At 36.3% G+C, this 72,089-nt stretch overlaps 1 long non-coding RNA gene and 1 other non-coding gene across 3 annotated transcripts; one reads left to right on the forward strand and one right to left on the reverse strand.

The window, feature by feature from the left end:
- Positions 1–5,221: 5,221 nt before the first annotated feature.
- Positions 5,222–43,858, reverse strand: LOC134476530 (uncharacterized). 2 transcript variants are annotated; one of them, XR_010048266.1, is made up of 5 exons: positions 43,606–43,858; positions 42,025–42,172; positions 34,882–34,937; positions 12,198–12,263; positions 5,222–11,429 (listed from the first exon to the last, which is right to left on the reverse strand). It is a non-coding gene; the product is annotated as an uncharacterized LOC134476530 (long non-coding RNA). The 2 variants fall into 2 exon arrangements; XR_010048265.1 differs by lacking the exons at positions 5,222–11,429; positions 12,198–12,263 and having other exon boundaries at positions 34,256–34,937.
- Trnaa-ugc (transfer RNA alanine (anticodon UGC)) lies at positions 43,281–43,352 on the forward strand. The gene has a single exon. It is a non-coding gene; the product is annotated as a tRNA-Ala (tRNA).
- Positions 43,859–72,089: the final 28,231 nt, after the last annotated feature.

Below are 72,089 nucleotides of genomic sequence, written 5' to 3' on the forward strand. Positions count from 1 at the left end.
TAATATCAGGAAAATATGATATATTTCCAGTGAAGAAAGAAAGGATCAAACACCTAGGATTTGAAATTTTTATGTATGATACGATCTGAACTAATTTAAAATGTGTTGCTAACTTAAAAGGTGTTAGTTCTACACCTAGGGATTATAACGATTAATTCTTCTTTATAGGTGTACACATACACATCTATAATTTTATTTTATAACTTGAAGAAAAACTCAGTTTTAATGAGGTATGCAAAAGTGAAATATCTGTATGAAATTCTAATGATGTCTTAAAAGGTGTAATGGACATCAGTCTTTCATCAGTGTCTAATTGCAGAGGAAAAGACTGATTAATTTCATTGATCTTTAGCTAAGTCAGAAAGTTTTAAGATAATTTAAGGCTTTTTAGGAGGCCTAAAATTAGGTTACACAGAAATGTACAATTCTCGAATATGGTTTCTGACTATGCATGATAAAAATTTTCATTTAAACACTTCCTAACTGATTTCTCTAACCATCTTTTTCAGAGGTGCTCATACTTTTGCAGAAGAAACATTGCAGTTATTGTTGATAGGGGAATAAACAAACCTAAGAACTTTCTCTGGAAGTTGCTTATACTTATGTAATTTTTAAGCCTCTGGCTTAGAATATTTACATGAGAATTGTTGTGTTCATTTAGTAGGTATTAGGTCTTCTTATTTTGGGGGGGGATTTAAATAATTTATATCAAAACACTATTCCTATCCTTGTTTTATTTTATTTTATTTTTTTGGTACTGGGAATCAAACTTACAACCTGGCGCTTGCTAGGCAGGTGCTATGCCACTGAGCTAAATCCCCAGCCCCAGAATTTCTATCTTGTTGGATTTCTTCATACATGTTTTCAAGATCTTCTTTTATATATCAGTAATATGTTTCACAGAACTCAAATATTATGCATAGTCCGTGCTTTCTGGGTACTGCACAATCAACAGTAGACATTGGATACTGCACGGTATACTAACAGCTTCAGTGTCTCAAGAACCGCTGCAGTATCTATAACCCATCAGGGAAATGGTCCTAACTAGTACAGTGTTCATGTTATTTGTGGTGATGTATGAGCACTCTCTTGCCTCATGACTTAGCAAGGCATAAACTGGTAGCATCCCTTTCTGTGGACAATGTATTGCATGCTGGCTGGCTCTACCCCTATTAATATAGCAGGGAGCCTCAAAATGAGAGTGATTGAGTTTTAAAGTTGGGATTCTTTACAGTAAACTTCATGGAGTTATATGTATAGGTTTTAAGATATCTATTACAGAGTTTCTGTATGTTTTGCATGCTTATACAAGTATGAAAATGTGTGCACATGTGTCTAATATTTAATTTTTGGATTTGTTCCAGTTAGATGAGGCTGTTCGTTAATATGGCCTTCTGCTAAAGGATACTTTATTAAATATAAATACCCATGGTAACATCCATTTTCATAAGAGTAATATATTGATGCTATTTAAAATTTTAAAATGGTTTTGAAAGTAGTAAGATATATTTATAATGTAATATTCAGCATTTTTACTATAGTGAAACTGATCTCACATGGAGGAGCACACACACATATGTAAATACACAAACATATCTACGTGAGGTTGTTATGCATCATTTTTCCTTTCAGAAAACCAAAAGGAGAAAGTATCTTCTCAATTGCTTATAGCTGGAATAGAAATATAATAAATAATAGCAGATCACTCTGGCCTATTCCAAGGCTGAGAAGGAAGGGATACTCTAACACTGATTCTTCTTTTGCAGGAAAACTTGTAATTTGACAAAATTTGGTTTCAAAGTCCTGCTGATTGATGTTATCTTTGTATTTAACTGACTGTGTTTTTGAAGTGGGAAGTTCCAATTAAATTTTCAATTAAAATTTCCCTAAACACAAAATCTAGGCTTCTTTTGATGATTTAGAATTTAGGTCACAGTTACTTCTGACATGTCTTCGAGAATAAAATTATTTTCACCGAGTACTTTCTGCTTCTCTTTTCATTCTCATATAATATTTAATTCTTACACTAACCCTGCAAGTTAGATGACATTAGCTCCCTTTGACCACTGAGGCTTTAAAGTGTCTGCTAATTTGTTTGAAGTCTCTTTATAAGGAAGAAAACATATAGAGTTGAATTCATCATCTGAGCTCAAAAGTATAAGGCCAGAAGTTTAATAACAAAGAACCAAAGAGGAATCAATCATCTCTCCAGAAAACCAGCTTACCTTTATGGGGCAGTACCTCTGACATCCTAAATTAAAGACCTTCCAGAAAAAAATCAAAATTAGCTTACAGAAAGTCTTTGGAGATGGGAGAAATACTGAATGGCAAGTGTTGAACAGTCTTGGAGTGATTACTTTTGAAACAATGCATGTAACCAATGCCATAAAGTCATTGTAGAAAAGTCTGTTGGTCAGAATGTGGGTTATTTGGACCTTTGAAAGTCAATAAGCTTTGCAGAGAATTAATCTCCAAATAACCGTGCATCAAATGTCAGTATTCAAAGAATCATCTAGGTAGATAAAAATGAAAAGTACATTCCTGTGCTTTATCCTGGGCACTGAGATCCAATACTTGAAGCTGAGGACTTACCAAGAAATAAGAAGCAAAAGATTCTGGGTATCACACATTACAAAACTCTGTTGTCCAAGGTGGCTACAGATGACACGGATTCCATGTTAAATTGCTATGGTTCATTAAGGTGCTGCTGCTTACAGCTTCGTACATTCAAATCATATGATTCAAACCACACATAAAGAACAGAGAATCACAAATAGAAACTCTCTGCAAACTGTAGTTTTATGTGAAAGATAAAGTAAACCTCACATCTATGAGACACATTGAGCACGGTTACACTCCAAAATCCAAGAACTAGTTTTAACTTCTATTTTTTTTCTCTTGTCAACTTTCCATGATTTTATGCTCTTCAAGTGGAAGGTTGAAGTTTTTTTTTTTTTTTTTTTGGCTTGTCCATTTATTCTCTAGCCAATAGTAAGTGAGAAATTTGTAACAGAGTAATAATGAAATGTATCTTTTTTAAATCTATGCATGCCATGCTCCTTCTCTCAGATTTAGTTTTTTTTTTTTTTTTTTTGTTTTTATAGGCACTGCTACATAAAGTAGTAGTTTAAGCATAAACTCCTCCACTCACAAGTCAGGCACCGAAATAATGATAAATCATGCATAGATGGCGGTTGGAGCCCCAACACTTCCGCATCCCTTGGAGAAAAGACTGTCTACAAACAGGAGAAGATGACTTTGACTATATTCTCTGACAACTTTTCTCTGAGCTGAAACAGGACAATTTACTGCTTACATGCAAAACATGTCAGGAAGGAAACAGAACAGTAGCACAATATTCAAGAGAGAAGGACGGCAATTTATTTGTTGAAGAACAGGAAGAGGTATGAGCTACCAGCATACAGTCAGCAATGGTTTGAAATTCAAAGGATGGCTGGATCTTGGTTTAGAATCAGTTTTTTAGGGAAACACAATAGAACTACTCCCCGGCACTTGGCAATATTAGTCTCACCCTCGACCAGCTTTAAAAATGATAAATGTTTGGCCCTGAAATAGCATCTTTCATGTTTAATTTATTTTCCTTAGCTTGAACAAAACCTCCCTATTTATTTTCTGTGGCCCTAGGGGTTAATAATTCATTTTCTTCAGCCACAAGGAGGTCGTCTTCATTTATTTGGTACAGATCAAGGAGAAACTTTGTAGATGCAGATCAAATGGTGCCACTGACCACATAAACTGGGGAGCAGCACAAGCACAAAAATTTATTCTTAAGTTTTATTACGCATTTTTGAATAATTGATAGCACGTATTAGGTTAATTGTGATGCAGACAGCTGCAGTTATGGATTCTGGCTATAATGTACTGCATTGCAGTTGTTTTGAAGTTTCCATGGTAGTATGCTAGCACCAAGTTCTTTGAAAGTATATTGTGCCCAACTCTCCTCCTCGACATTCAGTGATACTATGCTGGTAGCTTAAATTGGGCAGCATGTGAAAATTTACACCATAGAAATTGGCAAATACCGAAATCAAGTCTTTTTTGCTTTGTTTAGAGAACTGATTGTCTGACATGTACTAGTACACAGTACTCTTCACATACACAATTTGTGTGCTTCTAATGTCATTTAGCACCTCTACTTATTCTATTTCTATATGCAATAGAATTTAAAGGCATAAGTGTCTTCACAGTAATCTTATTTAATCAATTACCTAGTATTGATCTGGGAACTGGTAACTCAGCCATAAAGTTCCTAGACTTTACTCCTCCCTCAAGCCTGTAACTGGTTGATTTTAAATTTGTTTTTAATTGTAGAGACTTAAGCAACTTCTGGGTATAAAATTAGATTTCAGGCTGTGGACGTAGCTCAGTGATAAAGTACTTGCCTGGCATATGCAAGTTCCTTGGTTCAATACCCAGTATGGTTGAAAACATTCTCTGTCTCTGTCTCTGTCTCTCTTTTTCTCTCTTTCTCTGGAACAAATGTCTTCAAACATCCGTTCAATACAGAATCCACTAGTACAGTCTTTCTTTCCTTCTGTTCTCATACCTTCTTTCCATTCTGGTTATCAATTCTACTTCCATAGAAACCCCAAGCAAGAAATAAGGTCTTTAGGGGATGCCAACAGTACTGTTGTTTATGACTAAATTTGAATAAATTAACATTTAATTTTTAGGGAACAAAACCCCAAAACCTCCAAGCAATAATATTCACTTTGAAGTCATATATGAAAAAAATTTAAATCTCATTTCTAATTGTTGTAGTCAGAGGACAGGAACCGGGTTTGAGAAATGACTTATAACCACTTACAGAGAGAAAGCTGAATGAATGGAAATACTGACCCTAGCAGTTCAGTGTCATCCCCACCAAAATACGCTGGATATGAGACACTTCTACTAAATGGTACATACTGTGCTAGGAAACAGAAACAACAGTTTGGAATGTTTATCTACCTTTTCTAAATGAGTGGGGATAGCATTTAATTCTTGATGAATAATAGCAAAGACAGGAGCAAAAGAGAAAAATGTGAAAATTGTCTCCTTAACATAGTGTTAACATTGGAAGTCTGGGTGTTGATGTAAAAAGTGTTTTATCTAATGCTGGAAATCATTGAGTGAATAATTGTGTTAATGGTTGACCAGTGAGAAAGGAAACAAAAATGTTTTGGTAATACACATAAAAATCTTAAACATTTTTCCTATGGCTTTTATTCTATGTGAGAAGTCAAGTAATTTTGTATACATGAAGATTTAGACTTAGAACTATTGATCAGACCAGCTTAAAACATCAAAGTTTGTAATAATGTAGATAGCCCCCCAAATTAGATAACCCTTAAAAAAAAGATAAAGCTATTCATTGGTGTTATGCTGCTTACTAGCTTTTCAAACATGAACAACTTAAATCCCTCTGATTCTCTCTCCTTTGTAGAGTGAATAAATCCTAGTTAATATTTACATAGTGCTGCTTGTGTGCGAGCACTGTTGCATTTTTTATGTATTAACTCATCTCTTTAAAAAGAAAGGTTACGAATGGAGAATGTAATATGTGAAGCTCCTAGAGTCTGAATGACTTGCTTAACATAATGCAGCCAGGAAGCAGCATAGCTGGGCTACCTTCCCAGACCATCCAACTCTACTTCCTCTATGCGCCACATCACTTTCCATTTTGACCACCCAGGACGGAAAGGAGGAAGTAAGATATGTATTCAGAGTGTCAAAATTTGGTGAATGCTCAAAAACACTTTTTCCTTAGAAAGTAAAGTCACTGTGAACTAGCTAAATCTTGATCAGGCCTAAAGAGAGATCAGAGGCAGCCCAATTGCAAAGAGGGCTTGAGTACATTGGAAAGCCTCTGTAGGAACTGTAGCACTCAGATGCATAAATACCTCCTGCACAGCACTGCTAGACTGATTTGGTGTTGTCTTACAGGTCTCATGTGGTAGAACTTTTGAAGAATAGAAGCCAGGAACAGAAATCATTGACACGCGGGAAGAAGAAAACAATAGTAAGGAAAATGACAATCTCTTGTAAACTGCTGTGGAGCTAAGGCAGAAAGGATTATACCTGGCGAAACTGCAAACAGCCTTTGACTGTCTTCTATGAAAAGTTAAATAGTAGGCAGAGAGGCTAACAGAAGATTTCCTGTCACTGGATAGGGGTTTCGGGATGCTGCTGGTTCATTCAAAGCAATACAAACAATTCCAGAGCAGAAATCCAATATATTAGACATTGACTACTCAGCACCTTAGCACCACCACACTTTGGTATATGTTGATACACAGTAAGTGCTGTAAATGGAAAAGGAGAAAGAAAATGGCCAATACAATTATGCTGCCTAATCATTCTTAACTGGGACTTTATTAATATATAAGCTTTGAGGTCTTGCAATTAATACTTGATTGACACTATATTTATAGTGTAAACTTCTTGTATTTATTAGAATGTCTTCAAGTCATCCACATATTACGTTGCTTGGATCCTGGGTGAATTTTACTCCCCTTGATTTTTGTTTGAGTTGAAAGTGTTTTGATGTGGATCACGCAAAGGCATTTCATACATACATACAGGTTTTCCTGTGGGGATTATTAGCTCTAGCAAAATGTATGCACACATTTCAGAGCTTCAGATATCAGTGTATTTTTCTCTACTTCAAAGTATATGTTTTATCAGTAATACTAATCTATTTCCACCGAAAGTCTAGCCTTATTAATGCCAAAATGTACACATTTATATATACCTGTTAAACTTGTATGCATTTTTCTTTTGCTATTATTTTTAATTGAATTACATCATGAATACCTACTTGTAGTTAAAGAAATCAAACAACATGAAAGTTTTCCAGGTTTTATACTGCCAGTTACGTACTCCAACGTAAGCCCTGACTCTCACTGTCAAATTCGCTGGGCCAGTCAATTTATAGTCATACTTTGTCATTTGCACTTAAAATATTTTCTTTCTAATATATTTGCTATTAAAAATAATATGTGCAATTATAAAGCAGTACAAGATGGTTTGCAATTAAAAGTAAACAATGGCTCGCAATTATAACATGCCTGCCTTTATCTTCAGTCTCCTGAAATTCCATCACAATGACAGGTTGGAGAAAGCTTTGCACAAACCCAAAAAACAAGACAGGAAACAACAGCGGTGCATTCTGGAAGTTGGAAGTTAGATGAACACGTGGTGGCGAAATGAACCAAATGAAGAACAACTGAACTCTGTGGGAGAGCTTTCAGTATCTCACCAGCAAGCTAATTTATATTTCAAAACCTCACATTTTTGCTTGGCGATGCACTAAGGACACACTGAGAAACAGCACTGGTCTCTCTTCCCATTGCTGTCATGTCTAAGTCAGAGTCTTCTAAAGGGTTCACACAGCTATGGAAGAGCTTTGTCAGAGGGATGAACTTGAAAAAGTGGTGAGAACTTGAAGAGCCATTCTGGGCAACGCACACATATAAACACTGCTTTGTGATGAGAGATCTGAATACTAAGCACTCCAGGGGCATTCAGCTTGTCACTTTGTCACTTTGGAGGAAGTGGATGCGGTCATGAGCACACACCACATGAGGTGAATGCAAGAGGCATGGCACCAAAGAGAAACATCTCAAAAGAAAATTCTCGAAGATTGTGTACCCATTTAAGTATGAAATAGATCTTTGTGGATATCACTGAAGAAAACACAGAAGACCACCATCTGTGAGATTATTTAGTACAGGATGAGAAAATTAAAATCAAGATTGACCTAGCAGAAAGAAGAAAGGATTCTTTTTGTGACCTTAGATGACAACGACTCCACTGATAAGATTGTCATTCAGAAATACTACAGTATGGATGGTCACCATCATGAAGTGGGAAAAGCCCTAAGAAAACACAAGATGCCTAGTGCTTCTCTATAGCCAAGGAGAGCAAAATGGTTCTGGAAACTTTAATAGTGGTAATGGAAGTGGTTTTGGTGGCAATGACAATTTTGGTCATAGCAGAATCTACAGTGGTCATCGTTGTTTTAATGGCAGTCATGGTGGTGCTAGACATGGTAGCAGTGGAGATGGCTACAATGGATTGGAAATGATGTAAGCAATTTTGTTGGTGGTAGAAGCAACAAGGATTTTGGCAGTTCCAATCATCAGTATTCAAATTCTAGACCCAGAAGGGAGGAAACTTTGAAGACAGAAGCCCTGGTTCCTATGGTTGTTGTTGCTAAGGCAGTTCCAGGAGCATCAGTAGTTAAGACAGGAGAAGAAGGTTTTAATTCTTGCCAAGAAACAAAGCTTAATAGGAGAGTAGAGCCAGAGAAGTAGCAGAGGAAGATACAGGCTGTAGCTGATTCATGAACTCAGGCAAGCACTTTGGTGACAGGTCCTCATGGTTACAATGAAGACATGTTTAGACAATATTTACATGTGTGGTCAGGAAAGTCCTATGTTTGTGACTGATTTTATGATAGGTTTAGTTTTCCTCCTGTGGAAACTTTGAAAAAATTTTTCTTTCTTTTTCTTTTTCTTTTTGTACTCATGCTATTGTTTGTTAAATGTGTAGTCTGGTCATGAGGCTGAAGAAATATGTCTTTTAAAATAAAATAGACAATAAAACAATGAAAACCAAAATAACAAAGAAATCTTCACAACAGAAATCAAAACTATTGAGCACCTCCAAAAATGGTGGTAAAGATGAGTTTACCAGCATTTTACATGAAACACTCTTGAAATAGTTAATGGCCAGATTCCCTCATTATTTTGTTAGCAGAAAATTGAGGACTTAATCTCTGGAAAGTATCAGAGAATCTCTTCATAACGGGAATCTGAGTACAACCAAGGACAAGAATAATGTACTAAATATAGTGCAGGGGATCCTCAGAACAATATCAACCAAAATTACTTCTGCAGGAAGGGAACTGATCTTCCCTAAGGATTTCCAAGCAGAGAAAAGCATTTAAAGATCACTCTCCAGGGAAACTTTCAGGCAGAAATTCCTAGTCTTACTCAGGGAACTTCCAAAGATCTTTGTATTGTCAGATCATTCAGTGTGATCAGGCAGCCAAAGATCATATCGTGTGATACCTTATGAGAGTCCTTAATGTAAAAAAGCAGCCAGTACATTTAGAGACATCAACGGTCACATAAGACATAAGACATAAATATTTGATTTTGAAAAACCAGCAACAACCTCAAAAAGATAAAATATTTACTTCCATGGTGCAAAAATTCATTCATGCTGAAAATCAGAGAACCTGAAAGAGTCTATGTAAATATAAAATATGCTACCAGCAGTGAATGGTCAACGGAAATCTTACAAAATAAAGTTAAGAAAATCTCCCAGAAAATTAGATTTTAAAAATAGACAAATAGCATACAAAAGGAAGTAGGAAGCAAAAAATCAACCTGAATGAACCTGTATCCATATAATGTAACTTCAAAGAGAGACAACAGGAAAAACTGCATCAAATGAATGGCAAAAAATAATTAAAATTATATTTTAATCTGAAGAATATAATTCTTCTGATTAAAAAGTGTTTTGTATGACCAAAATATAAAGAAAATTCTCTCTACAGTATAGAATCTCGAATTTTCAAAAAATTTATGACAAAAACAAAAAGGGAGCTTCCATAGATAAAAAAAAAAAACCAGTAAAAAATCAAGAAGTTAAAAACAGAAATCAGAAATGAATTTAAATTCTCAATAGAAGTCTTCAATATTTTGTTGATAGATTAGTTCTAATGTGAAAATCAGGTTAAAAAATAACCAATGAAAATATGAGATAAAATTTCTGCTTCCACCTGTGGAAGAGTGGTTTGTATTAGCCGAATATTTCTGCTGGGAAACAGAAGAAGAATTGGGTAACGAACTTTTTAAAACTCTGTATGAAGGCATTGGAAAGCTACCGGTTGGGGCCTGAAGGAACAAGTTTTAGAGGAAAGGGAGGTTCAGAGGACTGCCAAATATTTGACTCTGTTTTATCCTTTTTATGCTTTAAAATTCTAAAGCAGTTCCCTGAGAAAATATAAGGGGAATGCCACAAGGAAGAGAAGATGCTGAGAAGCAATCATATGAAGCTAGAAAGACAACAGATTTGAATTCCATCATGGAGTGAGAGTGAACTTGTGAAGTTTTCCCTTTACATACCTAAAAGGCCACTGCTTAGAAGTGAAAGTAAATAAGAAATAGACCAGATAGCATAATAAATAAAACTTGAATCTGAATCAGTTCAACATTGCTATGTTAACTCATTAAGATGATCAGTTCCTCTCCTAATTGTTTGCCATTAATTAAATACTTTCTGGAGGGAAGTGGTATCATTCAGAAATTCTAAGAGTCCCTTTTTAATTTTTCATGCAGATGCTGTGTTCTATAACAAAAATGGTAGGCATATAAAATATGAGAAATGGCTGAAAAATGCAGAGACAAAGAAGTTCAGAAAATAGTAAGCAATCCACAGAAAATTCACATATTGGTATCATACAGAGATTTCAATAACTCTGATTAATATGGGTAAGAAACTAAAGAGAAATTTTTAATTTCAGTAGAGAGCTTAAAACTATAGTAATAAAATATGAGTTCTGGAAATGGCATATAAATACAATTATATATACAAGGCAGATTAAACAACAGAATAGACATTTTTAAAGAAAGAATTAATTTCTACGTGGGTATAAAAGACAGTAGGTAGATTGATGCAAGGAAAAAGTAAAAGATGTGTAAAAGTAAAAAAATGTGGCAAAATTGTAAACGTTATGTAGAATATGGTAAAAGGAACTCAGATACCTAAATCCAAATCTAGGCAAAGAAAGGAAAAAAGAACGAGGCAGATTGTTATTCTATAGTTACTCAAGAGATAATGATTTAGTGCTTCCCCAAATAGATAGGAAAAATTTATTCCATATGCACAGGGCTTTGTTAACTCTAAGGATATTAATATGAAGAAAATAGAATACAAGTATGTTTTAGAAAACTTCAGGAAATCAGGACAGAGAACCTTTTAACATTAGCTGGAAAGGACAATAAAACATGAAAATTCAGTCAAGAAATGCACAGAATTTAAGAGAAATGTGACCCATCCTTGGATCTTGATGAAGGATATCCTGAGGTTATTACTGAAAGGACATTCAGTGTACGAGTTGTGTCTTTGATCTAGAAATTAACACGCCCAGATTAGGAGAAAATTCTCAGGTAGCTGTCTTCTTTTTTTTTTTTTTTTTGTCTTGCTTCTTAAGAGAACAAAAGATGCTACAGTAAGGCAGGGCTTTCTCACTTCCCTTGGGAAATAGCATGCACCTTGAAAGGCAGAGGGCAAATAAATGGTGGTAGGTATCCATTCAAGACGTAAAGGGAGGAACAGCTAACACAGGAAACCTTTGCAATGCAGGCTGTTTCAATACGCAGAGATTTTAGCAAAAGCTGATTGATCCAGGGCCCCTAGAAATTAAATAGATAGGGTTAGTGAAGTGCTGTTTGACAGATTAAATAAAATGATTTTGGCTTGAGTAAGCAGAAACCTGGCTTGAGCCAGCCCAGACTGAATTAATGGCTTTTTATTCACTTTGATCATCTTTTTCTCAAGCAAAGTAATCTCGTTGGCAAATGAGGGGCTCTGTGTCAGTGACCTGAGTAGTCCTTATCATATTCTCAAGAATAGGGTAGGTGGCTCAAACACTTATTTTTCACAGTTCTGGAAGCTAGAAGTGTAAAGTTAGGATACCAGTGTGGTTAAGTTCTTGGTGATAGTTCTCTAGCTTGTTGGGTTCTCATGTGGGCTTTTTGGTGAGAAAGATTTAATTGCTTTTCTTATAAATTCATCAACGTTGCAATGGATGCTTTGTTCTCATGAGTTAGTTAACCTGCCCCAAATCGTATCTTCTAATATACACTACTCCTTGGAAGTTAGAATTTCAACACAGGAATTTGTTTGGTGGAGGGAACAACCATGTTATACTGTAATGTTACTGTATACTGTAATGTTACATCAAAGCCTTGTCCAGAGAGGAGACCTAGGGACACCAAACAGCTTTGTCACCTAAAATGGCCATAGTGTAATGGGTCTTACTTAACCCACTGAATCATAAAACTATTTTCAGCTGCATTCCATTCTCAAATTAAAATGGGATCTGAGGCTGAACAGATTTAAGCAAAGATGCTAAGAAACAAACAAACAAAAACAAATAGGCATAAAGGAATATATTCTACCTGTCCCTCCATATCGTCCCTTCTTTATTACAGACTTTGATTCTCTGCAGTTATCTGGATTTCTGCCTGTAAGAAATCAGAGAAGAATGAGAAGAGAGGCAACTCATTCCTCTGGCCCCCTCCCTGCTTGCTGTTGCCAGGCAATGGTTCCTCTTTCTCTGGAAGTCACGGAATCTCTCCCACAGCTATGAAGGGAGTGGTTCTATCCTGTTTCCATATTCCCTTCCCTTTGGCCTCTCAGAGTGGGACAGTGAAGGTTCTTGCCATTTCCAACAACATGATGCTTCCCCATCCCTAGAAATTCCTCACAACTCTCCTCATACCCTGGAAAACAGTCTCTTTATTAAAATTTCTTCAATTACCTCATTTGGCAGTGCCATCTGCTTCTTGTCAAGACCTTGTCTAATATAATTTCTAATTTAAAATGCAAACCTTATCATAGTATTTAATTATCATATATATGAGTCTCTTTCTGGACTCCATTCTCTTCATTGACATGCTTAGATGTTTTTGCACCAGTAACACATTGTTTTAGCTGATGGCCTGGTTTATATCTGATACAGCAGCAGTTCTTAAACTCTTTATCCTCCGTACTCCTTTGTCCTCTTAAAAATAATTGAGTCCAGTGAATTTTTGTTTACAGAATTTTCTTATGAAAGATTGTTTACAGAATTTTTACAGAATTTTTGTTTACAGAATTTTCTTATAAAAGATTGAGGTCATAGCTCAGTGGTAGAACATTTTACTGGCATTTATAAGGCCCTGAGATCACACCCCAGCATCTCCCAACACACTCATACACCAAGAATTTCTAGTAATGAATTAAACTAGAGACATGTAAGAATAACTGGCCTTCAGACAGTAGTGATAATAAATGCATTATAATTTAATTCATTTTACGAGAAATAGGTAATAATTTTCAAAAATCCTATATCATTATTTAAAACTTTTAAATATTTGCCTAGCAGAAAAATTTGCATTACTTCATCTGAATTTATACTGACTTACTAAATATGTTGTTTTGATTGAGTTAAACAAGAAAATTTCACCTTATAGAGATATGATGTTGGGAAAGTTGGAAATAATTGAGAAGTTTTTTCTAATGATTATGGCTATTATTTAATTCTATGCCCAACTTTGATTATTGGTGGAAGCCGAAGACATATCAAAATACATACAAATTATGTTGAGCCATAACATACATGGTCTGGACTCCAGCAGGCAATACAGTCCTTCTTCCAAGCATAAACCTTCCGAGTCTGGTCATTACCAGAGGAATTTCTATCAGTCTCCTAGTCTTTTGAGCTCTGACCAGAATCTTCCTTCTAAACAGCCAAAGGTGTTTTAGCCCCGCTCTTTCAGGAAACTTCTCCAAAAAACATTTCCCACAAGCCATTTCAAGGGTTCTTGAACCACACTGGTAATGTATAGTCCCAGCAATGACCCTACTTCTCTGGTACCGATTTCTGTCCTACTTACTTTTCTCTCATTGCTGAGACAAAATACCTGACACCCAAAAAAGGAAAGGTTTATTCAGCTCACAGTTTGTGGAAGTTTCAGTCCATAATCAGCTGTCTTCAAGGCAGGGTGACTTGGCACCAGGGCAACTTTTCAAGATGGCAGAAGACAGAAAAGCAACAAGAGCAATAACGGGGGAGGGGAATAAACCTCTTTTTCTCCCTTATATTATATATAAGTAGGCTACCCACACTAGGGCACTTACACCATCTCCATGGTCCCCTCTTGCACAGGATGAGGATGTTTACAAAGTGAGAACCCTGGACCCCTGCTGAGTCATTAGGTTAAACTTCTAAACTCCTCAAACTGACACAATGTATCAACCATTCAAATTTGTTACACAAGATATTAAATATACATGGATTTAAATATCAACACTTAATGAAATTAAGAACATATACTCTTTTCCCAAGTAACTTCTTCAGTAAAACTGCTTCCCCAAGAATGTGCAGCAGCAAAGAATATAACCAGCACATTTTCTCTCCTTTTCTTATTTGATTCATGTGAGGTTTCCAGCAGCTTACCTACTGCTGCTTCTGCACCAACACAATAAATAGCAACACAACCAACATGGCAAGTATCATTATGAAAACAGTTTTGAAGGGCCAGGGGTTTAGCTCAGTGACACAAGTGCCAGGTTGGCAAGTGCATTCCTTAAATGAGACATTTAAAGGAAAGACTCTGAAATCCTCCTATAAGATCCAAAAATTGGAAATGTTCTATGTGCTATTTCAATTCATCTTTTCGTGTCAAGTGGGTCATGATCATAACAGTAACAGTGATGCAAAAAGAGAAAATGTAGATCTTTAAGGGCCGACATGAAAGTCTGTTCACAGGAAATTGTGCTCCGTGGAGGAGGAGGTCAAGAGACATGGCCTTGCTATTGTAATAACAGAGTCTAGGTTGACTCAGCATACATTCTGCAGGCTTTTAAATTTTCTTTTTCTATTCTTTAATATCTTAAAGGCAAAGTACACACCTAAATAATTATGTCCAGTAGGTGTTCTCTGAATTTTCATTCCATCAGGAACCAGTCTCATATTTTAGTCCTATAAACCCTACCATTTTGTTGTTTAAAAAAATGAAGATGAGCTCTCAGGAAGGATAAACATCATTTAAAGTCTCAGTAGCAGTTACGGAAGAATGTTGGAGGTTGTTTGAATCAATTCTCTCAGTTTAAGAGAAAAAAAAAAAAAAAAACCAAGAGAACAGGAACCTTTCTCCAAGAGGTGAGTGATAATACCATTATCACCTGCTTTCGGAGCTAATGATCATGATCACTATACATCCATTGTTTCCCTTAATTTAAACAATAACCCTTACATTCAGGTAAATGAATTGTCCTTTACAGAGGTGAAGCCTAAGGCCCAAAAAGGTGAAACAATTTGCCCATGTGTCACATCTAGTAAGAAAGAGTCAGGGTCAGACATTCTAACCCACCTCAGTCTCGGAGCAGATACGCTGAGTAACTGCAGGAGAAGGTCATACAATGAGTGGAGTGAGTGTTTTTAAGGTTATCTCTTAGTTGCTGAGAAATGTAGAGGTTTACAGTGTCAGCTAGCGAGGTGATAATTGGATTTTTAGCTTGACTCCAAATGACTTGGAGAATGTGATTTATTTTTCAGTACCTATGGGAATTTAAAAATTCAACGTTGAGCAGCAGCCCTGCACATTTCCCTGACAGAGCATAAACTGCTCAGGTTGGGGTTGGGAAAGATTGTTGCCAACATCCCTCATTCTAACAGGGGATATTGTAGGTGATGTGTGTGCCCAGTTCCATTAGACAGTACCATGACTCTATAATTTGGAGGTGCATCTTCTCACCTTAATACCAGCTTTCTCATCTATAAATTGGTGATAATACGCATCACTTAGCAATTAGCAGGATTATTGTATGATTTAGAAAAATAACAATGTATATAAAAACGACTTTTCAAAGGTGCTAGTTGTTCAAATATCACTGGCTAAGTCTCCAGATGTTCTCTAAGCAGGTGTGACTGGTAAAGCCATCTACTAGAAGGGGCTTTAGTAGGTGCTAATGTGTAATACTGTTCACCTCTTATTGTGCATAAGTATCCTTGGGGATCTTGTTAAAATACAAATTTTTCCCAATTCAGTAAGTCTAGTATGGGAGTTGAAAGTTCCTATCCTCAGAAAACTCTGAAGGAATACTGATCCCTGGGTCCAGGAATGATCACACTTTGAGTTAGCAAGGGTCTGGATTACAAAGAAATTTCAATGTGAATGCAATTTGTGTGGCTTCGAAATTTTGGTTGGAGAACCAGTTAGTTGTTCTTAAATGAAATTCTAGAAATATTGAGAGAAACTGAAACTGAACTTATTCTTAAAGAGGCCCATTTTATTTAACTCTCCCATTTTTGTTGGAAGCCTCCCCCTTCCAGACACACACACACACACAGATAAATGGATTCTCAAGAGGCCAGTATTTTCTTTTTGGTCACATCTTCTGGCCCTGGGACATTGTTACACTGGGGAAGGCTGTCTCTGTCAACAGAGAGTCCTTCACACACTAAATTTGGTCTCTTATGCTGCCTCCCATATTTCTCAATGGTATGGAGAAGTTAGAAGACAGGGTGATCAATGCCTTATTCAGGAGAGCTCTATCTTCAGACAGAAACAGCAAGCACAGACTTCGCAGAGCATCACCAACCCTCAGGCGCAGCACTCCTTGCAGTGAATTTGCATTCTAGTTCAGGATGATTAACTCCAGCAATGTAAGAGAGAGTTCTTTCAAATGAAGCTATCAGTCTGTATCAGTTTATCCTTAATACATTTCCAACATATTCTTATAACATAGAAGTGAAAACAATAGTATGAAAAATACCTAAAATTATACACAATCTCCTGTGCCTAACACTGTGTTTCTGCTGCCAGTCTTTCCAGGGTATTCATTCCTCTTTATTGAGTATGGGATCTGTCCTAGGTACCTGGGACTTGACCTTGAAAAAGGTGAACAAGTTACCTATGCATAATTTACATTTTAGTGGGGGAAAATAGAAATATACGTGAATATTAAAAAAGACTAAAATATCAAAGTGTTATGTGGAGTGCAGAAAATGTGAAGAGTAATATTGCAAAGGGTGACTGGGTGGTTATCCAAGGTTGGGTGGTGAAAAAAGTCCTCCCTGAGGAACACTTTAACCTAATGTTTGGGTTGTAGTTCAAACATGAAGATCTGACAAAATAGGCAATCCAAATGGAAGGAACAGGGCTGTCCAAGGACTTGAAGAGAAGTGAGTATGGTGTGTTTAAAATAGGAAGAGGAAGACTGGAAAGCTGGAATATCATAGACTGCAGAAATTGGGAAGGAAAAGGTCAATGAACTGGGAAGGGACTTGGTTATCATTTTACATAAAGCTGGAAGTCAATGGATGGCTTTTACTAGGGAGTTACATAATTTGATTTAACATAGAAAAAATTACTCAGCTTGCTTTCTCAGCTCATTTTAATATTAAAACAAATTAAGAATCTCTTATCTAAAATACTTGAGGCCAGAAGTCCTTTGGATTTTGTCAGATTCCAGAATATTCACAACAACATAATGTGATATTTTTGGAATGAGCCCTAAATTTAAATACATAATTCATGTATGTGTTAATATACCTTATACACATAGACTGAAGCTTTTATACATTATTTTAGTGCATCTGCATTTTGATAGCTTCGTATCACAGAGGTCAGCTTTAGACTTTCCCCCAATTATTGTGTTATGTTACTACTCAAACAAGTTCAGATTTGCAGATTATGGATGTTCGTACTGTAATTGGAAGCCATGGACAAGTCTAGGCAAGCTACCAACAATGGAAGCTATAGAAAAGTCTAAGCAAGAGATGACAGTGGTTTGCATAAAAGTAAACAGAGTTGAAAAATATTTATAGTAGAGTTTGGAAGAACTATTTATGGGATGGATGTTAGGCATTCCTGGTGCTTGGTCCATAGACCAATTGGGATAGGTTAGTGAGATGGGTTGCTGAGAGGCCTAGGAAAATATCTGGAGATGGCAATATGAGATATAGAATTTATTACTGTTAACAGGATGAACCAAAAAGAATAAAGTAGATTGGACTTACCGACAGCAAGTAGTGAACTCACTCACAAGGTATGGTAGTGGTGAGCCAGACAGGAGACTGTCAGTGGATTTTGTAGTCATGAGTTACACAGAAACTGTCAAAAAATACAGTGTCCATTGACAGCTGACTGGACTACAGTCAGCTCCTGAAAACTTTGTCCTACACATGGTTATTGAAGAGAGAAGTATTTCACAGGTTAAATTACATGGCAGTCACATCATTAGCCTGTTGGATTTTGGTTTGGTCATTTGGTTTGCTTTGTTTTGGTTTTCATTGTAAGACCAGCATTCCAAGGCAGAGCTGATCTGGTGTATGCATGGGAAGACAGTTTATTTTGACAGATAATCCAAGTTTGCCCAATTCCTGGGGCTCTCCTATTGTCCCTCAGATATGGCACTGAAAGTAACAAATGAATGGTGATTCGTTTATGGGGAGATAAAATACTGGGTGGCAGAAGACCCAGATAAGAAAATCAAACATTTGGTGTTAAGCTTGTAGTATCTACCAGACTTGTCTACTGGTACTTCTAGAAAAAGGTCATGTCTGTGTCTCAGAATGATTAGCATCAATATGGTATTTAAAATCTGTGACTGGGCACAGATATCCCTGAGAGAATATGTTGACAGAGCCCTACAACCAAGTCCTGGACACAGTAAATTTTGAATACCAAAATATGAAAGAGGAGCCAACAAAGAATTTGTTAAGACCATCTAAAAAACAGAACCACCAGGATAAGAAAGAAGGGAGAGAAGGGAAGACACAAAGAGCCTATTTTTTTAACAAATTGACTGCGTGATTGTGGAGTCTGGTGAATCCAAATACTGCAGGAAAGACCAGAAGACTGGAGAATCAGGAAAGAATTCATGTTAAATTTGCAGCCCAATGTAAAGGAAGTCTGCTGACAAAATTCTTTATTCCTCAGAGAAGTCAGTTCTGTGTGCTAAACATTGGTTGGATGAAGATTACTCACATGATGGAAGGTGATTTGCTTTCCTCAGAAACCTATCAATTTAAATGTTGATCACAGCTAAATAATGCTTTCACAGCAACAGTGAGACTTGTTTGAGCAAAAAAAAAATATAAGAATACAAAGGCCTAGCCAACCTGACTCATGAAATTAACAAACTCAGAGGGTTACTAGTAAAGCCTAAGGAAGAAGGCATTTGCAGGAGAGAGTACCCAAGTGTATTGATGATTGCTAAGAATTTAAGTAGGATAAGGGAATTTGCCTGTTGGCTTTAATGTTCAGGGTTATTATCATCTTTAACAAAAATAATATCTGAGCGGTAGGATCTCAATTTGTGTTTGTTGAGAAGAAATCACATTATAGATTTTTTAAAAAGCAGTTTTGGAGAAATAGTGCAATCTAAAGTCACTTCTGAACATATCCCATTTTGTTTTTTCCTATTTCCAGGGCATTTTTTACAAAAGCTGAAGCCCTGGAGATTGCTTAGATAAACTCCAAATCTCTTTTCTGGATGGCAGAACAAGTAAAAATAAGCCACTGTAGTCCACTTATTTTTAAATTTCATCATCCAATGTATATTTTACCTGCAAACTGACATCATTTTTATAATGAATTAAACTTTAAGCAAAACAGTGAAATACATTTTGCTATATTAATCAAGTGGAACATTGTACAACTTTATGCTGGAGATAAAATAGCAGAGTCAATGAATAAAACTTAGATACCTTTGAAATCAAATCACAGTCTTCTCACAAAACCCAAACAAAAACTCTAATTTCACCTGTATGTATTACCGTCTAGATTTTGTATACATTTATGTATTAGAAAGAAAGTAATTGTCTAAGACCAAGACAATTGAATTTTGTTTTGGGAGCAGACAGTAACTTTTTATAGGACTATAATAAAAAAGTTTGCATTCAGACTTGCAAATATTACAAATTCTCCCTGGGATTCTGTTTTCTTACATGTCAAATGATGAGCTAGATTGACTAGATCCAACTATCCCTGCCATTATGACAGTTTCTACTTAAGCACATCTAGATAACTTAGAACTTAAAAAAGAGAAACTCAGCTATATTATTGTATAGGGTCAAACTTTGTTTATTGTTTGGGTATTGTAATGAAACCATTCAAGAATGAGTGATAGTTTGTCACCAGAAATATTAAGTATTAGAACGCAGGATAGTAAGAAAACAAATCATGAATTCCTAGAGAATGAAGTTGAATTTAATTTCTTCAATGTGATTGGGCATAAAAATCAATTTGTGTGAAATGGAGAATTCAAGTTACATCTTTAAAGATTCTGTGCAAATCTGTTTTAATTCCTGTTAGAATATTTTTTAGAAACTTACATTTAAAACATATTCCATGTTCCAGTTGGCTCTAATGCTAATGCACCTGCGGATAGCATTTAAGAAAGAATGAATGAAAAAATTTTTTAGAAGTTAAAAATACTCACATGTCTGTGATGGACTGAAAATAACGGATAACATTAATATTTGCTCGTTTGAGTAAATTGAAATGCTGACCAGTTATTTTCTTTTAATCTTAATCTGAGTAGGCAAAAATACTTTGGTTACCTAAGAAATGAATAGCGTTTGTTTGAGTGGGTTAACATTGCTACATCAAATGACCTGAGTCATGGTAATCAAGCAAGGTAAAGGATACAAAGTGCTTCACTTCTAAGTGCAAGAATAGTATGAGCAAGAATTGCCCTGTGACTTTGGAGATTTTCTTATGGTAAAAGTCAAAGTATGATTCATTTCATTGCCTTAAGTGGGATTCTGATCTAGCTTTTGTCACAAAATATTCTAATTGGAGCAAGTCATTTACCATCCCTAAGTTTTGTTTATTTATTGGCTTATTGTGATGTTCAGAATGACTTACAAATTTTATTTCTGTTTGAAAGTTATTTTGCATTGCTAACATGGAGATATTAATTAATGAAACTCCAATAAGTTCCAGAGTAAGACACAACTGTTTCTTTTGAAAGAGTAGCCAAGGTCTTGGTCTTAACAACAGGTCATACATGTTTACGTTTTTAAAAATTTCAAAGTATGTCACATATATGAAAATATACACAAAACGTTACCGTGTGTAATCTCAGACCTCTGTGAACCCAGGACACAAAACTCTCTATTCTCACAGAGGTAAGTATTGCCCAGATATGGTTACGGTCACTTCCTTGTTTCTCATCATAGCTTTTGACACCTGCATTTTCATACTTACACAATATTGTTTATTTTGGTGTCAAACTGTGCAAGCAGAATAATGTGTTACTCTCCTTCTTTTTGCACTTTCAATCAATTTTGTTCTGACTCTCATTTTTCCTGATAGGTGAGCTGCCTTCATGCAATGTCTTTGCTATATAATATACCATGATTTATGAACAGAAAGTTATTTATCTCCTCCACTGTTGGTGGACATCTTGAACAGTAATACTGTATTATTTTACATGTCGCTCATGCAAGAGTCTTATTAAAATGACTGCTTAAAGAGAAAAGAAATGCATAGTAACAAGGTATAAACATCTTCAAGGTTATTAGACAATTTCAGAGTGCAACCATTTATAAACCTCTGTGGATTATCATCTTGTTAATAGGTAGCTTTGACACATGTTTTCCACCTTATTACCAAAGTAGTGAGTTTATATGTGATTTATTTGGTAATCATGTACTTGATTATTAATGTAAACAATCTTTATTTTATATACTGTAGGTTTTTTAGATTTGTGAATTTCCCTGTCCTAGTTGATAGTGGATTGTTTATCATTTCTAAAATATTGCTTTAGCATTAGTTCTCCATGTAAACTAGATATTTATCAAATTGCTTGTCTTCTCTTTATGGAGTCTTAACTAAATAGTACTTAACTAAGGAATTCAAATTTATCATCTCTCCTTTTATGAGTACTGCTTTTCCTGTTTAATCAATATATCTTTTCCCACCCCAAAGTCATGAAAATATTTCCCAACTCCATAATGTTTTCTTTTTAATTTAGTAATTAATGCGTACCTATGAAGCACAAGTTCAGTTTCATTTCACATTTTTACATCAAACTGAAATCATAAAATACACAAGCATTACTTGTATAATTCAATGCATCTTTTGAGAGATGTTACATCCTTATGTAACCAGCACACCAAACAAGATGTTATAACCTTACAACCTTTTTATTACTTAGAATTTTTTTTCCAGTGTTTCTTTTCTTTTCCCAGGTGTAGTTAGCTCATAAAAAGTGTATATATTTAGAGTATACATGATGAACTTTGGATGTGTCTTCTTTGTGAAATGGTTAATACAGTTAAACTAATAAAGCTTTCTACTCTAGACATTCCCATTCCCACAGGCTTTATTTACTCCACAGACTATTTTTGTTTACCGTTTCCTTAGTCCTTGATTTCTTCCTGTAGATAAGAGTTTCCATGTGATGTGATTTCTTCTTAGCTTAATCACTTTCTATTAGTATTTCTTATATCACAATTCAGCAGCAGCAAATTTTCACAACTTTATTTTTCCTTAAATTGTCTATGTTTTACCCTCATTTTGAAGGACATTTTTATTGGACATAAAATTCTGAGTTGTCAATTGTTTTCATTTATAATGCTACTGACGATGTTGAATTTTAACTAGAAGTGAGCTCCTGGAAAACAGCAACTAAGGAAACTGCTTCCCCTCTAGCCTTGTAAAAACCCACCATCCCCCAGTAGGATCGAGGTAAGACTGCTGAATGCCTTCTCTCCATTTTTGCCTATGACAAGAGGACCAGACCCTCCACCATGTTGTTTTCTGCATTCAAATCTAGCAACTGTGGACTGAAACTACGAGTGAAAATAAATCTCTCCTTCAAATTGTGGGCATCAGAATGCCCCAAAGCCTGGAAAGCTACTAAGACAGCCACGTTGTCCGCTAACTCTTTGCTTCCTGCTCTACAACCATATCAGCAAATAGCTCTAGTAGAAAAGCTGTGTGAGCTCTTTTCCTTGCAGAATCCTATTCCCTCCCATCCTGGTAACTTTAGTAACTCTCCAGTGTATTATACAGGTGTTCTCATTTTACCTGTATATCTCTACTCAGTCTTAATTGAAGCATTGTTTTATCTCAGGATATTTCATCAGAGCTGGAAGCCTACTCCTCAGATAATTGTATTTTTAAACTCTAGAAATTCTACATAGTTCCTTTTCAAATATGCTTGGTAATTGTTTGTAGTTTGCTATTTACTGCGATTCTTCAAGCTGGTTTTTAATTTGCTTTCAATGTATAAAATAAGCCTATTTAGTAGCATCCCAGCATCTAAGTCCTCTGTAAATGTGTCTCAGAATTTTTTAATTAAATTCTTATAGACCATGCTTTGTTTCTTTGCATGCTTAATGGTAGTTTTTTGTTTACTTTGTTTTGTTTTTCTGTCTTTTAGTTTGATGGGCTCATTTTCTTGGAAAACTATGTGTCCATGTGAGAATTCTTTGAATACTTAATTTAAGGTGTATTCTTGCAGAAAGGGTATGCTTTGTTTTAGTCCTGTACCTGAAACACTACCGATCTGGACAGCTCTGTGCTGCATTCATGATTTGAAATCTTTTGCACCACCTAAGAAAAGTGATCTTGGCAGAAAATCTTCAGGAAAGCTGACTTGCATTTGTAATTTTCTAAGTACGATGTCTTTTGCATGGTAATGAGGTATCTTCCCCTTGTTTCACAGGGAGAAAAATCCTTCGTTGTATCATTTTTGTAAGCAAAGAGCCTTCTTTCAGACTTGAGTTTTGTCTTTACCTCCCTGTACATTTTAAACTTAGACTTGTGATGAATTTATTCCTCCAGTTTGGCATATATTTCAAGATAAAAGCAATCTATGGGCTCCTTCAATTCGTACTTTCATATATAATTTGGTGTGTTAAATTATTCACATACTTGTTGCAAGGTTTTATGTTTTCAAGAATCTTTCAAAATCGTAATTTGCTTAATACTTAAATTTTTTCACTTTATTCACTAGCTCTTGTGCTGTACAGCTCTCTCTCAAAGTCAAAATGACCATGAAAGGGACTTTGGACATGGAGGCAGTTGTAACAACTAACATCAAGAAAAAGGAATGCAGAACCACTTAGACAATAATGAGAGTGATTCAATAAATGTGCTCAAAGTGAAGGGAGGATTTGGAGGAGGATTAATGGCAATGTGTTTTTTCTCATAATTATATTTTATTTGGCTTGTTTACTGCATTTGTTAACCACACTTCATATACTCACTTTGAAATTTTTTGGAATGTATGGGACACATCCATCTGGTGAAACTGATTACACATGCACACACACACACACACACACACACACACACACACACGCACACCGCGCGACCTTAGGTCAGTTAGTGGATTGTGACAAATTGCCATTGTAATATTCATTCTTTTATCTAAGTTCATCGAGTTAGCTATCCATCCTATGGCCTCAATCATTTCTCTCAAAAATGCTTTTTACTGTAGCACATTCTGAGAAGATGAAAGAATTAGGACACTCTTGCTTTCATTAGGCATTACTTATCTAAATTGATTTACATTTCAAGTGTTAATCTGCTTTGCACAGGCAAATAAAATCAAGTTATCTCAACAAAAAATTTAAAATACAAGTAAGGCTATTGTATAGATCTACTTTGAAAAACCTCTTCCTTACCTCTCCAGCTTGCAAACTTTCAGATAAAAACTAAATCATTAAGCTTTCCTAGGAGTCTGTCTTGCTGGATATGCTGCTGATATTAGGATCTGCATTTCCATATAGTTTGAGCTAATCCCTCTTAATATGTTTCTCTATTCCTGTACACATACACAATAGCTCCAAGTGATTCTCCTTATGTACCTTACTAGTTCTGTTTCAGTGGTGAACTTAGACTAATACAGATTTTAGAACTTAGAATGATTCTAGAATAATAGACTTATAAGTATGAGATTTCTGAATTAGTTCTGGCATTTCATAATTTGTCTTCTAACCCAATTAAATTTAGAGATGTGACCATGACTTTATTCTCAGTCATAAAGAGAATACAGATGCTCCTTGACTTATACTCATCTATACCCTGACAAATACACTGTAAATTGGAAGTATCATCATTTGATATTTAATAAACCTAACCTACTGAATAAAATTGCTTGATCTAGCCTGCCTTAAATGTGCTTGGAACATTAAGATCACTTACATTAACAAAAATTCTGACACAGAGTCTGCTTTGCAACCAAAGTGTTCATATCTCATACAAATTATTTAATATTTGTATCAAAAAGATGCTGATGACACAGTCCATGGTAGAGGATCAATTATTTTCTCTCATCAGTCAGTAGCCAAAGGAAAGCTACTGCTTTCTGTCCCTGTTTAATATCATGAGTATCATACAGCATAATCACTAGCTTAGAAAAGATCAAAATTCAAAGTACACTCTATGAAACATGTATCACTGTTGTATACTATAGTAAAAATTTGTAAGTCAAAGCTTCATAAATTAAGGGCCAACTTTTTAGTTCATGATGAGATTTGGTAACAAAGATAAGCTACGAGATAAGGAAGTAGGTGTGGGTGATGGGTTTTATGTGTCCACTTGGCTTTGCAACAAAGGTGTTCATATCTCATACAAATTATTGGGTATCTGGAATTACCCAAAAATATTATCTCCGGTATTTCCATGAGTATATTTCCTGATGATATTAACATTTAAATTGTTTGAGTGAGTAAAGCAAAATGGGTTTCATCCAGTTAGCTGGAGATCTGATTAGAACAAAAAGGCTGATTCTCACCTAAGTAAGACAGAATTCATCCTCCCTGACTGCTTTGGAACTGGGATATTAATTCTCTTTTTTCTTCTGCCTTTGGCCTTGAATGGAGCATCAGCTCAAGTGCAGAGTTTGTGCTTACAACCTTCAAGCAGGAAGTACACAATGTGCCTGGATTTTCAGTCCTTTAGACTCAGACTGGAACTAAATCACTGGTTTTCCTGGAACTCTGGTTTGCTGATTCTCTATGTGTCTATTATGATTTGCCTATCTACTGGGTGAACCAATTCCTTATAGCAAAATCTGTATACACACACACACACACACACACACACACACACACACACACACACGTGTGAGCACACATCCTATCTGTTTCTCTGGGAAACCCAGACTAACAGTGTCTAAAAGATAAGAACCATAGAAATAAAAGATAGCTGAGATAGTGCCTGCTGGCCAGGAAGCAGTCATTTAATGGGTTTAGGAGAAAGTGTCTCTCATGATTGCTAACTTTCATTTCCATAAGTTGAACATGTTAATTGTATGTGTACATGAAGGATTATACAAGTATTAAAATGCAAGCAGAATCAACAATTTGACTGTTATTAGAAACATATTATATAGGTTTTGTGTACCTAAATGTTACAAAGAGAAAAAAAGGAAGGAAGATCACCCAACAACTATAAAAGAATATGGCTTTATAGATCAAATACCAATGAACTGAGCAAAATGAAATGGAAGACACTGAACTCAATAGAAATGCAAAGTACTTAGCTGAAGAAAGTGAGAAGGGAAAGGAAGTTTCTTGAGATCAACAATAACACAATAAAATATTCAAGCTCCATTTATTGGAATGTTAAATCCTGTTAGTCCAGATAAGGTTGATCATTAGAAAATGTTTTCTAAGAGGATTGAGGATCCCAAATTTTCTGATCTGTAATTGTGAAAGAAAGTGAGAGAAATTCACTGCTTAAATTTTAAATTTTGAGTTTCCCTATAAGCTATGTTGAGCTTTTAATGACTGGGTTATTAGTTCTCATCCGTATTATCTACATTTTCCAACTGAATGTGCTTCATTTTGATTGTGTGTTCTATCTTCTTTGTCCTGATGAGGAATTATTTTAAAGATATTTTGCTCAGTTCTGCAAAATACAATTAAGAAAATAGTATTTTCAAATATTAACAAACATTAAGTTTGTGTTTCATTCAATCCAGCATTTATTAGCATCTCCCAGCTGATGTCCTATGCATTGAAAGCAAATGCCACAGTAAAGAGAAACAGCTGTTTCTTCCAACAATATAAATTTATAAATCCCTTCTTATGAATAAAATGCAATCATCCCCTTTATTTCCAAAGGTAGAGAGATCAGCACTGAATGAGGATGATTAAAAACAAAGGTTGCTAACAATCTTCTCTAAACAGTGGGAATACGTATATGACCCATGGTTGCCCATTTCTCAATTCGTGTTTAGAGAAGAATAAAAGAGAGTTGGTTACAATATCGGGTAATATTCTTTCAAATGAGGATCTCCGATTTTGAAAAATTCTCCCTTGTCATGTCAGCATGGAAGAATAGGTTCAAATTGTCAAAGCTGTTCGCAATTGATATTGCAAGTAAGTTCTAACAATAGGGAAATCAGTTTGTGTCAAAGCAGCTTAGGCCATTAATGGGTACCATTTCTCCATCTGTCAAGCAAACAGCAAAAACTTCTTTTGAACAGCTGTGCAAATTAGCATGAGCCCACAGGTCAACTTAGCTGCTCCTAATAGCAATAGCACCTTACCAAGAGAGTAGAGTGCTTGTGAAAATATATTGTGTCTCTGTTTCCAGCCTTCTTTGAGCATTTGTGCCATTAAAAAAATTTTATAACTTGTGACGATATTCTCATTTTCATATTCATGAATTTTCTCCTCTCTTTGTTACCCGCTTTGACTTCGATCTTAAGCTCATTTTCTGAAATCCTAACTCATAATTGCCTAGACCACATTATGTGCCAGATTTTTAAAAGTTTCATTTGCCTATAGCAGAAACAAAGTCAAGTTGCTTAAAGCAAAAGCTAAACATATTTTATACTTTGAAATGTTTACTCAAGTGCCACATCCTCTATTCTTATTTACACAGAAAACTAAAGAGAAACCCTCTCCAAGAGAAGAATGAGAAAAAGAAAGAAAGAAAGCAAGGGAGCTTATGTCATTAGTATCAAGCTACCAATTAACTGTCTTTCCTTAGATCCCATTTTAGTTCTGGGATGTGGAACTCCTTGCTCATCTTGGGAAAATATATGAAGATCCCAAATCATGAAAATACATGAATCCAAAAAGAAAAAAGAGACTCTGAGTGCAAAGACCAAGGACAAGAAACAAAGAGTAGCTGGAGGAGCAAAGAGGGCGGATAGATAACGACTGGCTACAGAGGCTCCCTGAGACAGTCAAGTTAGAATTCAACATAATACAGAGGAGCCCCAAACAGAGGGAGATGAACTCTCTCTTTCCAAGAATAAATTAAGGTGACTTTCCGACCATCTGAGGTCCCACCTCGACTGGCTAAGGTCCCACTGTGACTTGCCAAGCGTTCAGAGGTCCCGCTGCCTTGTCTCACTGGAGACACAGTAACATTGAGTTTGGGAGTCAGCAAGCCCAACAGAGGGCTGAGTTGGCAGCGTGCCTACATTGACCTGTGGTGAGTGACAGGAGTGGGGCCATTCCATAAATAGGGTGACTCCGGCAGACAACCTTCTGGGATTGGGCAGGACTAGCAATTACAAGGGGCAGCAGTGACTTCAGTCAATTGGTCCCTTCCCAAACAGGATTGGTGGAGTGAGCGAGGCCTGGGTCACATGACCCAGCTGAGACCCAATATGTTATCTGAGGTCAAGTCCCTGCAGCGGTGGTGCGCACTAACCACACTGGCTCAGTGGGGCCTCGGAGGTTTGGCTGGTCCAGAGGGGAGGTGGTGCAAAGTAATACAGTATTGTAGGCCACAGAAGCTCGACTGATCTGGAGGGGAGGGGCCAGAATACGCTTTCCTGTCTGCAATTCAATAGCACATTGCAGTGGGAAGGGTCACCTACCCAGTACACTTTAGGAGAATTGTAACCATCAAAGAAAGAAACTGGGGCCTCCTGGAAGAAGCAAAAAAGATAGCAAGAGGAAGCAACAACAAAAAGTCCCCAGGCCCCAACCCTGAGAACATTGACCCAGGACAGGTAAATACAAAGGAGAATGAGAACAGCAAACAAACAATACCAGACACAGCACCAGTGGACATAAAGAGATATATTTGGGACTTCATAGATGAGTTCAAAAGTGAAATATTTAGCCAAATAAAGCAAGATATAAGAAGATTAATAAAAGGGATACTAAGCACCCCTCAAGCAGACACAGATGGAAGAAGGGAGGAACTCAAACAAAGGAGAGAATCATTTGGTGAAGAATATTAAAAAATATAGAATACATGAAGCAGATTCAAAGAGATTACCAGGAAATTAAAAACTCTATGGAAAGATGCCAAAACAGCTTGAGTGAAACTAAGGATAGATTATCCAAACTGGAGAACAATTTTGCAATGTGAGAGTATGAAAGGGAAAACTTTTTAAAAATAACAAGGAAACAAGTAGTAACAATACATAGGCTAGAAGATGACAAAAGGATCTATAACTTGAGAATAAAGAATGTGAATGAAGAAGCTGGGATACAAATATTGGAACTACAAAGGTTATTCACAGAAGTAATTAAGGAAAACTTCCCAAACATAGGAAAAGGAAATTATATTCTGATATATGAGGCATACAGAACTCTAGTCACCTAAAACCAAAACAGAGCTACAACCAAGTATATAATATTCAAGATCCCAGAAATTCAATATAAGAACAGAATATTAATAGCTCTTAGAGACAAGAAATAATCGCCTATAAAGGAAGGCCCATCACAATAACGGCAGACTTCTCAACACAAACCATCAAATCCAGAAGAGCCTGGAGTGAAATATTCCAAGTCCTGAAACAAAATAACCTCCATCTCAGATTGATATACCCTGATAAACTGTCTCTAGAAATTAATGGAGAAACAAGATGCCTCCAAGACAAAGAGGATCTTGGGAAATTGGCAACCACCAATCCAATTCTACAGATAATACTGCAGGACATTTGAGAGAGAGAGAAAAGTACTAGGATTCCAGGAACAGTGGCAGAAAGGCCTCAATGAATGGAGCAGAAAACAGAATGAAGAAGATAAGCAGACAACTGATGGCAAAAAAAGAGCACAACAGAAATGAGGCAGAGAAGATTTTATTCAAAACTGATATGGTTGTCTGAGAGTACAGGCAGCAACACTGAAGATGACAAGACTCTACAATACACATTCTGGTTTGATAACTGCCAATTTTTGAAGTTCTATACTATATACAAAACTGTGTTTTTATTAATACTATTATGTACTTGTATACTCAATTATACTATGTCTGATGATATAGCCAATTCTATTGGAGATAACAAGAGACAACACAGGAACCATGGTAGAACTCTTTGTACAATGGTCTTATATATTTATTTCATTTCATGTATTTATAAGAATATGTTTTGTTTTGCCTTGCTTTGTTTTGTTTCTCCCTCTAATATAGAAAGGATAGAAATGCGTGTTAAGATTCATGCATGTGTAGAATCTATAAACAGTTTATGAGAACTGATCTTATGACACATGATGAAATGAATAGATACTTTGAAGAAAAAGACACACTAAAATACTCAGTGCTGATCCTGGAGTGTCATAATGTGAAACTGAGCAATAGTATTATTCTTTGTTCAGAGTGATATTAGCCTGCTTGGGTTTATTCAATCTCAACATAATTGAAGAGATGAATAACTGCATGTATGTTTAAGTGTGTAGGGTTGATAACCATATTTCTAAGTTTTTGTTGGATAGTTGAACAGAACCGGTTGCAACCTCACTGTTTGAATCCCCACTTTATAAGCTCCACTTTACTATCTTCAATAACTATTTGTAAGGAGACAATCTGTAATCATCAACTAGTGATTTTGTATTGCTTATTTTTTTCTCTGAACGTATGTATTATTTCTACCTATTTTCTGTTTTGTTTAGTCTTTCTTTAAATAATTTTTTTTTAAAAAGTAAAAAAAAAAAGAAAAACAAAGAATAGGACAGAAGTGATGGAGAATTTTAAGAGAACACTAAAATTCATAGCTTTTGCATTTTCAATCAGCATATCAGTCAAATTTCCACTCCATTCTTAAGAAAGATGTTGATTGTTCTCCAGTGCTTATAGTAAACTTGGAAATATAACATGATTGGGCTTCAGGAGCAAAGAAAATTTCATTAGATATTGAAGAGGTTTATGATGAATATCTTTACTGACTATAGTGTTGCAATGACTGATAAATAATTCAATATGTTTGTATTAGAGGTAGAACATTTAAGTAAAATAGTTTACGCTAGCTGTAGAAAATTAAGAAGGAGTCTTTAAATAAATATATTGATAATACCTAATTGTTTAGCACTAGCTTAGGGCTCCCCCTACTTGACCACCCAAAGATGGAAAAATTGCACTGGATGGAATTAAAGAGGCAGGAAAGATTTTCTTCAAAACCATTTCTATAGGTCACTTGCACCTGTAACTGGCACAAGCACAGAGACTGGGAAATATGACTCTATCTTTCTTGCTGATTATCATTCTAAGTGATGGTTCCTAGATCTTTGAGAAAGGTATTTCTGAGTTGCAAACCTGGTAGGTGGAAGAAGGTTTACTGTCTCAAAGAAAGCAGGAAAATATTTACAACATACTCAATGTAAATGCCCTAGAAAAATGGGAACGTATAGTCAGAAAGAAGCCAGTCTAAATTTAGTGAAGCTTAGGGAAACCTCAAGATCATATTAACTATCTTTCATTGTTACTCATCTTTCCACTGGGTGTCTAATTGGCATCTAAACTTAGACATGATGAACTCCAGATTTGTTTTCCTTGAAACAATTTCTCCTTCAGTCTCTTATCCTCAGTAAATGATGAATCTTGGCAAAGACTTTGAATCATCCTGGTCTCCACTTAAGGGTATCCAGAATACAGTAATTTCTCACCCATTTCATTACTCCTCATAAAACATTTTAATAGGGCTTAAGTGGTCTCCCTGCTTTGGATACTCTCCTCATGATTCTAAACTTCTATTGTTGAATGTATGTCTAAATGAGTATTATTGTTCTTAGAAATACTCCAAACAGTTTCCAGATATTTTTGGGTTATCTCTCTCAATGTGAGATGTTATTCTGATTGTTGTTTTATAAATATTTTATATTATGCCTTCATCTGTAGAGCTATTTAGAAGCATATTTTAAAGTTTATATTTGATTTCATTCCTGATAATTGAATTCAAATTCTGATTTTACTAAAATGTGATCAACTGACACTTCTATGAAGTAGAAATTCTGAATTTTTCTTTTGTGACATAGAATCTGGTTGCATGTTGTTATTGCAGTGATTTTCATTTTTAGGCACTTGTCTTTTAAGGAGAGAGAGAGAGAGAGAGAGAGAGAGAGAGAGAGAGAGAGAGAGAGAGAGAGAGAGAGATACTAACAATTAAACCCAGGGCCTCCATAATGACCCATATCTCCAATACATTTTATTTTGCGTTCTTATCTTATCTTAATATAGAGTCATGGTATTGCTAAGGAAGGGCTTGAAATTACACCTCTGCCTCAGCCTCCTAGGAGTGCTGCCATGCGAAAATATTTTTTCAAATGCTCATTTTGTCTGGCTTCTAGGCTTTATCCTTTGCTACTTAACTTTAAATTTAAAAAATCAAATCCTCCAAAAACTATATAATAATGTTTCCTTTTTTGCCAAAGCATACTAGTTGTGTTTCCTCAAGCTGAAAATACATGTTTACACAACCAAATTTTGCCTACCGTTTTACTCTCCATGAGATACATCTCCTCTTCTGTTTGTTGAAATCTTGCTGATTCCTGGAGATGCATTTAAAAGTCATGTCTTGTAAACATTTTCTGGCTTGCTTCTGTCACATAATCACACTCACTTTTCCCTTTCCTGGTCCTCCTTTGCACCTCTCCTGTGACATCTCATAGCCTACCTTGCGCGAAGCTGGTTCAAGGCTTGCTTCTCTCCTTACGTCAGATGGCTATTTTCTTGAGCACAAAGTCGTCATTTTTTCTTCATGTTTTGTACACAATAGGCTTGTAATAAAAAAGTCGAGTTGTTTCAGAGTGGGAGAGAAAAGTTACTCTAATTTAAGATCATAGCACTGGGCTCAGTTTGCTGAAGGTGGTAGGGTGGCCAACCTGAAGTATCCCTCCTGATAAGCCTGACAAGATGAACTACAGAAAGCCCCGTTTGCTCATAAGGCCAGGGAGACTTCTAACTTAATAGCTCAGGATATATGATTACTCCCATTGTTTCTGTTCTACGTTACTAGGCTTGAAGAATAGACTTCTCAACTTCTGTTTCCTAGACTTCCAAATAAAACATTGTTTACCTGTAAAATATCACTAGAGAACTGACTGCTTTGGATGTCAGGTTGTTATAAAACACACTTTGTTTTGCCCATGGTCTCTCTGTTTCCTTTAGCAATTTATCAGGTGGAAAACATTATCTTGGTTTGATTTCTTAAGGCATTGTCACAAAATTTCTCTGATAAGCATTTTTAAGAATCTGTCAGAGCCTTCCGTGGCCGCCATCTCTCAGGAAAGATCTCCAAACTTTATGGTTTTTACTTAGCTTTTAGTAATTTGTAGGATAATATTGGTTGCCACTTGCAAGGATTCAAGTACAGTTATAAGTCCTATATGTCCTGAGTGGTTAATGAAAATCTCTCTGACCCTTAGTCATTACCAAAAAATCAGGAGGATCCGACACACAAAAATTTCATGACTGATTTTCCAACTATATGAGCTTTCTTCCTTGCTTTGAACCAGTTTTAAGGGTGTAATGCAAATTAGTTTTGCAGGGCCACCATTACAAAATTCCATACCAGGGAAGTCTAAACAATAGAATGTTATTTCCTTCCAGTTCTGGGGGCTGAATATGGATCCAGCTATCTGTCTGTTTGTTTTCTTCTGTATCCTCTACTTTTGGCTTGACAAGGGTGCCTTATCCCCTTTCTCCCTTTGTCCTTTCATGCCCTTTTCTCTATCCATCCTTATCCCTGATGGCTCCTCTTCTAAGGACATAAGACAAATTGGATGACAGTCCTATCCATATGAACCCATTTAATATTATCACCTCTTTAAAGACCTTACCTCCTTAAAGACGTTAAAGTCTTAATGTACTGGGAATTTAGACCTCAACATGGGAATTCTGAGGGATACAGTTTAGCCCATAAGGTCAAAGCAAGTAAAAACACTATATTTCTGTGATTGAAGAACACGGTATGTAGAAAGCATTTGGTGCAATTTCCTGCACATAATTAGTCTCAACTATTCATGCTCCTGAGAGTTACTTTTACTATTGACCTGGTGTTGATATTTATTATTATCAGCAGTTATTACTCTTATAAAAATAGTACAACAAGTTTGTATTTGCATTGCAAAGATCAAGCAAGATAAGAAATTTGGAGAGGCAATAGCACACATTTCGATGAAACCTATTCCCTATAAGTCTTCTGAGGAAAATTGTGAAGAAGTCTGATGCTTTAGATTTCTTTCTTTCTTTCTTTTTTGAAGAGAATTAATAAAAATGCCCATAGTGTCAAATGAAAACTTGCTATAGAAAGAGTATGTTTTATTGTCTGTGATAGTGATCTTTACTTTTTTGGACACAAAATTCTCATTCATAAACATGGTAAGAAAATAAAAGTAAGCTGTAAAAAGAGTTTACAGTGGACAAAAAAAAAAATATATCTCTCACCTCTGACCTTCAGTTTCTCAGTTCCAATTTGGAAACAATGCATTTGTTGTAGTCAGGGGTTGTACAGAGAACAATTAGAATTAGAGCATGGAGTTTATAATATTCTTTTTATAATGGTCACCGGGAGTTAACAAGAAAGTGCAGGAAATCTATCCACAACACCAAAGACAGAATATTTAGTCAAGGGCCTAAATCTCACAGCAATGTTGTATATGAGTCCAGATGAAAACCCAGAGCTCATCACAGTGCCTCCCACGAGCCCAACTCGATGTCCAGAGCCCACATGAAGAACTCACACCAGTCTCTTTTAGGGATCAGCGGCCCAAAGGTCAGCGGTGGAAGCCAGAAAGTCCATGCCAGCGGGGTGAAGGAGCTGTGCTGATGGGATTAGGGCTCTACACTGGAGCCAAGGAGTCACACTCACAACAAACAGCCATCCTCAGGAAACAGAGGCCCCGAGTTCCTCTGATGACAAGCAAAGTCGGGTACATACCAGGAAGCCAGCGTGACGAGTTCATCCTGGAGACCAAGTGGCACACGTCTTCCCCTCTGGAACCAGGAAGCAACACTCGATGTGAGAACCAGAGCTTCTCCAGGAGAACCAACGGCTCAAACAGCAACTTGTGGGAGAACCCCCAATGCCTCCATGCAACAATGCATTAACACCTCAACGCCTCAACACCTCTTTCTCCTTCTCCACCTATTTTATGCTGGCAACTTGCCTCAAGTGGAGCATGTTTGCTTAGTGCCATGTTGATGTAATCTAGCTGGCATTAAGTTGACCACCAGTTCTTAATCCATAACAGCATTTTATAAAATTTTTTATATTTTCTGCTCTCTCAACAAAAAGACACACCCCTCTCCAAGTTCACAGTTTAAATTTAAAAAGGAAATTTAACATATTTATACTCTTTTTTAACTTTTGAACTTTACATTCAACACTATCTCAGAAATTGCATCAAATACCATCATTAAATACTTAACTCTGGGCTTCTCCTTATTTTATGAGACTTGAAGCCAGAAAACTACATCCCATGCACATTCCTTCTCAGTTAATTTCTAGTTCCCGCCTTCCAAATGGAGACCCAGTGGGAAATTAGGACATGGAAGGAAGAGAAGGGCCCTTTTTCTTCAAATGACTATGGGAGTAGCAGTGGTGGGAGCAGGCTTTAGCAAGTGGCTGCAGAAACTATGGGCTCAAATTGTGTTGGTTATCCCAGAGCAGCTCCAAGGATGACAAGGACAGTAATTCCAGCAGGCTACACATGAGCGTTTCTTGGAAGACTGGTGACACTGTAACCAGGAAACTTCTGCTCAGTTGTGTTGAATATACCTTTAGTAGTTCAGTGACAGTGAAGGTCCAAGGTCGTCTTCTCAAAGGCAGGCATGGCCTTTGATCACTGAGTGATGCTCTCTCCTCTCTCTTTTACCTGTGTTTTTCCGACACCTACTAGCTTCTCATATGTGGTAAACTCTTCTGCTTTTTGCTACTCCCAACATCACCTAAAGCTCTGGCTGAACTATCTAGAGAGGTTTATGTTTACGTTGATAGCAACAAAGATAAGCATTATTGTAAATGTATATCTGTATTTATGTTCCTTCACCCATCATTTCTGCATGGTATCCCGCTGTGTGAGCCCACTCTCATTATGTCAGGATCACCTTAATACATCTAGTCTCTTACTGATAGATATGTTTTCTCGTGTCAACTGAATCTGTGGCTTCAGAAGCTTTGTGAATGTTACTTATTTATTGTACCAGGAATCAAACTAAGGACATTGCACTGCCAGATAGGTACTTATACCACTGAGCTATATCCCCAGATTTGTGGATTTTAATGTAGCTACATATTCTTAAATTACTTTCCAAAGAAGATGAACTAATTTGTATTTTCTCCAACAATGGAACAGGATAAGCACCCGAACCATAGTTGAGAGAAAGTTTTATCAAACTTTTTTATTTCTGATGATTTGATAGATTAAAATGGTTTTGTACTAATATTTAAATATATACTACTTTCATTACAGTAAACTTGAATTCTTTTTGAATATTTAAAGATTGTTTATATTTCCCTTTCAATATGCTCCTACTTACAGCATTTTAAATTCTATTATTTCTTGTGCACTTATATCTCTCTATACATTGCAGATATTAGTTCTTAGTTATACATTTTGAATAATTTCCTCCAGTTTGACATTTTCATTTATTTTTTCTTTGCAGAAATTTTTAATATTTATGTAGTCAATTTTTCTTTGTAAAATGAATCTTTTACTTTATATAGTTTGTATTAATATACAGAAACCTTTTCAACTATGAGATTCCAAAGTACATATTTTCATGTTTTTACTAGCCTTTATGATCATTTTTGTACTCAAGTCTTTTTTTTTTAAACCTGGGATTTATGTAGCTTTAGGAAGATTCTGTGGCCAGACTTTGTCATCTCCACAAGTGGTTAGCAATTCACTCCACTTACTTACTGATAGATATGTTTGCTTATCAATTCTTCACACGACAAATTTGATAACTTTCCTGAAAGCATGCATGTGTACATATTTGCACCACTATGTATACATGTAAATATGTGTAATTTGTATTATTATTCATATGATATTTATCTACCATCTAGTGGAATTATTCCCTCTTCTATGCTCCTCTCTCCTCTACTAGCATTTCATTTTATTCACATTTTTATATAAAATTTAAAATCACTTGGACTTAACACTTTGCTTTTCAAAAAAGCTAGCATGACCTTCTATTTAAATGGGTTTCGAAATAGAACAGCTTTTTATGTGTTTCAAAATACAGAGATTCATTATCTAGAAAGAAGTAGAATGTCAATTGCCTTGGGCCCATAATCCTATTATTTAGTGTTAAAAACACACTAATGGACAACTGAAGGCACATTATATTAAGAATAGGAAAAATCTAGCTTTGAAGATATTCACATGACCAGCTTGATCCTTTCAGAGATCTTGTTTATGGCACAAAACGCATTATGATGTATGTTTATGGGTCATTTTCCTTTGGAAGGAAAATTTTTAATTGTAAAGAAGATGAACCTAAAGGAATCAAACAAACTTTAGAAACCTGGAGCTGGGAGGGATTGCATGATCTAATTCTACTGCCTCATTTCACAAAAGGAAGTGGGCAGGCCAAGAGAAAATAAAATACTTGTTCATGGTCACCCACAGAACTTACAGCAAATGGAACCTCAGTTTCTTCAAGTACTCAATGTATTGCTTTGTCTATGGATTCCATTGCCTCTCACTAGGCTTCCCCAGTTACATGTTTGAACCTCATGGCCAAGAAGACAATACTGGTAGGGGAACCAGCTTTAATGCATACTGAGGTTGTGGTCCTCAGCTTGATAGAACTAGAAGTTCACTTATTTGTCATGGTAGTAGAAAGCCTTTCATTAAAACTCTACCCTTTAAGTTATTTTGTACTCAAGAACTCATTTTAAGATACAAATTCTCCCAGAAAGGTAGCGTGTGGGTCTTTCCTGAAGTCAGAAGGAGGGGCGGATGATCTTTGAACATTATGAGCGTGGATTCCTTTCCTCTGCATATCTGATTCTGGCTGTAGAGAAAAAAGAGGCAGGACCAGTAGATAGTCTTAAAGTCCTAAAAACAAAGATCCATCATGCTCGGTATGCCTTGTATCTTTCTAAGAATGAGGACAGGGATTAAATATACAGTTTGTAAGTAACTAGATTTCAATATCAGAATTATGGATTAAGATAGGGAGTTAGAGAGGGAGATAAAGTAGAAGCTTTGAGATGTTTTAAATTTGGATTTACCAGGCATACAATGGCTCATTATAGGCATCCCTGGACTCCTTGTTAGAGCATAGAGTTAGACTGCTAACTCTTTGCCTTTGTATAACTGTGAAGCTTCTTTAGATGCTTCTATGCACGTACTATTCAGAGTTACAGACACTGAATATTTCATAAGATATCCACATATATTAATAGCATTTGGGGTGCTTACATAATATATCTTAGCAAAAATATTACTTTTATTGTTTGCAGAGCTTCATAGAGATAGAAATAGAGGTAGAGATAGAGATACGAGCAAAGCAGAAGAAAGTGAAGGGCATCTAATAGGAGCTGGGGAGCACCGAGTCTTGTGTACTTATTTTTGTATACCTCTCCAGCAAAGGCCCTTGAAGCATAAAACACCAGGATATCTAAGACACAAAGGAATAGTATGAGTAACTAAGGATAGGTAAGTGACTATTAGAACCTACACCTGGTTCTTGATCCCCAATTAAGCACAAAACTGAAAATTCCAAAGATTTAATTTTAGAATTGCCTGGTTCTGTTTAAATGCAAACTCCCAGGCTTCTCCTAAGAACAGTGAGTACCTTTACTGTGGGCTAGAAATATGCATATTTATTTACATATTTTGGTGTTAGTGAGCAAACTTAATGCCTTGCACTTATTAGGTGAGGGTCCCACCATTGAGCTAAAAGTTCTGTCACCAAATCTGTGCTTTAAGTAATTATTTAAGTTATTGATAACTCATATGACGCTCAAAATAAGAGTGAAGTGTTTCTAATACTTTCTCCCCGGCAAGAAATGCTATAGAACCACAAACGATATCATCTAAAAGAAGGTACTTTAAGAGCCTATTTCTGGTCCAACAACTGTCATTCTTAAGATCCTACCAGGACATTCCCATTGTAAAGCAGCTGCATTTTTTTCAAAAGCCTCCCTTATACTGAAGCAAAATATCTTCCTGTCTCTTCATTTTAATTCTACTTTCAGAGCTGGGTATAAAAAGTTCAGTTTCTCTTTCATATATTAGAGAATAATCTTTAGAACACTTGAAATTTTCACCTTCTGCATATAACGTTCTCATTGTAAAGCATTCAGGATTTCCCCCATGGTTCCAAACGCGCAAGTCATGACAAGTAGCTTAGCATCTTTTTCTTCTGACCATTCCAGACCTATATGTCCATCTGAGCTCAAGGTCATTATTTAACTTTTGTACCTATTTGAATTGAGTTCTCTATGAACTACTCTTGTCCAAAGCTTCCTTACAATTTATGCAGGGAAATGCAATTAGCAAATGATTCTATCAACTACCACTTCACCCATTTTCCTAGAGATTTATTCCTCCGATTTTGACCGGATACTCTTGATCTGTCTAGCTATGATGTGCCCAGCACTAGGTTAGGGGTTGTTGATGTGGCATCAGAGATGATGATAAGCAGAGTTGGGATGGCTCATTTGCTCATTTTATTGTGAGATGATCTTTTTAAACTCCTACCTCCTTTTTTTTAAATTAGAAGGAAAGGTAGCAAGAACAGAGAACACATTTATTCTAAGAAGTGCTTCTTTTATCTGCTTTCTACCCAGAAAACTAGCTTCTCTAGATTTTAAGAAATTCTGAAGCTATGTGATTCTACCCAAAAGGAGTAGAAGGTAATAAACAGGACCAGAAAAATGGGTAAAGTATAGGCGGGAAGAGGAGACAGGAAGCCATTTCAGATAAAGGATTTAACAAGGGAAAAATCTATAGGATTAGCCTGTGTCATTTTGTAATGGAAAGCATGTTGTGTGCATGCATCTATATGTAAGCCTGTGTGAGTGAACAGTATTTATAAGCAGAGTAGAGGAAGCCACAATTCAATTCAAGAATCTCTACCAAGTGCATTGAATTTACATGAAGGAATTACATAAGGCAACATTAGGCAAGCATCATCCAGCTATTTAGCTATGGATGGCAAGAGCAATTCAACTTTTTATAGAGGCAACATGGACTCGTATGATGACAGCTCAACCTTCTGACCCCACTTTATCATTTATGCTGAGAATGAGCTCATCCCAAGCTGCAAATTGCTTCAAAAATAAGTGTAATGGTTGATACATTGTGTCAACTTGAGAAGTTTAGAAATTGAAGGAAGTGACTCAGCAGGGGGCCAGGGTGATCACTTTGTAAATATCCTCAGTCTGTGCCAGAAAAGAGCCCAGAGATGGTGTGAGTGCTGCACTCTCCAGAGGGCAGATAGCCTGCATACAACATAAGAAAGGAAAAAGAGGCTCACTTCAGTCTTTTCCTCTTGTTGGTGTCTGCCACCTTGAACTATTGTCCCTAACCATGCCAACCTGCCTTGGAGCCAACTGATTATGGACTGAAACCTCCACAAACTGTGTGCTAAATAAACCCTTCCTTTCTTCATTGTGGGCTTCAGATATTTTCTCTCAGCAATGAGAGAAAAGTAACTAAGACAATAAGGCAACCAGAATTTGATTTGATATGACTCTGTTCAATAGGTCAGTGTCATACTTTGTCAAAGGAGGGTTAATGATTGGCTTCTTTAGAGTTCCTACTGCAGAACACTGAAAAGAAGACAAACTCTAAATGAGAGCATCTTGTTTGGTTGATAGGGGCAGGGAGAAATATGATCAGAGATACTGTCATTTGTATCATATGTAAAGGTATCACCAATATCATGGTGTGACCAAAAATTCTGACAAAATTGAACTCAGATGAGATATCTGTTACTTTTTTTTTTTTACCATTAGTCACATGTCTATGCCTTGCTTATTAGTGATTAAATGTATAATGAATTGTAATATAAAGCTGGGTGTAGTGAATCAAACCTGTAATCCCAGTGCCATGGGAAGCAGAAGCAGGAGACTGACTGCAAATCTGAGCCCAGCCTGGGCAACTTAGGAACTTAGCAAGACCCTGTCTCAAAACAAAGAAATTCAAATAACAAGATTTAAAAAATTAGATATTTGTTTCAAATAGTAAATTTGCTCCTAGAAAACTGCACTTTTGTAGAATGACACAATATTTAAATAATATCTAAAGCAACGAGGAAACTTTAATCATCTATTGCTAGTATACTAATTGCTATACTATTCAGAAAAATTAGTACAGTACATATGGAAAAATGCTTTCACAAACTAATTCAAACAGAAATTTTAAATTAAAAGATCTAACAGAGTCAGTGGATTCTATACTTACCTGATCATATAATGTGTGACAAAAATATGATAGATGCCTAAATTTAAAAGAAAAATTGTCACAGTTTCTGGGTGTGGTGATGTTCACCTGTCATCTCAGCACTCAGGAGGCTGAGGCAGGAGGATCACCATGAGTTCAAGGCCAACCTGAGCTACGTAGTGTGTCTTGGCTACTTTTCTCTTGTTGCCTTGACAAAATACCTGATGCCCAAATTAGGAAAGCAAAGTTTTTTTTAGCTTAGTTCTTGGAGGCTTTATTCCATATTGAGCTGGCTCCAAAGCAGGGTGGTGTGGCTAAGGAGCAGCCCTTCACAGAGGCCACAAGTGACAAGAGCAAACAGGGCAAAAAGGAAAGTAACACACCTCCTTCACTCACTTATATCATGTGCTAGCTTTCTGCCCCTGTGCCAGTGCAGCACTCACACCACCAATCCCATTTCTAGACAATGAACCAATCACAAAGGCTAGACTCAGTTGCCTCCATGACTGCATGAGGCCTTGGGGGGACATTTAAACAAGCCATAACACAGTGTGTTCAAGGCCAGCCTTGAGATAGCAAGACCCTATCTCAAACAAACAAACAAAAATGGCTACAGTAAAAGAAACATTGTCCATCCTTTCCCCTCCCTTTAAACACACTTATCCAATCAAGCTTACCACTTTCTGAAAGAATCCCAAAAGTCTTTCTCCACGAATGTCTTTAGTTGCCCCGTTGTGGCCTTCATGTCCTGAATCAGTTTTAAATATTTATCTTTTCTGGTTATTTTAATTTTAGGGTCCAGCCGGAAGTTGTGGGGTCCCATATCTGGTGAAGGAGGTAGATGAGGCCCATCATTTTCCCCAACACTGCCTTTCCATTGGATAATACTCAGCTTCAGAATTCACCATACTTTTATAACATCTTGTAAAGCCACTCATTATACATTCATTATGGGTCTTCATCACACCCTGTGTTGAATCCTAATTGCCACTTTTTAAATAGGAAATAGATTAGCCTATGTTCATGTGCAAGACAATTTCATGTCAAGAAAGATCTCAAAATAATTTCATTCACATATACTAATGAAATGATGGATGGAAAGTATAATTATTTTACAACATTTGACTAGCTGTACCATGAAAGTAGATTTTCATATAGTCTTGTGACTAGATCTAAGGCTAATACATGACAGTTGCAGGAAATCAATATAGTATTCTCTAAAAAAATCAAACTTTCAAACAATAGGTAAATTTAACACAATGGCTTGGTGATTGTCTGCCCAGGGTGTGATAGAAAGGATTCCTATGTAAAATTTATACAATTAGAAGCCTTCTCCATCCTCTTTATTATACATGACTATTATTGTATAATACTCATAGCAAACTAATGTGAAGATTTAAACAAAAGTGATACATTTTATGAAGGAAAAAATGACTAAAAATGAGTTTCTACTTTTATTCCTAACAAAAGTTGTAAATAAATTTGATATTTATTTGTTCATATATGTGACACATAACCACAGAAAGATGTATCTCTAACATGCAGTAAACAAATATTAACAGGGTTCAGCATCCAAGAAATGCAATTATGAAAAAAAAATACAATATTACATTGCAAGATCAACCTTAACTGGATAGTACTTTTTGGTACTTATTTGTCTGATTTGTAATACTAAGCACAAATAAATTTGAAGACTTAGAATGCAACTTAAATCTTTGAAAGTTGTAGTAGATGTTTGCATAAAGTTAATCATAGGAGTTGAAACTGTAGTTGGCTGCGCAGGAACCAGATCTGGCCTCCCTCTTTTACTAACATTTATTTCAATCCATTAATAACACACAAACCTTAGGGCTGTGGGGAGAATCTGAAGAGTAGCACATTGCTGGTCTGCAACCTGCTCCTTGCTCTGTGTTTAAAACTGGAGACCAGGGCTAGGGATGTGGCTCAGTGGTAGAGCTCTTGCCTTGCATGCACAAGGTCCTGGGTTCAATTCCCAGCACCACAAAACTAAACTAAACTAAAATAAAGTAAAATAAAAATAGAAATAAAAAGTTTAAAACTGGTGACCAACCTACGTTTGTTTCTTCAAATGTAGGTGAACTTGGGCAAATGATTCAAGCTGTTGGGCTTGAATGTTTCTTTGTTTCTTTAGTTTTTTAGAATGTTTCTGTCTCAGTGTTTCTTTAGTTTTTAAAAATATATTTAAAAAATCTACCTCCAATCTGGTTCACATCACATCATAGGTAATCCTCACTTACCTCTGAGAATCAGTGCTAGAGCAAGCCACAGCTTCTTCTGAGGCTGGTTTGCAATCAGCTAACCAGCTAGTCAGCCAGGGAAACTGAGGTAGCTGGGCCATGTGAATGTCCAAATGCAGGAGACGGGCCTGAGTAGTTCACACGTGGCCCTATAGGATCCCACGAGAAAAAGCAGAAGCAAGCAGGGCCTTCATTGGAGTCTGGAGCCAGCATAACCTTGTTTTTGTTGCATTCTCTTGCCCAAGGCATTTCAGAGGCCAGCCCAGTCAGAGGAGCAGATAAACAGTCACCGCATCCTGCTACGATGTTATGCAAAGTCATACCACACAGAGGACGATACAGATAGGGAAACATAGTGTCTGTGTTGGACAATCTTCCACATAGCTTATGCCCTTTGGTAAATAATTATCAGTTGCAGAAATAAATTGTTAGACATAAGGGGTAAAGATTAATCATAAAATTATGAAGCCTTCTAATTTCTCTGAGCATGCTTTAATGGATATTATTCATTCCTTTGTGCTTTTGTTAGAAGGGTCACTTTAAACCTGTAAAGGCAAATTATCATGTGCGTTAATAGGTTTACCCTGTACTTACACGGTTTGGAAATGTGTGATTATAATTTCGTAGGAGAAATAATTTAGCAATGTTCTGAAGCTTTAAAAAATAGTGTCAGTCTAAAATCTAAACAAGGGTTGATATAAATATATATGGTCTGTTTTCAGAGACATCGTCTGATAAACTCTTGGTTGTTTTAACTAAACATGGATATGTTTGGTTAGAAGTAAATAATAAGCCTAAATTCACTATAGGAAAATGCTAATAGTTTTTAAAATTAGTTGTATTATCTTCAAGATGAGCAACGGTGTTTTTCTCTGTTTTGCTTTTAGAATGGCAGTTCAGGTATCCATGATAGTCTCAAAATTTAACTAGACTCACAGAAAAGAACGTATCTAGAACTTGTTAGTTTGCTGCATACATAAAAAAAATCCTTTTTGTTAAATGCCACTCTCTTGGTATTTTTGTCACTTTGGGGAAAGAAATGACTATATTTGGAAAGCTAGAACGATTGTTACAGAGTAATTGTGGAAGGCATTGCCCACTGTTTTTGTTCACTATATTTTATACAACAATTGAAACAATAGATTGCCTCTAGCCTTAGCAGGAAAGTTTGTCTTGAAAAATTACTCTTTCCCTTCATTAAGGTGAAAGAAGATAGTAGGTTCATCTTTTTTCTGAGTACTAAGAAATACAGCGATTAATATGGAGTCTAATCATTGTTTCATGTGGGTCTTATAATATGGTCTTGATTTTCTATCCTAATTAAACTGCTTTACTTTAAAAACTTTTATTACTCTGATTTACTTACTTTTGGGTAGAGACAGTATATAACAAATTCTATTCTAGAATTATATTTGTGTATTCTTCCCAAAAAATCTATCCTTCATTGTCTTTTTATCAATATTTAATTGCCCAAACCTACTGACCTCAATATATGCTTAAAACGTCTTCTAACATAATATAACATAACAGAAGGAGGTTGCTAACTCTGTGGGATTCTACAAGTTCCTCACTTTTGGACTTTATTCCAAAATTTTTAAATAAAAATAACGTATGTAAGCCCGCATTTGTCACAGCAGTGAATGAGCTGGTTCATCAAGTAGCCATGCATATTTCTTACAGATAGATAATGCTTGTGGTTATGGGTCATTTTTCATCATTTTTCTATAGTAAAAATTCTTTAGTTCTACTGACACCCAAGCAAAACCCTTGGAAAGTACAGAACATTCCTGAAGAAAGTATTAATGTAGTGAATGTCGACGATGTTCTCCAAATGATTAAAATCATCTCCTCAGGTAGACACTTTATAAATAATTCAGTTGTCAGTACCTCTTCTCTGGCTTTTAGGAAGGTACCAGTTTAGAGGTGCATTCGTAATATATTTGACTTCCCATTCTCCTACTTAGTATCCACCAAGTCCCTCTTCAGGTGGTAGCAATTTTATTTGCTAAATGTATGCAAATTTACTCCTCCAAAGCACAGAAAAAAGTAAACTTTCTTTTAAAATATAAATCTTATCCTATTTCTTTCTTTTAGTATCTTTCTCTTCAAGATATTTCAGTGTCATTCTATTAATCCTATGATAAATATAAACCTCTTTAGCACAGCCTCCACAGCATCATGTGACCTGATTTTAACCCATCTCTCTTGCTACACGACACCCCTAGAATCTCCACAGTCTCCTCTATCCTTGTCTGCTGACCACCCTCTACCTCCTGGCCTCCCAATGTTACCAGTTACCTCAGAGTGTTGGTGCATTATCATTTCCTTAGCGAAAGCCTTCAAAGTCCTCTTGCATAGATTGGATCTCCTGGCACAGGGTCCCAGAGAACCAAATATTTATAGTTACGTAGTGCTATCAAAGACCATGGTAAATGTTTACATTTTTTAAGGAATTCGTTACAGTGACACACACCGTCATTATTAATCTCCTTCAAAATACTCGCAGACACTTTGAGCGCATCTATCCCATCATTCTTTGCTACAAGTCCTCTTTCTTGAATGTCTTTACTTGTGTGCACTGCTGTTGTCACCCTGTCGAGGGTCCTGGCCATGCTGAATTTGAGGAAAACCCAAAATTGCAAAATGCCAGACCCAGTAAATGAGGTAGTTGAGGACACACTATAATACTATTTATTTCATAGAAATTGTCATATGTTTTGAATCAGTTCAGCATATTGAGGTTGTTGCAATACCAGCAAAGACACATAGGAGTCAGAACTTCCAGAATGATTCAGAAAATGGCAAGCACGTTTAAAATGAGAGGGAATCTTTTTTAAAAAAAATTCATAGCGTCTTTTATTGTAATAAGTTTTTTTAAAAAAATGTAAGTGTTCATTGTATTTTGTGATTGTGCCTCTTAAGTATATGTTTTGTAACCATTTGACTAATGTCTGTTTCCTGTGAACTCTAAATAAATGCACGAGGACAGTGCTTCTGTTTGCCCTCTTTAAAAAATCCACCGCCCAGCACAGTGCTGGGAAAGTCCAAGTATTCAAATAAAACAGTTCCTAAGAAATGAATGGCTGTGGATATTCCTAGTGATGCACCAGGATGAATTTATGGAGTTGGAAGTGAATCTACTATTTGAAGTACTCAGTATATGTCAGGTCTTGAGTTAGGTTCTAATGTAAGACAGCATCACTGACCTCCAAAAGGTAGGGTATCCCAATGGCCATCATGCTGTGTAGGGTTGGAGAAGCCCCAGCATCCCTCAGTCTTCTTCCCAATACTCAGCTGTCTAAGTCCATATTATGTAATCTCTGCAGCTAAGGCTTCTAATTTTTAATATGACCATTTCTCTTAAAATACGGCCAACCCCAAATATGGCCAATCTTTATAAGGTGTGTCATAGTGCCCTTCTGTGTAAAATGTACAAAAGAAGTAGAAAACTCAGTTTTCCCATTAAAGTTTAGAGCAAAGGAAAGAAGTGCTTTGACCGAGTAATGCTTTCACATGGACATGATCTAGATCAAATTAGCAAGTCACCCAGAAATACTTTATTGCTATTGCAGTGGTTTGTTTAAGTTCCATTGAGCCAGCTCTTATAAATTATCCCTTAATATGTTCTGGACAGTTTGGTTTGGGAAGGATTTTCACTTTTCCCAAGGAGCTAATGAAAATTCAGTGTTTGCTTATTCCCTGTACCTCATCGCAAAAATCAATGTCTGAAGTACAATAGCTGCATAGCGATGATCTGTGGCTTTGCTGCCTTCACAGAGCTGAAAATTATAGCTTGAAAAGCAATCTTTCCTTCTCTCCTCCAGGAACTTTAGATTCACACATCTGCTGCCTTCTTGACCCCGAGCTTTCTATCTCCGCATCAGACAGCAGCGTCTGCTTCTTTCTTTTGTAGAAAATGCTTACTCTTCCCAGAAGCTAGGCTCTGCAGACAGCTGCTTGCCTCACACCTGTGGCTGGATTTGAAATCTCTGTGGTACGTCAGACCAAAGAATGGTGCAAACTGAAAATTACAGAGTACCTTTCTGACTTTTTAGTAGGAAATTCTATTTGCTGGTGTGAAAACACATCATAGAAATGTTGGCCTGGTTAGCAACACCAAGGCATTTTGCTTCTGTTTTTGGAGTTTGTGAAGTAAAGATATTGCCAAGGAAGAATGGAAAGTGAGATTGGTAGGAAAAGAATAGAATCTGAATCCTTTTTCTTCAGTTTATTTAAAATAGGTGTTTTAAACTTGAGGTCCTGGTAGGGTTTGCTGAATACCAACAACCAGGAATGATGTTTAAGAGACATTTAACCCCATCTATGAGGTTAGGAGCTTAAGTAATTTGGGACAATGTCAATTTCATCAGATTTCAAAGAGTTGCTATCTCAGATATAGGATAACAGCCCCATTTTATTTAAAAAGATGGAAGTAACTGTGTGATCAATGTTAAATGCATAGATAACAAAAATGGAATAATGGGGAAAAAAGGAACCATAAGACACAGTAAAAATAATGGAGCAGAAGAATAGGGAAATAAGTTACAAACTTCTGAAAAAATATTTTAATGCATTTAACTACTACTGATCTTAGCAAAAAGTGTTCATTTTTATTTTGTATAAAATAATCCTAAAGGCAATCAGTTTAGAGGAAGAAAAATTGAGGAGGGACCTAAGTTTCCATTTTCTAATATTTGAAGAACTATATTGGTGAAAAGTCTGAATATTTCAAAGAGAAGAAGTTGAACAGATGAATAAAATCCCCAAAAGATGGACCCATCAAAAGCCTCAGAGCACCCAGCACCAAAAGATGGCATAGTGCATTTCCACAAAAAATGAATTTCTTGTAGCTGGAATGAAAAAGCAACAGCCTCAAACAGAGTAACTCAGTTTAACAATAAGCCACAATCTTCAGACCAACTTACTGAGTAACTCAGAAAGGTCACGAAGTTAATCCAAGCTTGTATAGCTCCAGAAAGTCAGACTTGGGATCAAACCTTTAGTCTGATCCAAAATCCCTTGCCAAACTTTTGCTTGGCACCCAGCCTGTCTGACAAACTCCCTGTCACTCTATTAAAGGGGTATATGCTTGCCTACAGGTGGCACTGTTGAATAATTTGTTAAATAAGTTAATTGCTAAATTACATAAATATATGTATTTTCCCCAGCTTCATTAGATTTGTCTTAGAATCTAAAATCCTAAGTAGAATATATTTGAACCTGTTCTGGAAAATGTGTAAAGTTCCTTAAAGGACAGAACGAAAAGTTGTTCTTACTCCTATCATAGTTACTGCTTGATTGGGTGGCTCAGCTCCAGCGTTTGAAACAAACAGAAACCCAAGTGACCGGCTGCCAGCACCCTCATTAGGCAGGTAAGCAATGCTACAGGTTTCCTTTGATGGAGAACACTGTTCCCTTATTTCTTCTTCAGTTTCACCCAGCAGTGTTTGAGAACAGTCAAGACTTGTCTCATCAATTGCTACCTGGAAGACATTCCCTGTATGTCCGGCTGACCTGCGTATTAGCTGACTGAATTGGATGCTTTCCTTGTCAGATAGAGGTAGGTGGATTGCCTGCTTTTATTTTTCAAGGAATCACTCGCAATTGGGATGCTAGGCAATTAGAGCATCTAATTCTAATGTATGTGATAATCCCCCTGTTTCGCCTCAGTGCAGGCTCAGGATGACTCGCAAGAGTGCTACATTGTTGAATTTGCACCTTCGGTAATTAGTACAGCTACTCTGCCAGCCCTCCTTCCTGCCTTTGCCAACATTTCCCAGTGTTAGCAAACAAGCATCAATCAGCAACCTGATGAGCAAAATTAAGGCCGCTCTGTGCAACTCAATTCACAGACTAGACTGAAATTCCAGGCTTAAGAACTCTTGTTTGCCAATGTTGCAATTGTGTATAACAAAAATAACAGTAGCCAACATAGCAAGAACAGCTAACTTATATTAAACACTTGCTTCGGACCAGACATGGTGCTGTGTGTTTGATGTGGAACATGATTCTAATAAAAAACTCAGGAGGCAATTGTTGCATCTGCCTACTTTATACTTAAAATTTAAGGAAAAGAGAAGATGAAAAATATGTCTGAGGCATATTAAGGAGCCAGAAAGAAGTGACAAACATCATCCGTTACCTCAGTGTGGAAAAGTTAATTATTATTGTTAGGGCAAGGGCTCAATCTCAGGTGGCTAAGTCACCGCTGAACCAAATGCCAGCCATCCAGACAGGGATTGTAGAAACTGCATTTGTGAAAATAACCCTAAATTGATCAGTGTCTGAAATCATGGAGGCATGGGACCCTTCTCAGTATCTGGCACGTTGTGAGGGAGTTGCACTCAAGAAGACTGGGAAACTAAAGAAAAAGAGAGGGCTTTATTTTTTTAATGGTTGGCCACCTTTGAATTGGTCTTTGCAGTTTATTAATAATGCTTGGATTCCTTATAGGAGTGTGTGGTTTTGTGCAGGTTGTTGTTTCCTCCAATGTGGTAGTAGGTAAAACTTTTAAGTACAAAGCGAAGGTTTATCAGTTCATCTTAAATAGACTCTGACATCGAATGAGTCTGTGATCTGTGTTTTACTTTAGTGACGAATTTGTCTTCATTTCTTGGAACCAGATCTTTGTCTTAGAACCAAGTTTTGTTCTAGCCATAATGCTTATTTTTTTTTCATTTCATACTGAATTTGCTTTCTTGAATTACAATCATATTTTCATAATAAAGACAGTAATTAGAAACGTTGTTATGGTAATGTTATTAAATTTGTCAGACAATCTCTGTTTGTCTGTATGTCTGTCTGTCTCTCTGTCTATCTGTTTCTCTGTGTCTCTTTGTGTGTGTTGTTCCAGGGATTGAATCCAAGGCCTTTGCATTACCTTCTATCCATATATATAAAATTATATATATATATCCATATATATATAAAATTATATATATCCATATATATAAAATTATATATATCCATGGATATGTATATAAAATTACTAACAGGTTCTTGCTAACTTGTCCAGGCTGGCCTCAAACTTGCAATCCTCCTTCTACCTCACCCTACTAAGCTTCTGGGATTATAGGTGTGCTTCACTCTACACAGCCAGATCTGCCTTTTGAGATTATATTTTCTTTCGTTTTTCCTCTGACTTCAAATCCTAACTTTCCTATTAACCTGAATACTACAGAAGTTTAGAATCCCAACAGAGGTGTCCTGCCTGCTTATTCATTCAGCACTAGTTTTTCTTGTCAAAGTGCCCCGAGAGCAGTGATAACTACAGTCATGGCTATTTCCTTAATAATGGTGAAAATAGGCTGCTGAAGCCTCCTGTCTAGCAAAACTATTTATAGCAGTAAAATTTTATAGTTGGATTATCTGGATTCAAACCTGTGACCCCAAGCATACTATTTCTGAAATATTGGACAATGTTTATACTTTCTCTAGCCCTCAACTTTAACATCTGTAGAATGGGAAATGCTCCTGTTGACTTCAGTAGGTCATAATGAAGGTCAAATAAGATAGTCTATAGTTAATGTAGCACAACACAGGATCGTACTAAGCATTCTTTAATGACAGTACCTGTATTACGTTAAGATAAATAACAATAGGGTCCTTGAATCTAAATAAGTTAAAAATTTAAACAGTACTAATCAATTATTTTGTGCATATAATTAAAGACTAATAACGATATTCATTAACAAGAAACAACTTCTTTCAGAATTTAGTTTATTAGGGCTGTGTGATAATCTAGCATATAAAACTCCCAGCATGTTCTAGAATTCATAGCAGATGTTGCTGTATTTTTGAAGCTAATTTTAAAACAAACTATTAAGAAAAATAATACATGAATACCTTTTAAATGTTTAATAAAGTTGAAGGAGTTTTCTGGAATGACTCAGGGGTTCTTAAAATGCAAATGTGAATAGTGGGCTGGCGGGTGAAGATGCAACACTGTCTGCCTGGCCTGGCCAAGTAGTCATGGAAGCCAGTTTGGAAGTGTTGCTGGATTCTTTTGATTCCCAGCTGGTGTATCAGTTCCAGGTCTGGCTGCTGCTAGGTTGGACCAATTTATAGCATTGCAATCTGTTGTTTGGGGCCATTTCACTAGGCTCCGGTACATAGATTATATTAGATCTCGGCATTGTTCAGTTTAACTCAGACACAATTTTTTTTTTTAACAAGGATAATTATTTAGGGGTGGTAGGGAATAGTGTGGACTAGTGGGTGCTTGAATGTGCTGATGGAATTTAAAATATCCGAAAACAATCCTCATTGACAAGGAGTTATATAGCAATCATATACCTTTCGAGCTGGAGGATATCATGCGTTACCTGTCCTCTCTGTACACCTAAGGACACTGTTGTAAGAAGCATCCAACAATCTCCAGGTTTCCTTGCTTCTATCCAAACACAATTCAACCCAGGAGGTCAAACAACAGTGTCTTATGAGTGAACAGTTCTGTTTTGTCACCATCTGCTAGGTCTCTCAGGAAGCTGGGCTTCCTCTGCTGCAGGGAAATTTTGCCTTGATCCCCAAATTCCACATATTTGGTACTATTCTGTTTTGCCCTGTGCCGGAACACCACGGTTTGGAAATCATAAGGTAAACATGAATATTTCACAGACTTCAATTAGGGATCTATTATTGATCAAAAACATAAGAAAAGTGTGCTAACAATACGAGTAATTCAGACAAGTGAAAAAAAAAATATCTATCAATTTGACAACATTAAAGAGATTGGTTGCATCCAGGGCTGATCAATACGTGGTGAAAGACGCACATTTCTATATTGCTGGTGGGAATGTAAATTGCTGGAAAGCCATTTGGAATAAGTGCTGTTTTCTTTGTGTATAAATTTTGAGCAATAATTCAAGAAGCCTTCATATAGAAGAAGATTTGGAAGTGCTCTTTGTACTGGTGTCCTCTCTGATTGGACGGTCTTGCCCCAGATAGGTGCTTGCCTGGCTCCCTCATGGCCTTTGGTTCGTAGTGCCCATGGCTTGGCTGTCCACCAAGAGAAGCAGCAGCCCTCCCGGGCTCTCTTTCTCTGGAGTCTCCTGCTTTTCTGTTCTCAGCAGCACTCAACACCAAGAGACATGCTGAGATTTCACTTGTGGGTACCTTTATTGTCTGCCTCTTGCAGTAGAAGAAAAATTCCATGAAAGCAAATGTATCATTTGTTTTGTTCACCAGAGTGCCTGAAGCAGATACCCACAGACATTATAATAAATAATGTTGGAAAAATGAAAACATAAATTTAAAGGAATGTACAGTATCTATGTATGAGGGGTTGGTGGGAAATTATGATACACTAAGGTGAGATAACTTTGGTAAAGAAGTGAAAGTCATGACCCAATTTTTGTAAAAGCATTAAATATATGTGTACATGTGTACGTATATCACTTCTGCTCTATTAATCTATCCATCTCTGTCCCTCTATCTATATTTTTTATAACTCAGTAAAAGTTACAGAGATATATGACGAATTACAAATAATATAGCTTGCTTTAGGGTACTGGAGTTAGACTACACCATTAAGGAAGACAGTCTGGATATTTTTTATACCTTTGTATTATTTGCTTTGTGACAACGAACATTGTATTACTTTTCTAATAAAAAAGGTACCCAATAAAATAAATGCAATCACATCCACAGAAAATGGCTCTGGGCTGTTTCTTTAAATGTAATAAGGCAAATGATATTCTTCTACTCTTGAGCAGTTGGGTTTCTCTGATCTTCATAATACCAATGTCTTCAGGCTGGTAGCAGATAGATAATTAGCTTCATTTGTGGTTTCTCAGAATCCCAGGTTCAGATGAGCATATAATTGTTTGCTAAGGCTTAGCCAATAAGACTTCTGTGTCTTCAGCTTTAGCTTTTAATTGTCAGAGGCCTTGATAAAAAAGCACAATAGCATGTATTTGTGACCTTCTCAGAAACAATGTTGTACCTGAGGAAAGACAAGGTGTGGTGGTCATCCTAGAATACAAACACTGAGGAAATACATTACTCATAGACAACTTGGAATCAATAATGAACCCGATGAAGAGTTCGTCTGCTTTCTATTAGCATTATATTTCTGTTAAAATCATCATTTCAAACACATCAGACCTAAGTGTTAAGTACTGCTGAGGTTATTAGTGAGCCTTGAACAACATCTTCCTGGGAAGTGTCATGGTTTATGTCTGTGTCCCCCAGGCCTCATGAGGTTGCATTGTACATTTGTGATTAGTTCACTGTCTAGTGCTTGGGTTGATAGTGTCAGTGCTACATCCACAAAGGGGTGGAGCCAGGATGTGATGTAATGGCAGGAAGAAGGTGTGTCTTGCTCTTTGCTGGTTCCTGCTTGCTGTTTGCAGCCACCATGAACTGCTGCCCAGCCATGTCCGCCTGCCTTGGAGCCAACTGAGTGTGCACTGAAACCTCCAAAACTGTAAGAAATAAACCTTTCCTTTCCCAACTTGGGTTTCAGGTATTTTGTTTCAGCAACGAGTAAAAAGTAACCAAGATGGGATGCTTCTACTAACCAATGTCCAGTTTTCATAACAGAAGGCAGTGTTGCAGCTTTACTAAATATCTATTGTATACTTAGTGCAATGCTAGGAAAAAGTATTGAAAGAAGAATAAGATAAAGCTCCCACATTTAAGTGGATATTCATCTAAAAAGGAGAGAGGAATAAGTGCAAGTGGATAAAGAGGGGAAGTGTGTTTTTATGGAACAGCACTTTGAGAATACAGAAGAGGAAATGATGAGTTTTGCTTGGGAATGTCTTTCAGTACTTGTCCGAATGACTTTTCTGTACTGGGCCAGGTACAGTAAGCAAGAAACAGGGTCTCTGTGTCATTCAAGCTTATTTTCTAGTAAGACATTGCAAGTCAAAGAATGATTAAACAAAAATTTCAGGCAGAGAGCCCCTAAGAAGGGCAATCAGAGACTCATGCACATGGCTGCTTTGAAAATCACAACACATATGGTGCAACCTGTGTAACTGGTTGAGATTTGCTGCACTGCAAAACCTCTACCAGACTGCTAGAGTTTAAATCTTAAATTTCCCAAATGTTAAAATATGCTTCCCAGGAGGGCAATATTGGGAGGTAGTAGACCTTTAAGAGACGGGGTTGAAAGTCTTTAGATATTTGGAGAGGGTTCTCAGTGTGGGACTGGGGATCCCATCCCTTTCTCTTCCTGCTTTGCTCTCTTGCCATGAGTTTAATGTTTTGTTCCACCACATGGTCATTGCCCTCTTCTGCCTCCCTACAGACTTCAAAGCAACAGGGCCAACTGATTACTGATTGGAGGGCCAACTTCCAATAGTATGCATCAAATAAACTTTCTCTCTATATAGGTTAACTATGCCAAATATGCTGTTATAGTGAGGGGAAGCTCGCTAAAACAGACTTCATACGTGCAACCAGGTTGAAATGCTACAGAGTATGAGATGAGAGAAATGTGATGAAGATGCTGTCCCTGGGGGAGCAGCATGGTTTAATTAACCATTTAAATACATCATTGATTTGTCTGTGCATAGGTGGAATGGAAGACTAAAGCAGAGAGCAAAGTAGAAGGCTCATACAGCAGTTCAGTGGAGAAATTTTGATGGCATGGGTAAAGGTGGAGGCGGTGGAGAAGGAGGCACATGGCGTGAGAAAAGTCTTCATTATTTTCTCTTGGACCTTGAAGAAAGAACCTCATGTCACCAACACGATAGTCCTGTAATCATGGAACCGAGTCTAAGAAGGTCTAAGCAGAACGAGAGATTTTAAAGGCTGCGGGGAGAAAAGAAATGGGGAAGAAGTAAATGACATCCATGATTATCATCCAGGGAGAAATTGGCAGAAAAACATTCTGTAACACTTGGCATTTGAATCTTCTTCCATTTCTCTTATATGTTACAGAATACCTGTAACCTTAACACTTTGTGGAGATAAAGCTTTTATTGTTTTGGACATGCTGTGGAAATCGGTCACAGAATGCTGCGTCTGAACAGGTGTGGTGACAAAGAGCTATAATCCAGCACTTTAAGAGGGAGGGCAGGAGTTTCATAAATTCAAGCCCAGCCTGAGCTACTTAGTGAAGAGTGACATGGGCTCAAAAGAAGTAACTATAAAAAGACTGGGGGTGTTTCTCAGTGTGAAGGCGCTGGATCCAATCCAAGTATGGGAAAAATGCTGAGTTTGGGAAAAAATAGGAGGACCGATCTTCCAAGAAAAATTTAAAGCCAACTGGCTAGGCAAATAATTGGATTTTTCAAGCTAGTTTAGTAGTTACCACGTGCTCTGAATCTCTGTATTTATTTGATTTTCTAAGTAACGTATTTGGTCATTTACCGTTAGTGGGAAGTATTTGTAGGTGTTCAGTTCCCCCCGACCGACTGGACGGTAGTCATTGTACAAGAGGCAAAAAGACCAAAAATAGAAGAATCAGGCGAACGTATAAAGTTCAAGGTGAAAATGAGTGCATCATAGAAGCCCTATATCAGAGACATTCGAGGAGGTGATAAGAACAAAACCCAGATAAACAGTGGTCAAAGCACCACACAGATTGGAAAAGTTGCAAAGAGAGGTGGACCAAGTTTGTTCTGAAAACAGTGTTGGCCAGCTCAATTCTCCTAGAGTTGCTGCAACAGAACAGGCTCTAAATATATATTGGTCTTTGGGATTTCACTGATCATTAACTTTCCAACAGGTTTTTAATTCACAAAGCATCTGGGTTTGTATAATTTCTTACCTAATAGTGGCCATTACATGGTTGGATAGTAACCAGGACAAAGATAAACTAGAAAAACAGAGCCTGCTCTTCAAGCTACTTCAAGTATTGATGTAGGAAACATATTTTAGTTCAAATATTCAGTTAAATGTCAATCTCAGGGCTTTGGGTCCCAGCCCTGCCATTGCTTTGCCATCTAATCCAAGCCTTTGTCACTTAACTTCTCTAAGTAGCAGTTTCTCTATGTGAAGGGCTAATGCATTCTTTACCATGTCAGATAATTTTAGAGTACTATAGTGAATAAAACTATGTAAGTTCTTCTTAAAGTGTAAAACTGTTGTGTAAGGAGTATGTTCTCCTGCTTCCACAACTTTGCATGGGTGTTCGCTCTGTGCAGTAGGGGGCACCTGATCCTTCTGCTGTGTTTGCCAATTCCCAGTAGCCTTTCTGTCTGTACTCCCAGTGGTCCTTTGTGGTGGTTGTTTTCTTCTCTGGCTGGTAAAACTTTCTTCTTATTTTCATTATAGCACAAATCACATTGCATGATTGTTTCCTAATGTCTTTTTTGTGATGGAAAGTCATTCTCAATCTATTAAGGAATTATTCTTATTTTCTAAAAATATCCTTCAATTTAATTTATTGTCTAGGCTATTCAGGCCATTGGTACTTATATTGAGGGTTTTGCTGATACTTACTAATTTTCAAAACAATTATCAGCTAGGTGTGGTGGTTCAAGCCTGTAATTCCAGTTCTTGGGAAGTTGAGGTAGGAGGAGTGTAGTGAGCTTGTGGTCAGTCTGAGATGTATAGTGAAACCTGGTCTTAAAGCACACACACACACGTGTGCACACACACACACTCAATTTCTGGTAGAGATTTCTCCAACTCTTATAATATGACTTTAGCTACTCAAGGGTCTAATGAACCTAGTTTGATAAATGTCCTGGAGATTGAATGGGCATAGAGCACAGACACTAAGATCAGGGAAGTAGTCAATGTGTTAACTACTAACCACCTACAACATACAGGTTTCACAGAATTCTGAACTAAGAGCTGGGGCTTGGCAGATGATTTTCAGAAAAGCTCAAAATATACCTGGCATAAAGAGATTTAGATGCCAACCAGATAATCCAAGTAGTTGTTATTAACACAAACTAAAGAATACAAAGAGAAAGAAAAGTAAAATAATTTTTTTGGAAAAGGATTATTGCTTGAAATTTCTGTAGTGCCCAGTAACCCTGGAAGCTGATCTGATTTTTATTACAATGCAGTGATAACATGGTCACATCTCATTAACTTTCTTTGGAAGATTTTGGAAGAAAAATACTGTCTTTTAGATGCTGTTACTTAAACACCGGCCTTTAGCTTGGGTCAAGAGTTTTCGTAGCCAAGTGATTGGCTTCACTGAAGCATCCACCGTGATCTCTCTAAAATGTGCACCCCAGAAAGGAGGGAAAGAAGGGTGACTTGACCACGGGAACCTATGTAATTTCCCTAACTGTAGAACAGTTTCAATTTCAGTAACTGACAGACCAAGATTCAGGGTAACAGTGATTACCTCTGAGATGGAATGAAGTACACCCAAGCAAGTACCTGTTTGGTGAGTCCTCACATTTTCTGCTTTTTACTTTTCTATACTTAACTACTTTTAAATAGAACAGACATGCATTGTTTTGCAACTAAAGGAAATACATAAAAGATCACTACAAAGCCATTCTAAAATCTCATGACATCCTTCTTTGGTTTTCTTCTGGGATGGTACGGTCATTAAAATAGAAGACACGAACTTTTTGGTGGGCCAGAAGACCCCTTGTCTGGGAAGAAACATTTTCTCAGTATTTCAAAATCAGCTATAGCAATGGCTAATGGGAAGATTACCTTGAATATATTTCCTAGGAGGGCTCCTCATTAAAATGATTTTGCCCCAAGAGATAATGCAGAAACTCATTTCACTCATTTGTTTTGTTTTGAGACAGGATCTCACTACAGTGCAGACTGGCCTTGAATTCGTTTATGTAGCCAAGCTGGCCTCAAACTCACAGGGATCCTCTTGCCTCAGTCTCCTGAGTGCTGGGATTACAGGCATGCACCACTCTGCTCACTTCATGCATTAATTAATTTATGAGTAGAAGCTGTTTCCTAAGTTTTAGTTGAAACCAATTTTTTGCCCTTAATTTCCTTCACCATGTTCAACTGCCTATGATAAATATGAAGTGGGCGGTGCGGGGAAATGAGTCTGTTATTTGAAGTTTTCTGACAACAAAAATTATATTTTGCAATTAACTCTGTTACTAGCCACCTTTGCTACCCTATGTAAATGTTTGTAACTCATCTTGAAAGAGAAGACCTTTTAGTTTCTCTGAACCCGAACATTGTTTGGCTTATTTTAATACAAAGACTAAGTGCTTCAGATTTTAATAATGCTGTAAGCAAAAATAATCTATGTAAGGTGACAAATGAATGCATTCAGGTTGATAGGAACCTACAAAATCTGATCATCATGAATATTTTAACACTATAGCTCATCATTTCTGGTCCCTATTCTGGAGGAATTTATGTGACATTGATAGTTCACTTTTGATACCCATGTGTAAGAAAAGTTAAGTAGAGAACCATAACTTGGCAGGAGTTCCACATCTACCCTTGCCTCCTGCTTTGAGGCTGCCTTTCAGAACAGGCAGGGGCATGGATTATTGATTCAAGAAAATCACCAAACCCCTACTCCACCTTTAGTTTTGACTTAGCTCCAAGAAGCTGAAAAAAGATGTATTAACTGATGTCTCCAGAGAAAAAGAACAACTAGAATATATAATTAAACAAACACAGACAAGCACATACAAGGAGAAACAGAAAAAAAACAAAGAAAAGAGAGACAGTGAAATAGACACACACACACGCACATACATACACACACGCACACACACACACGCACACACACACACACACACACACATGAGATTTATTATTTCAAAGACGTGGCTCATGCATTTATGAAGACTGAGAAAACTCATGATCTGCTGTCAGCAAGCTGAGAAATCTGGCAACCTCTTGGCATTGTCCCACTGTAAGTCTGGAGATTTGAGAAACAAAGGAATCAATGATGTAAGCGCCAGTCTGAATCTAAGTCTAAGTGCAAGACCAATGATCTAGCTCAAAGCAAGGCACAGAGGCAAATTTCCTTTTTCTCAGCCACTTCATTTATTTGTCAGGCCTCTGATATATTGGATGAGCTCCATTAACACAGCAGAGGGGGTTCAACTTCATTTACTCTACTGGTTCAGCTGTAAATCTCATCTAGAGATGCCTTCACTATCACACACAGCACAATGTGTAACCCAGTATTTTGGCACAATGTGTTCTGGTCAAGTTGATGTGTAAGAAAAAGACTTTGCAAAAGCTTTGTTTACAATGAGGGATCTTAGAGGCAAATGAAAAAAAGGAAACAGAAACAAACAAAATACGTCTTTAGATGGAAGGAAAGAACCGAGTTACAAAGAGAGTTGGGATTTCTTGAAGAAACTTGCTTATTAATGAGGAGTGTTCTTGCTCATAAATTGCCTCATGCATGTTAATATTTGTCAAAATAAACACTTCACATAAAGATGTCATTAAATCTAATATATATATATATATATATATATATATATATTGCAGGATACCTACCATATGTCACTAAACTTGTGTATATTTAAGGTACAAAACATTAACTTTTATAAATAGTATATTGATGACAGTTGAATTATGTCCTTTAAGAAATGTTTTGCCTTTAAAATTCATCACATTCATTCCATTAGATTGACATATAATATTGCTATGAAGTACTAGATTATAAGAGATCTGGTATCACTCCAAAACCAAATAAATTGCTTGGGAAAATATGTGGCTAATTCACATATTAAAAATATTTGATGCATTGGTGATCAGAGCCATGAAAACTGAATCAGCAGTAGACAATGTCCACTAACTCAGATGATTAACAATAATCTCTCCATTCTCATCATGAAACACCATGGCTTTTCACTGGAAAGGACGAGTGAACACTTCGGCAAGCGGCAGTCATCTCCGCCCTTGTGCTGCTGCTCCCTAGGAATTCATGTGTTTGTTTTCATGCCAGTGGGTAATAGCAATGCTTAACATGATAATAAAATTTAAACTACATGCACAGAAAGAAAAGAATGCTATTTCTATTAAGTCTAAGTTGAATGTATAGAAAATCTCTCTAAAATTGTGTTAGCAAAAAAAAAAATAGGGATTGATATTAAACTAGAGATAGGTGTGATAAACCATATGATGAAGAGAAATAACAAGAAATAGAAAGCCTATGCATCGAAAGTATTTTACGTGTTTCTCCTCACACCAATGGGATAAAATACAGAAACCTTAGAGAATGATGTAGGGAGGAGTAATATCTGTAAGAAAACACAAACATTTACCTGAACAAAAAAGTTTCTTAAATCGATAGAAGTCAAAACTATGCCATCTAGCACTTCTAATAACATACTTTGGCAGTTTATGTTGAGCCTGTTTGAAGCAATGCTTTGTTGTCTGTGTTAATTTGCAGTCTGGCTTATTAATTGGCCCATCTTTGATGAAAGTTTTTAATTTTCAGCTGATAATGAGTGTGAGCAATTTGCATTATGTTCAACCACTATTCACCCAGCCCACTTCCTCTCCCCCCATGACACTGGATTTTTCCAAATGGCTTACTTTAGCTCATGGAAAATGTCAGTTCTTATAGAAGGCTTTGAGAAGCCTAGCTCACTTGAGGCTCAAAATGTGAGTCCCTTAGGGGAAACCTGAATCCAGCCAGCAGACCAGTGTCAGGTGATGAATCCAGGGAGGCTGGGCCACGGTGCAGCTGAATTATAGCTAATCCATGCCAACTGTGCTGAGTGGGAATTTAAACACATATTGGTGCTTATGAGTTTCTCTAGAACATAACATACATCTAATATTCTCCTTTCCCCACTAAAGGTAGTCTTCATCTTCATCTTCCATTACATATTTAATCTGGTCTTATGTGGAGCTACTTCCAAAATAAGCCCCAAAGAATACTTTACAATATGTTTGTAATTCATTTGAGAAATTCGCCTTCACAGACACATATCTGAAATAGAAAAAGCTTTGGCTGTGTGACAGTCTTAGGAGTGAAGTCACAATACAAACGCAATTATGTATTGTGTTTATGATCTCTTACCTCCAGCAACATGTCAGCAAGCAACATGGGTAAATTTTCATGAACTTTTTAAGGTATCATAACTACTGACATTTTATAAGAACATTAGCATTGTGTTAATGTGGTAAAAATGTATATCCATTGTTAGGAAGATTGTCAGGAAATGCACTCTGATAACTCTGATCACTGAAGATCACACATCCTGAAGGAAGTAAGCAAAGAGTTTCTGTTCATACTTTAAGACATTTGGAAGCAGCCACTCTGACCTCACTGTATGCCATGCCAATCAGAGGGCTTGGCACATACGTGGCATTAAGTGAACACTTAATAAATAAGAGGATGTACATGTCTAAGTGCTGACATGGATAAAACCCACCAAGACTAATTTTATTGATGTTTTCCCTCTATCTTGTTTGCTTACTCATGGGAGTGTAATTGTACCCACAAGTACATGAAAGGCAGAAAAAGGTGACGAGAACTTTTCTTAGTTGATTGAACAGCTAATAATGAAAATGCATAAAAATTGGAAAAGTACAGTTTGCCCGATACAATTAGAAAGTTTCCACACACATTAGTTGTTCTCTACAGTATCCAACCTATCTGTTTCTATCAGTTGAGTTGTATACTTCTAGGCATAACTGTAACCTTGATTATGCCCGTGAATAATTATAACAGCATAAAATATCTGACTATAAGAGACTGCTTAAATTTATCATGGAATATATGTGTAAGAAAATACAGCATATTTTACACTTCATAAAAACTTAAAACAATACTTCTGACTCACTGACTGAAGCCATTAAAAACAAGTGTAAATATATGTATTTATTGACAATGAAAAAGTTCACAGCATATTAACCGTGATTATCAGGTTGCCAAGCAACATGTTTAATATAATTCTATCTTTGTGTGACTAAAAATCACATGTATATCTATATATTTATCTGTATATAGAGACAGAAAGTTAAAGATTTTTACTTAATTGTTAAGAGTTGTTGTTTTAGTATTATCTTCTTTTGAAGTCCTGTAATGTCTCCAGTGTTTAGGTTTCATTGGTCTTGTTCTGCACTGCTTTGTTCAATTTTATTATACATAATAACATAGGCAATTCTTTTTAAGGTAGCAAGAGGCATTATGGTAACCATTGTTGATTACCTTGTATTCTGTTTTTACATCATGTACTATGTCCATCCTTTGTTTTGACTAATTGCTTTGTTTTGTCATATTTGGTTTTATTCTCTTCCAAAAAAAGTAATAAGAACTATGGGAGTAATAAAACCCAAAATGTGTAAATGTTGTTGTAAAAAAAGAGAGGAAAAAAAAGTGCTCTAAAGGATACAACTGCAAGTGTGTTTAGGTGTGTTAAGATAGATAACCATATTACTAAGTTTTTGTTGAATCATTGAACACAACTGTTTGCAGTCTCACTGTTTGAATGTTCACTTTGTATGCTTTAATCCTGTAAATTGAACAACTATTTCTAAGATAACAATATGTAATATATTAACTAGTGATTTCTTACTTTTTTAATGAAATTTTGTATTACTTGTACCCTTATACTGTTTTTTCTCCTTTAAATAAAATTTTAAAGAGAGTTGTTGTTTTAGAAGAAAGTGATTCATTTTTTCTCAATTTAATGTTTTCCCATTATTTTATGATTCATTTTACAGATATTATACATTATTTTATAATATAAAAAAGATGATGTAATTTCGAGGAAAATAGTCACATGTTTAAAATATTGGGGGTGTACTATGTAGAAATCTAAATCAGCCTTTATTGAGTAGGATGAAAATAATGAAAGAATTGTTTCCACATTTGGTTAGTCAGTGTTTTGGGGTGAATTTATAAATTCTTTTTTTTTATTTAAAAGGAAGAAGAGAAAAAAAAACAGAACAAAACAAAACAGTGTAAGGGTGCAAGTAATATAGAACTACAAAAAGAAAAAAATACAGTAAGATATCACCAGTTAATAGACTACACACTATCATCTTTGAAACAGTGATTCAGGTCACAGCATCAAAGCACACAAAGTGAACATTCAAATAGTGAGACTGAAAATAGTTGTGTTCAATGATCCAATCAAAAATATTAATATGGTCATCTATTTAACACACCTAAACACCCTTGCTGTTGTATCCTTTTGGGCACTTTTTTCTCCCTCTCTTTATTACAACAAAATTTACACATTTTGGGTTTTATTGCTCCTATAATTTTATAAATTCTTTAGATAGAAGAGAAGCTGAAAAACCTAGGTTTTTATTCAGAGCCATCCTCTGTATGGAATTCTATCTGTATACATTGTAATTGTCAATCATTTATTCTAAGTCTATATATTATCCATTAGGCTACTAAGAAGAACCCCTTTCCCCTCCCCGAAAAACCCCAAGAAACAAACAATTCCAGATAATCACAGGTAAGACTTAGTTTAAAGCTAAATCAGTTTTCCATCCCCCATATCCTTGCTCCAGAATCTCAACATCTGGAGAATTCACTACATGTCCTGTGTATGGGGTGTATTTATACTAATAACATGGTATTTTTCCTTTATGTAAAATTCAAATGTAGTTGTACGTTCTCTGTTTTTTCTAAATCTGGCAACCCTGCAGACAAACCATATGTCTGGCCTATTCTCTGGCTCTATAGAAAGTCATCAAATCTTCCCATAGGGTTAACTGTGTGTACCAGAGGTAGTACCTATCTTTAACTTTCCCTCTAACACCAATTTTTACCCCTAGCCATGGCTCACCCAGACTCAGCTGACACTGATGCTTAACAGTTACTTTATTTTCCTATTCCACAGGGTTATAGTCTAATAGAGCCATATTAATTCCATAACCTAAAGAGCAGAATAAATACTAGTAGCATTGTTATGTTGAACAAAAGAGAAATAATTTGTAATCGTTTTCTTATTCTTATACTTCTCCCTCACCAAAGGCATTAATTATATGGTTATGCTCATCCACCTTTATGATCTCCTAGAATGAAATGGTGCTCTGAGCAGAGTATAAGTTTCCTGCTGTCATAACAGTATGTACTGTGCAACCAACCATCCCACTATGTACTGACTTCAAATAGTGAGGTTTATTTAGTTCTCAAGTGTTTGGGCTTGTGATGGAACATGGCAGCTCCATTTTGGTCTCAGCTGGGATTACACACATGTATGACATTTGGGTGGCCATCGGCTAAACCAATGGGAAGCCACGAGGTCATGTATGTCTCATCTTCCAGCAGCTCATCCTGGTCGCATTCTCATGGCAGTGACAAAGGGATGAGGAGACAACAGGAAATATGTGAATGCTTTTCTAAAATCTCAGTTCACAGAATATATGCTATCATAACCTGATCAATGCTAGTCGTAAGATCAACTCAAAATCCAGAGCCAGGAAAATAGATTTTACCTGTTGGTAGGAGAAAGTACAAAGTTACATGACAAAGAATGTGATTACATGAAAGTTAGAAAGTAACAGTAATGCAGTTGGTATAACACATATTATAATTAAAATTAATAATGAAAATTAGCCTTTTCCAAATACTTAGACTACATTCTCTCTTGCACAATATTGAATCAGCGAGCTGTCTTTACTAATGCTGAAGGAATCACCACCTCAACATGAAATCCTTAGAATTGTTCATATTTTAGAAACAGCACATTCTTCTTAGGTGACCCAGAGATGCCCATGAAAAACTGAACCAGCGCCTCCCTAAGGATGGTTTTGCAATAGTTCTCAAAACTGAATAGAGTTTGCATTTTTTAATACTTATAAATTGATTTTCAGTCTGACTAGGCGCTTTCTTACTGAGCCCATCAAAATTATAAATCTATTTAACCTTTTTTTCTAAACTTCTATTAAGTACACAATATGTGCTGCATAGATAATGTAGCACAGAATGGAATAGAAAATAAGGTCTTCATCCATTCCTAATCTAATTGTAGCAACTTGCTGATAACTAATGAAAAGACCAGAAGGTAATAATTTCCTCTTTTGAATGAAGAAGAGTTTTGCAGCTTGACTGCAAATGTCTGTGAATTTCAAGGTCCATTTATTGAAACTAACATGAAAATAGCTTATTTGACTGTTTTTGGTATCACTATGTAAAATTGTTTGGAGACCTACTGCAGAAATTTATATACCCCTTCAACATCTCATAATTATGTTCCTCCATCATACTTTACAACAAAACAAATATTCTTGATTTTACAAATTTAAACCAGAATAAAATTGAACTTTAAAGGACTTTCCCTGAAGTCACTGATAGTTAACATTTAGGTGAAGATTTAAATTATCGATAGGACGAAATTGAGAAAAATAATTATATTTAATTAATTTTAAAACGCAATAATTAAAATAGAAACTTTAAAAAAGAATTGGCTATGCATTTCATTCTTACAGATTAGAAGACAATTTGATATTTTAATTTGCATAATACATATCATATGTGCTCACATAATCCGAATCATCAAAAATGATGACCTGGATTTATGTGGATAACTTATGTGGATAATTTTCAAAGAACACATAAACATGTATATTTAATGTGTAGAATCTTAATGTAGTTTACTAAAGTGCAATTTTGACACTGTATTGTCACAATGTGTATCTTTGAAGCTTTCCCTGGAATTCTGTGAATTATCTATTTATAACAATTAGACGTGTAGGACAACCAGACTAGGGGTTTCTTTCCAGTTTTGACATACAGATTACACTCTGAAGATCCCTTGCGAAAAAACCTGAGTGAGGTAGAAAAAGAATAATTTTGTACCTGGTAGCACAGTATACCGACTTTGGAATTCCACACTTATTAAATGATGCCCCAGGGAAAATCTCACCAGAGTTTCATGTTTACCCTTAAAATTCCATGGAATGAGCAAAATGAAGCAATAGGACACCATTAGAACTCAGTATGTTTTTATCTAACAGCTTATAAAAATATAAAGAAAAAATAAATATAAGAAAAGGAGTTCCCATCTACATTTGATTCTGAAAATGTCCTTTGGTTTTCACTACTAATAGACTGTTTCTGGATTTGTGCGTGAAGAAGGTCAATTATTTCTCTGTTGTTTAGTACTGTGTATAAGCAGTGAATACCAAGGAGGTTAACTCTGAAAGTCCCTTTGTGAAACTTTGCCTTTAAGTAGGATAAGACAATTCCATCTATGCTCTCCCTAAATTGAAGACAAGGGATTTCTTTTCTAAAATCATTTATAATAATACAGAAATTTTGAGAATTTTCAAAAAAATTTACAAATGAGAACCTATCTCATTTACCATTTCAGCAGGGTTTAACAGACCATTTGACGTTACATTGACCTCTGATTTGGCTATCAGACATTGTCCAATACCTACATCTCAAGGAATTTGATATCTTGATTGTAGCAGTGGTGTAATTTTAACTTTTCTTTATTTATGCTAAAGCAGGATTGAAAGTCAACCAAAACTCCAAGGAAAATAATATTCAATGTTAGTATTTATATAAAATAAACAAACTGTACTGTTACGGTTTGAATCTAAAATGTTCCATGCTAGGGTGTGGTGACACACACTTGTAATTCTAGGACTCAAGAGGCTGAAGTAGGAAGATTGCTGCAAGGTTCAGGTGACCCTGGGAGACAAAAATCAACACATGGATGGGCTGGTAGCCAGGTGACCCTGGGCTACAAAGTGAGTTCTAGGCCAGACTGAACTGCGTAGTAAAACCCTGTCAAAAAGACAGAAAATAAATTAATTAATTAAAACGAAATGCACCCCTAAGAATACATGCTGAAAGCTTGTTTCCCAAAGCAGAAATGCTCACGTCCATTGATGGATTCATAACAGGACGGGTTCTGGAAGTAACAAAATCCTAAGAAGGGCACTAATTAAAAGAATGAGTCCTTGAGAGTGGTGAGCTCAGGAAATGTATTCTTGCCACTGATCCCTTCCTTGCTTGTTCTTTCTCTGCTTGCTGGCTGCTGGGAGGTGAGTAGCTTTTTTTCACCATGCCCTTTGCCATGAAGCTGCTCCCTCCCCAAAGGTCTAAAGGCCAGGAAGCCAGCTCACCCTGGACTGAAGCCTCTGAAACTGTGAGCCTAAATAAATTTTCCTCCGCTAAGTAGATTTCCTCAGGGATTTTTGTCACAGTGTTAGAAAGCTAACAAGAGCATTTTTCTCAATTTAATGAAACCAAGACAAGAATGCATGTAACATTTCATAAACCTAAGTTGCACAGTGTATAAATGTGAGGTTCCTCCCCAAAAGACTAATGCTCTCTATAAGAAAACACACACACACGTCTCTTCCTGTGGCAGGCACATATGAATACATGGAAATCAGCTCTGTTTTCCCCTTTGCCAGGGGAGCCACCTACCAAGATGGAGGCTACCCATATTATGTAAGTGGGTTTTCAATCTTCCTTGTAGTTAGGATGTAGGCAAGAGATACAACAGTGGCCTGTGAGACAGAAAAGCAGAGCATTATGGACATAGGAGAAATAGTTACTTTTACTTAAGTAGAAAGAATTAGTGGAGAAAAAAACCTCCTGCCCCTCTCTTCTTCCTTTTGGATCTTGTCTTAGGAGGATGGTACTTGAGCTGCTGTAGTCTATGAGACCAAGGTCAGAGACACAGAGTGCTGACACCTGGTATTGCTGGCCGCATCACCAAAACTGATTTGCACATTGACAAACTTTATTATACACGAAGAATTAAGCTGTAATGTTTATAAGCTGGTTTTTGTTGAACGTTCTGTTTCTGGAGGCCAGGAGCACCGTGAAACTTCCTGTCTGCCAAAGTTCAATGATTTGCTAAGTGCTACACAGATTGGAAGGCAAAATGCATTTTAATATGACAGAGGACAATGAGTAACAATTACATTTCTGAAATCCCAAGTACCGTGGTAGGGATTGTGGTCCTGAATTGCAACAATGAGAAAGAAAACCTACCACACAAGTACTTGGCTTTAAATATCCATTTCGGAGGTCCACCAATTCCATTCCTTGGCAGATCAGTTAGAAAGCAGGTCTGCAGTGCAGGAGTGATTAAGGGGTCATCTGGTTTATGCAGTAATAGAGGGAGACAGGAAGGACCTTAGGATAGGAAGGAAGGAAAGAAAAATAGAGTGCGAACACAAAAAATAAAACCTAAAAGTACCAGGTCAAGGTAGGTGAAATGTTTTGTGATCTGAATGAAATTTGAAGTCTTGATTTTTATGTTTCCCCAGTGCATGTTTATGTGGCTGTGCTAGATTCCTTTAAAAGGTTTATATAGAAGAGGATGACAATCCTGACAGTAATTTGGCAGGGAAAAAAAAGTCAGAGGTGTTACTGCCTGGGAGGAAGTAAGGACAGCCTGTATTTCTTTTCCATTTCATACATCATTTAGAACTTACTGCAGTGATTCCACAAAGTCAGGAGGCTTTAAAAAGTTAATGAGAAAGATATAAGAAAAACCTGTAGTGTGTTGTTTTGGAATACCTTGTAATGTCCAGGGTTTGTTACCCAGGAAAGCAAGGCTATTTTAATGGCTTTCATTTCTGTTGCACTGGATTTTCAGGAAGCACCCTAAACCTCCTCAGTTAATAAATTAAAAATATGTGACATTTACTTGGTTGGCAAACAACATTGTTTCAGCACTGGTATTTTTAAAGCTTATTCTTCCATAATTTTGACCTCAGAGACTTTACATTCTATGTCGCAAATTCATAATGCTAATTAAATTAAACCTTGGCATACAGGTTGATATTCTGCTACCATGACCTACTTCATCACAAAGGACTGAATAATCAATATCATCTTTAATCATGACTTCTTGTAACATTTTTCTGCTGCTTTCTTATAAAGTGTGTTGAATTATACATTGCAGTTTAACTTGGGGTGAGTCTATTTTCTCTTCAATTATATTTAAAAAGTCCCTCGAAGGCAGAGACTCTGTGTTGTATTTTTCAGTATCCTCCAGGGAAGAAATGCTTAAAATATGTGTTATAGAGGATAAATTTTTTGCAATATAAATAAATGTATTTTTTAAAAAAATGTTTTCTTCTCAAATAAGATAGGAAAATTTTGGCTTAAAGAACAAAAAAAAAAAAAAAGTTTTTACCATATACTACTTTAGAACATTTAAAAAGATAACATATCCCAAGTCTTAAATTTGGCATAGGAATCCAAGAATTCATAGATAGATATATTTGAGTATAAACTTTTGGTGAAGCTTGGTGGGGTAAGATACCTCTTAACAGAAATACGTTAAGAAATGCCATTGTATAATGTGTTATCTAGTATTCTGAGTGTGTCATATCCAGATATAAATACTCTTATTGGTTTTAAAAGATTTATTTCATGAAGGATGAGGTCTTTTTCTGATGTGAAAAAAAAAAAAAACAATTTTAGCACTAGAGTCAAGTAAGTAATATTTCTATAACATATCTTGATTTAAACAGAAAGACAAATTTGTGGCATTATAGAGATGAGAAAAATTGGTGAAAATAACTGAATTCAAATCTTACTATTCACTATTTAAAAATTTTTGTGTACTGTTTATGCAAAAGTTTATAATAAAAAATTTGGAAGTATTGGGACATCTGCTTCCAGTCTGGTAATTAGTTTATAGCACTTAAATTTCTTTATACAAAAGAAAAATCCCAGAATATTTGAGTATTGAAAGCCAACTAAAAACATTTGAGTGACAATAGGGTAGGGAAGATGTAGAGAGCTAAAGTCCTGAGAAGGAGACAAATACAGATGGAAGAACCCAATATTTAAATCTGTTTTCTCCAAAAAGATATTTGAAAGAATTAATAACCAAGAAAATCATGTGCTTGGGAGGTCCAAAGCTAGAGATGAGGTTTTGCCAAGAAGCGAAGACATTAAAAAATGAACCTTCTGAATGGCCGTATCTCTGAGTGCTGGTATTTCAGAATGCAGTAGCAATCCAGAATGCAACAACTTCATAAAGACTCCAACTGTCTTGGGATTCAAAGCCAATGGAATTAAATCCCTATGCAAATGTACCCTGCCTCTCACCCAACTGCCTGTAAAAGGCAAACATAAATACTTTCTGGCATAGCTAAGTCATTCACAGCCTTAACTACTTCTGAAATTTTTTTACTTAAAAATATCAGATATTCAAAAAAATCTGAAAGCACACAGAGAAAGAATAGAAATGTCTAAGATTAGAGACACTCCATAGGAGATCTAGATACTAAAGTTGTCAGACATGGTTTTGATAGAATTATGAAAAAATGTCATGAAAACTAGAATGTGTAAAAAGAAGCAAACAGATAGTTTAGAAATGTTAGGAGAAAATATTTACCTTTTCTGTACAAATGCAATACGCCACTAACGTATTGACCAACCAATTGGAGGACTAAAAAAAGAATACGAACAAAAAAGGGAATTGCAAAGAAAGAAATTCTACCTTTGTGTACTTAGACTCTGGTAAGAACCCAAAAACATGGGGTGGATATTGAGATGGTCAGAGTTATTCCAATAGTCATGTGGGCATATGGATGGACACCTTTTTTGATAATAAAGTAATTTATCATTTTGTTTGTATAAATTTTATTTGTACTCTGCCAATATATGTAGTTAAACAATAATACGTCTTTGAGGAATTTGAGAGTATTTTAGTCTGTGTCACCCTCCTTAATGAAATAAATTAATAAAGCCTCATTTTAATGCACGTAAAGAACCTGGTGTTTGTCACTGTTTTTCCCACTTTGACTGAAATTCTGGTCATATACTGCCATATAATGCTTACTGATTTTGGCATTAATAGGAAAGAAAGAGATCTTGAGACAAAATGAGAGATGAATTGGAGACTCACTGTTTCTTAAAAAAGCACAGGGGAGGGGGGTATAGTGGCACATGCCTGTAATTCCAGCACTTGCTGAGGCAGGAGGATCACAGTGACTCTGAGGCCAGCCTGGGCTACATAGTGAGTTCAAAGCCAGCCTACATAGGGAGATCCTACATCAGAGAAAAAAAAAAAAATTAAAAAACAAAAGCAAACAAAGCTCCACACAGAATAATACTAAATGGCTCCTAAGCTCTCACCAAATTCCCTTGACTTAATCCTTTATAATATGCAAGTGAATAAGGTGAACAGAGCTCCTCATTTTGTATTAAATTGATCTTTGGATCCAGAAGTCAAGAGGAAACACAAAACATTTTCTTTTATTGTGTTTTCAAACTGGCAGTTGCACACAGAGCTCTTAGTCTCAGCCGAAATCTCATTTAACAAGGCGTCCAATTTAAGTAGTCAGACTGTCAACAATTTCCTTCGGATTCTTTTCCTTTCCTGGATCCAGAGACACCCAAGGCACACTGCTTTACGCTGTTTTGCTTTGATGAACGTGTTACCTTGTCTCAGGCAGCAACACTTCATTCAGTCTGTTTACTTTCTAGTTTCCAGCCTGACATTGTCTCCAGTCATATACAGTGACTATTGTGTTAAGTCTTCTCAGGGCCACAGGTTAATTGTCATCTGGCAGAAAGAGCTAAAACCTAACTCCTAGAGCTCATTCAGTTGCATTTTTGTGCAACATTAAATGTGAGGATGGCATTAAAGGGTCTTTGAGATGTTTTCCAGGTGTGCTATTTCATTTGCAACTTTTTCTTCTCTAACCTTTATAAT

This window comes from Cavia porcellus, unplaced genomic scaffold (genome assembly GCF_034190915.1).
Source record: "Cavia porcellus strain 051 isolate PalLab524CR breed Dunkin Hartley unplaced genomic scaffold, mCavPor4.1 scaffold_6, whole genome shotgun sequence".
Taxonomy (NCBI): domain Eukaryota; kingdom Metazoa; phylum Chordata; class Mammalia; order Rodentia; family Caviidae; genus Cavia; species Cavia porcellus.